Raw genomic sequence first — 72,089 nt, 5'->3', positions numbered from 1 at the left:
TTATTGGTTTAAAATATATTTTTCCTAACGAGTAACAGGTCGAGTCATATTACCTGTTAATATTATCGGGTCAATTTCAGGTCGGGCCATTTTACCTGGTTATTTTAACAAGTGTTACACGACACGACCTATTAAAATATCGGGTATGACACGAAAATAATACGAACACGGAAAACACGACACGAATGTCAGGTTTAGAAAATAGCCTCCAAATGCCAGGTTTCTTCGCCAGATTCTAGAAAGTTTACACCGAGAGCATGCATGTCAGTTCAATAGTGATTTCCAGCTAAAAACCACATGCATGAAGATATTTAGTTACCTAGGATCAATTCTAAGCGAGCCCAAGTGCCACCACTCATGAACTCAACGAAAGTCTTGCCGGAATTTTATGTTGGGGTTGAGCATGCATATGCAAAAGATGGCAAGGCTAAAAACACACGGATTCAAGTTTAAACTCAACATAACGTTCATTTCCATGACAAACAAAAGCCTAGAAATTGAAGAGAATGGAAGAATCTTACCTGAGATTGAAGGTGAGAAAGCTCAAAGCTCTCGAGTCTTCAATGGTAGAGCAGTCAAAGTTGCTATGATGCTGCATGCAAAGCTGCAGTCGTGTTCCCTATGTCCCAAAGGTTTGAAATATCAAGATTTGGGGTTAAATTTGTGAAGGAACGAGTGCTGGTGGTGGCTGGTTTTGATGGAGCTAAAGAAAGAGCTTCAAAAGTTAGAAATAAAATGGAGTAATGTTATTCATACTATGTTTTATACCACATTTCTATACCACCTAAGATGGCATCTAATGTGGACAACTACATTATTTGAAAATTTTGCAAAATCCCATGAAAGGAAGGAGAAATATTCCTCGTATACCACAAGCATCATTTAATTAACTAGTTTTTCTTAATTATTAGTTTATTAAATAATGAACTAAATTTAAAAATCTGACTAATTCAAATAATGTGACTATTCATATTAAATGTCACCTAAAGTGATATGAAAATGTAATACAAAAATATGGTATGAATAACATCACTCAGTAATAAAGTGAGGATAAGTTGCATAGAGAGAGAGAGAGAGAGAGAGAGAGAGAGAGAGAGAGAGAGAGAGAGAGAGTGCAGAAAAAGTGAGGGAGAGTTGAGTGGGTAGAGGGAGGGAGAGAGAGAGGGAAAGATAGAGTGATGCAGGAACCGGCCAATAAGGAAAAAAGAAAGGAAAACTAATGAAAAGAGTTTGAAAACTTTGAGTTTTAACGATAATGATAAAATAAATAATAAAACGAATAGTATTAGGCTTGGCTTTTTAATGTAAAAATATGATTTTTTATTAAAATAAACAGTATCGTAGATTTTTCGTTAAAACTCCTAAAAAATAAAGAAGGAGAGAGGGGAACGGGTCAAAATAAAAGAAAATGGTGAATTGATGTGTGTGTAAGAGAGAGAGAGAGAGAGAGAGAGAGAGAGAGAAAAAAAAAGAGAGGGAGAACCGGCTAGGTGAGGGGAAAAGAGAAATGTGATGGGGAGATGATGTGTGTGAGTTGATGAGACACAACAAGGGGTTTCTAAAACCCAAAAAAAAAAAAAATTTCCCCCACTTGCAACGATCAGTACATTCAAGCAATATCTCTGCACAAGGCTGATTTCGGTGTCCCAAAAAGAATCCATAAAGTATTGCATGTTGCACAAGGAGAAAATTTGAAGTTTTAAAATTGTTCCGGTAGTATCACATGGTTTCGAACATAATTAGTTCGCTATAATTTTAAATTGAATTTCGTCTGCGATTACGTTTTTGCAAGAATGAGTATTATTTGAAAATAGAAAAATAAGACTAGAAAAATGAAATGACAATTGAGATCCACGTGGAGGACCTATGTGACATCTCAGAGGTATTTTAATAATTTCATTACAACTAAAAATAAAATAAAATAAATTTCAAAACAGGATGTCACAATAGACAAATGAAATTTTCCATTCAATAAAACACAGTTGTAGAGAACTTACCAAAACCTTTTTCCAAGAATGCACGATTATACCCTAAATAACAAATGAAAAAAATTAGTTAGAATGATATCAATTAAAACATTAGGAAAGACAAAAGTTCAACATAAAGATAAAATCCCATAGAAAAAGCTTAATTAAATAAATGGGCAATTATTGCTGTAGGTGAATTGGAAAGCGACAACAATTTGTTCTTTTAAACAAATGGGCAATTCATGTTGTAGGTTAAAATCCCAAGAAAATTTCACCTACAACCATTCGTGCATAAAATCACAAAAATTAAATTAGTTTCAGTTTTAATCGGGTCTATTTATGAACAAAATTACCACATAAAGGGAAATAGAAAGAGAGAAACAAAGTGAACCCAATAAGAAAAGGTGAATTAGAGTGCAAAGCCACAAAAAAGGGGATCAAGCTTAGGGTTCAGAAACGAGAACGAAGAAAAGGGGGATTGGAGAAGAAAATAAGGCCAGTGCTTACCAGTTACCACTATCGTCGTCAATCAGCAAGAGTGGGTTTAGAGAGTGTTTCAGAACACTGAAGAGTTCAACGCCCTCAATTCTTTCTCGTTCTACAGAGAGAGAGAGAGTGTTTGAACGAGAGAGAGAGAGAGAGAGAGAGACTAAATGATGTTATCTGGGATTTCATGTTTTTTTTTTTTTTCTAACACTTGGAAATGGTTTGGGCTATCAGCGGGAAAAAGTGAATAAAAGGGCGCCTTACTTGAAAATTCTGGAAAATTATAGCGGGAGTGCTATAGCAGGAATTCAATTTTCCTCGCTAAAATTTTATTTAGTAAGAAAAATAAAAAATTTCTCGCTACTATTTTGGTGGGAAGGAAAAGTAATTTCCACTAAACCTACAGCAAGATAATATATTTTGCTCACTAGCATTATGTACAACAACAAAAATATTTCCTCACAGAAATAATTTATTTCTCATTGTTTCTTTGACATGTGTGGGTGTGGAGATCAAACTGAACTCAATTTTTGCAAGAACTTAAACAGCGAGGACAATTTGTTGTAGTACGTGTGTTCGAAGGTCGAAGTTGCTCGGTGATACAAAGGGCCACCCCTTGTTAAATGTGCACAAGCAACATAACATCCTTTATCATTGTTGCCTACTCTCCACAATATTGAAGACCGCACATCTGAATCTGGATTATCAAAAGTGCACAAGGAACGAAGCCAAGATGTCACATGTCTGAAGAAAGAAAACTGTATGTATTTTGACTTACTCAGAAAGGCATAGTCTTTTGGGTAACTATCTATCCTCACTAGGAACAAGTCTTTTCAGATACATAGTTACGGGTAATTGTGGGATCATAATTTTCCAGGGCCGGAGTAAGGCGAATTGGAATATGCACACTTCAGAAGTCCAATCATGGACTCAACAGCCTCCATTGCGGAGTTAACTAAATGAAGCAGTGATGCCACCATCATCCTGCTTCAGATTCAGTGGGCGAAGTCCAACGACTTTGCTAAAATTGACCATGGTTGTTCCTCAAGATACAGAAACTTAATCTCGTAAGGAATCAACATATTTCCTATAATCTTAGAGTCTTTACAATCTAAAGATCAACGTGCGTTGCAAATAATCACACTCCTAATAGGATGCAATATCTACTTCCTAGATATCCTCTGGGATTCTCTCGGTTTAATAAGGACTTTACTATCTTATAAGGTCCTCTCCTCAACTGGTATAAATACACCTTCTAGGGTTTATTTCTGGTACGCAATCTCTATACACTTATTCTTACTTACGGTTGTGTATTCTTTTATAGGTAAACGAGTTTGAGAATCTCCATCTTTTAAGGTGGGGCGCATAGTTGGTTCCAACATTATGCTTGGTGCAAAAGTTTTCATAACTTACTTATTTGATGAGGATAAGTATTTGATTTCCTTGCCTATTAGGATTTAGATTTTACTTCCTATTACGACTCTCATTTTATAAGTCCTATACTCTATAAATAGGGCCTTAGGGTTAGTTTATTTTGGTGTGGCTTATTTCACTGGCAAACTTGTGAGGGTCAATTTGTGAGTTTGAGAGTTAGAGAAAAATTTGGGAGAATCTCTTCCGATTATTTTGGGTTCTCTACTCATTAGAGTTTGTAATTGATGGCATTTAGGGCATGAGAGTTAAACACTCTTTTGTAATCTTCGTTGGTTTAGTAAAATTCTTTTTCGTGCTTCGTCTGTGGACGTAGGCTTGTACGCCGAACCACATAAATATTTTGTGTTATTTTGAGATTGTTTGTTTCTTCAGTTTCACCTACAATATTAATATTTGGTATTTTATTAGAATTCGCTTTCGTCCGTGGATGTAATCTTTTACATCAAACCAAGGAAATATTTTGTGTTATTTTGAGATTGTTTGTTTCTTTGCTTTCGCCTATAATATTGATATTTAGTACTTTATTAGAGTTGTCTTTCGCTTGCGCATAAAACTACAACATCGCCCACCCAAGAGAAAAGTCATGGACCTGCTCCTGCCTCCTTATCCCTATTACCACACATTAGGCCTGGCAAACGGGTCGTGTCTGTCGTGTTCGTGTCGTTTTCGTGTAACACCTGTTATCTTAACGGGTCGTGTCGTGTCACACCCGTTATCTTAACGGGTCCTTAACAGGTCGTGTCACTTTACCCAACGGGTAAAGTGACCCGACCCGTTATGACCCGTTAAGAAAAAAATATATTTTTTTACAATTTGCACATACCACACATTGCGACATAAATATTACTTGAAAACATTAAAACATTTCTCGTTCAAGTACTATATCTACACTCGAAAATGAAAGCCTAATAAAAAAAAATAATACATACACTACTAATCTATTACAAATATTAAATGTATATAATTATTAATATTATAGTTGATTCATACTTTTATTAAGTATATAAATTCCACTAGTGTAAATATTTTAAATTGAAGATCAAATTCATTCTTTGTATTCATATAGGGTCAAGGAGTGTAGCTGTTAAAATTCATCAAAATCAGAGTTAAAATAACCGTTAAATCTTGATTTTTCGTTTATAACCGTCGAAAAGCTTTGTCCCGTTACTTGATCTCTGAATGTTTTTTTTTTGTGATTTTTTGCTGATGTGATCTCCAAGCATATACAAACAATTTTGACGGTTTGGATCGTTGAAATTAGTTTTGGAGAATTCGTAAAACGATAGATTGACTAACACTTAGAGTTTATTTATACTTTCATTAAGTATAACATAAGATTTTGTGGTATCCACTTGTGTAAATATTTTAAATTGAAGATCGAATTCATTCATTGTATTCATATAGGGTCAATGAGTGTAGTTATAAAAAATCATCAAAATCGGAGTTAAAATAACCATTAAATCGTGATTTTTCGTTTATAACCGTTGAAAAGCTTTGTCCCGTTACTTGATCTCTGAATGTTTTTTTTTGGTGATTTTTTGCTGATGTGATCTCCAAGCATATACAAACAATTTTGACGGTTTGGATCGTTGAAATTAGTTTTGGAGAATTCGTAAAACGATAGATTGACTAACACTTAGAGTTTATTTATACTTTCATTAAGTATAACATAAGATTTTGTGGTATCCACTTGTGTAAATATTTTAAATTGAAGATCGAATTCATTCATTGTATTCATATAGGGTCAAGGAGTGTAGTTATAAAAAATCATCAAAATCGGAGTTAAAATAACCGTTAAATCGTGATTTTTCGTTTATAACCGTTGAAAAGCTTTGTCCCGTTACTTGATCTTTGAATGTTTTTTTTTTGTGATTTTTTGCTAATGTGATCTCCAAGCATATACAAACAATTTTGACGGTTTGGATCGTTGAAATTAGTTTTGGAGAATTCGTAAAACGATAGATTGACTAACACTTAAAGTTTATTTATACTTTTATTAAGTATAACATAAGATTTTGTGGTATCCACTTGTGTAAATATTTTAAATTGAAGATCGAATTCATTCATTATATTCATATAGGGTCAAGGAGTGTAGTTATAAAAAATCATCAAAATCGGAGTTAAAATAACCGTTAAATCGTGATTTTTCGTTTATAACCGTTGAAAAGCTTTGTCCCGTTACTTGATCTCTGAATGTTTTTTTTTTGTGATTTTTTGCTGATGTGATCTCCAAGCATATACAAACAATTTTGACGGTTTGGATCGTTGAAATTAGTTTTGGAGAATTCGTAAAACGATAGATTGACTAACACTTAGAGTTTATTTATACTTTCATTAAGTATAACAAAAGATTTTGTGGTATCCACTTGTGTAAATATTTTAAATTAAAGATCGAATTCATTCATTGTATTCATATAGGGTCAAGGAGTGTAGTTATAAAAAATCATCAAAATCGGAGTTAAAATAACCGTTAAATCGTGATTTTTCGTTTATAACCGTTGAAAAGCTTTGTCCCGTTACTTGATCTCTGAATGTTTTTTTTTGGTGATTTTTTGCTGATGTGATCTCCAAGCATATACAAACAATTTTGACGGTTTGGATCGTTGAAATTAGTTTTGGAGAATTCGTAAAACGATAGATTGACTAACACTTAGAGTTTATTTATACTTTCATTAAGTATAACATAAGATTTTGTGGTATCCACTTGTGTAAATATTTTAAATTGAAGATCGAATTCATTCATTGTATTCATATAGGGTCAAGGAGTGTAGTTATAAAAAATCATCAAAATCGGAGTTAAAATAACCGTTAAATCGTGATTTTTCGTTTATAACCGTTGAAAAGCTTTGTCCCGTTACTTGATCTCTGAATGTTTATTTTTTATGATTTTTTGTTGATGTGATCTCAAAGCATATACAAACAAGTTTGACGGTTGGGATCGTTGAAATTAGTTTTGGAGAATTCGTATGCCATCAATCAAGTTCCGTGTGTGTGTGCGTGTATATATATATATATATTTATTAAGTAGATTTAAATCTCTTTATTTTGTACGTATAAATTATAATTGACTGGTACACGGAATAATACATACATCACGTGTCACGTGTGTCATTATAAAAATAGTGAGATATGTCATGACAGTCATGTGTGTGATAAAAAGTTAATAACTTAAAAAAAAAAAAAAAAAATCTCACCACTTCTATTAATTTTCATTTTTCCCTCTTTTTTTTGTTTCCTTTTCAACTTTTTCTTATCATTTTCATTTTTCCCTCCAACATCTTTCCCTAATTCCCTCACTTTTTTGTTTTATTTTCAACTTTTCTTAACATTTTCATTTTCCCTCCATTTTTTTTTCAAAAAGGGCGGCAAGTTGGCAAATGCATGATCATGATTCATGCATATTAAATTATTAATTAATATGCATTATAGTTTTTATAAAATTTAATATATATATATATATAATTAGTATAGATAGACTTAATATTTTGGGGGTATAATTATTATAGTATATATAATAATTATAATTATTATAAATTTTATAGTTAATTTAATATATATTTATATATATATATATTTATTATAATTTTTAGGGGTATAAAATTGTAAAATTAATGTATATAATTATTACAGTATTTTTTTAGGGTTATAAAATTATAAAAATAATATTCTGCTTATCGTGTATCGTGTTTACCCACGTGTATACCCGACCCAACCCGTTATCTTAACAGGTGCTTATCGGGTTACCCGATAAGACCCGATTCGTTATCGTGTCGACCCAAACACCTGTTAATTTCGTGTCGTGTCGTGTCGGGTTATCGGGTCGTGTCAGAAATTGCCAGGCCTACCACACATACCAAAATAGCCTCACGGGTTGCTTCACTTATACCAATGCTATCACGAACCACCCAACCACACCATCATCGCCTCAACTTGGCTACCCATATTTGTCGGCCTTATAACCCTAATTTATGCATTTGTTATTACAGGTGTTGGTCTTGCGACCTTTCACAGGAAAGCCCTAATACACTCTCTAACCCTAGCATAATTCACAAAATTTACCCTCCTTCTAGCTGCTAGCCTCTAACTCATTCTTAAGGCCGGTGGCAACCACCCTTTCAAGCTTTCTTATCCTTCTCCTTCTTATTCCAAAACACACCCCCCGCCCCCCCCCCCCCCCCCCCCCAAAGATTTTTCTTCCCCGTAACTGCGATGGCCCCGATTCCCGTCATGGATCGGTGGAGCAACCTACCATCTATAAGTGGTGTGGATGGAGCTATATCTTCCGCCTTTTTGCCCATGTTTCAAGGTCTTATTCCTCTAATTTGGGGCTTTTGGCTAGATTTGGGGGCTTTGCGCTCAAAATCTTCCAAAACTTCAAATCAGCCCTCCAACTCCTCACACCCGCCACGTTCATCCTTTTCCAGAGTTGGCGGATCTCATCATAACTCGTATTCGCTGTTTTTTCCATGCTTTTCTCCGATCAAAGACAACTATATGGTGTCACCCCTACTAAAGGTCTAGTGTCTCTTTGAATTGGTGGTTACACCATCTGACCTTTTTTGTTACTACTTGGTTCTAGACATTCACATGCCTATTGTGTGTTTGTGTTCGGCTGAGGACCAGAACTGTGGTGACCGGAATGGGTATGGTTCTTCCTGATTTGCAGATTTGGCTCTTTTTTACCGGCGCTGTGACATCAATGGGTTTGCGTATTGCTATCTACGGTGGTTTCTCTTGGTTTTCCTGTTCGCTGGTCGTCTCCACCAATTATGCTGTGGTTGAGGTGTGTGAATCTCGTTTTAGGGTTATTAGGATTTTATGCGGGGTTACTTTTTGGTGGGCCTTGGCTTTTGGGCCGATACGGTTTATAATTTTTTGTTTAAGGTATTGATGGGAACCTTTATTCACGTAATGAATGTGTAAGTGACGTCATGTTTGTACCTATCCTATTTATGAGGTTATTGTTTTATCTCTCATTTTCATCTGCGGAGTCTGTACCGTGTCTGTTTGGATTTTGTTATAAAATTTCCCATTGACCAAAAAAAAAAAAACTTAGGCTACCCTTTCCCCAACACAATTAACCTTCAACACCCTTTTTTAATGCCACTTATCTAACAACATCTCATTGTCCCTGATGTTACTTGAAGATCCATTCATAGCCCCTCACATCAAACCAAAAATAAACAAATAAAAAACCATGCTTTCAGACCAAAAAAAAAAAAAAAAAAAAAAACCATGTTTTTTCATGTGTTCGGTAATGGATATCATTCAAATATGTTTTCATGTGTATTTATCTATTGATTTTTTATTTATTTATAAAGTTTTGCATGCTTTTGACCAAAACCAAAGCATGCTTGAAAGTTCTAAAACTTTTTCCAAAGTAAATAAACCATTCAAGTTCATTGCCGTAAATAATGAAGGTGCGATCAAAACCGTACGTGGAGGAATGTCCGCTCTCTCATTGGCTGCTGCACTTATAAGATCCAAACCAAATTAATTTATTTTATTTTGGGCAGATCAAACAGCAGTGTCGCATTCTGTGATTTCAACCAAGTAAATACAATAGAAGTGTCGAGAGTAATCTAGGACTAATGATTTTTACACTCAATATACCATGAAAAAACAAGAAGAAGAATTTTAAACTCTAGTTTTGACAAAAGATAGTCCATCTAATATGCATTAAGATAATTACTTATACTACGGTCTAGTGATATTTCATTTCACTTGTAAGTAAGAAGTTTTAGACTCGATTCTCGTTAAATGCGAATTTAAACCACATTATTACTAGCACATTATGAGGCTTAGCCGTTAAAAAAAAAAAAAAAAAAAAAAAGTTGGCCTCATTAGAAAAAAAATCCATGAAGAAAACCTCATAATCACACATGACACACACACACACCATATATATAGAGGAAACCTTTAAAAGAAGGGATCCCTATTTTTTTTTTTTTTTTAAATGGGGATTAGTTGTGGGGTCCACATGATATTGAACTTTAACGATCTGAACCTTCCATTTTTCAAGTTGCATCTCATAAATGATCTTTGCAAAATATTAGCCAAATCCGAAATATTTAAGACATTTAATTGAGTTTAAAGAAATTAACGAATATTTTGTTATATAAGAAATAATGAAATTTTATCTTGATAATTAAATAGTCAAATGATTTTAGATTGAATTGAATTTTTGCAAAATAAACTATGAGATGCAACTTGAAAAACAGACAGTTCAAATTGTTAAAATTCGATATCATGTAAACCCCATAACTAATCCATATTTTCATAAAATAAAAATTAAATTAAATTAAAATTAAAAAAAAAAAGCCTAATGCCAACTACACCATACCCGACGTTGTTCTTATCTTCATCATTACAAGGGTGGCAAGTGGTGGAAATATATGGGCCAACCTGTGTCGTTACACCAAATGACTAAATCATCTTCAAAAAAAAAAAAAAAAAACTAACGAAAAATTCAAAAAAATCTTAATTTTAATAAAAATTGATAAATAAAGATGTGATGAATAATACTAAAAAAAATAAAAACATGATTTTTTTGTTAAAATTAAACAATACCGAAAATATTTCGTTAAAACTAAAAAAAAATCAACGTGTCCACAATGGACAAAATAGCATGTGATGTTTTACCATAAAAAGCTCCATATACCACTCGCCCAACCAAGCTTTACCCTTCGCAAAAATGGCATCCACCAACTCCGTCAACAGTCTCTTCATCTCCCTCCTCCTCTCCCTCTTCCTCACCCTCGCCTTCTCCGATGTAAGTTTCTATTTTCTTCCCCTTAACTCTGATTAAATTTTGGTGTTTGATATTAGTTTGGAAGTGTATATATCTATATATATGTGTGTGTGTGTCTGCAGGACCCGGATTGCGTGTACACGGCGTACGTTAGGACGGGGTCGATCATAAAGGCCGGGACGGACTCCACCGTCAACCTCCGGCTGTACGACGCGTACGGATACGGCATCGAGATCAGGAACCTCGAAGCCTGGGGCGGCTTGATGGGCCCCGGCTACAACTACTTCGAGAGGGGCAATCTCGACATCTTCAGCGGGCGAGGTCCCTGCCTCCGGTCATCGATCTGCGCTCTCAACCTCACCTCGGACGGCTCGGGCCCCAACCACGGCTGGTACGTTAACTACGTCGAGGTGACCTCCACTGGGGCCCACATTCCTTGCCATCAACAGCTGTTCACCATCGAGCAGTGGCTGGCCACCGATACGTCGCCCTACGAGCTAACCGCCGTCAGGAACTACTGTAACTCCGACATCGAGGGTGCTGAGAAAAGGGGACGTGCTGAGCACCGGATGATCCGGTCCGGTTCGAGCGGTTCGGTTTCTACTGTTTAAGTTATGTTTGGATGCGAGGTTAATCAGTTGTTAGTTGGTGTGGTTGTCCAAATCCGTGTGTGATCAGGTGCGCGGCGGTGTTAAGTTTAGTCGTGGTTAACCAAATCCGTGTAAGTTAAGGTGCGCGGTGGTGTTAAGTTAAGTCGTGGTTATCCAAATCCGTGTATGATTTGGCCAAAATAAAACAAATATGAATTTTATTAGTAAGATATTCGGATCTGTGATCTGTAACGTGTAATGTGACTGAGGTAATTTGGAATTTCTGTTTGGCTGGGTCTTGGGCTTGCAAATTGTTTTGCTGTCTTAAAGAGTTATTAATGCACGCTGCGCATCCTTCCATTTTTATTTTTATTTTTTTAATACGAGGGTACTACTTTTTATATTAATTTTAATTATTATGGATGATGAATGAGACATGGTTGAATATGTTCTCGTTCAAAGCATCTCCGATGGAGTAGCAAATAGAAAGTCAAAACAATTTTGATGAGCCATGTAAGCAATGTTGCCTACTTTCAACATTAAGGGCAATAGGATTCCACTTCTCTATTTATTATAAAAAAAAAAAATATTTTATGTAGAGAAAGAAGGCAAAAATAAAGGATAAAGTCAATTGAGATAAAAATAAAATTTTAAGAAAATTAGAATGCCTTACAATTTTTCTATAGTTTTTTATTTTTTAACAAAAAATACGTTCTACACTAAAGGGGAGGAGGATTTGCTTAGCCAAATAATAGGCTAGTATTAATATGATTCAAATTCGTTTTTGCCAAAAATCAAACCTAAGACCTCTCACTTACAAGTGAACAGAAATACGACTATATCGTATTACTAAGTGGCAATTTTTATATAGTTTTAACACTAAATATCTATTCCTTTTAAATATTTGATTAAGACACTTTGACCAATTGTCATCTCAATAATTTTCTATTTATTTAGTTTCAATGTCATTAATTTAAATGCAGTTATATATCGTAAGGTAACCTAGCAACTAATTGCCTATAATATAGGAACTTAATTTCATCAACCCGCATTAAATGAATTTTTTAATAAATAAAAAATTTAATTTAACTAATTCTTCATTATGAGTATTAAAAAAAAAAAAAAAAAACTAATGAAAATGGCTTGAAAACTTTAAGTTTTAATGATAAGAACAAAATAAATGGTAAAGTGAATAGTATCAGAATTGACTATTTAGTGTAAAAATGTGGTTTTTCGTTAAAGTGAACAGTACTTGGAGTTTTTCGTTAAAGTGAACAGTACTTGGAGTTTTTCGTTAAAGTGAACAGTACTTGGAGTTTTTCGTTAAAGTTCCCAAAAAAAATGGTAAAATTTGATATGAGTCGAATTATGTGAGCCTTTATGAGGTATAGTCCAATTTTACTTGATTATTGAGTTAGGTCCAATGGCTCGTTGTGCACATCAACTTATTTTTATTCTCTTGCCAAATTTATCCCTAAACTGACTAATTAAGTAATTAATATACTTATTATTATTATTTATTTATGATGATTTTTAATCCTTATTCATAGGATTATCTTATGCTTAATGATCGGGTTAAGTATAGGAATTTAAATCTCTTTAATATTCTTTCATCCTCCAAGACGTTTCCTATTCTTTCTTTTTTTCTTTCTACCTTACGATGTCTCCTTCTAACCAGGTCACGATATCTTCTTCTTTTTTTTACCCTACTCTATGCTCCCAAGCATAGATGATCAAACATACACCTCCCTTACGAACCGTCAAGTTTGGAGAGAAATAGTTGAAAAACACGTCTGGACGAACACTTGTAGTAAAACGTTCATTTGTAACTAATCACTAGGGTCGCTCTCCAAATTGAGGGGGTATAAGATTTGAAAACTTGAATTAAAGGAATCATATCTCTGACCACATCCCTTGAATGATGGTTGCTATTTCGAGCCACACATAGAAATTGACGCCACAATCGCCAAGCTCAGAACCTACATTTCTACCTTCACCAATTCCATGCTAAAAGACTGTTTAGTCCTCAAGGTCACTTGGAATTCTTCCTGGTAAGTCTGGTAAGCTTGTGAAAGGGTTATGCTCCCTGGGAATATCGATATGAAACTAGGCACACAATTCATCCAAGTCAATCCATCATGAATTCCTCACGAATTTGGCGAGAAACCATGTCGAGAAGGCTAAAAGAACATTCAAGAGTTTAAGAGTCAAAACAAGTCCATTAAATCCAGAGTACAAGATATCGAGATTGAATATACAACTCTGATGCTTGAATACGTGTAAGTACCTAACTTGGTTATGTGGTAGTAGTTTGAAATGGTCGAACGCTAACGCGACTTGAATGGTAGTCTAATGAAACTGATGAATGGAAACCTATACTTTCTCCAAACCAATATTCACAACATCTTGCTACAACAGTAACTCCAGGAATATTCAATGATGATTCCCTTAATAAGGTGTTGATTGGGCGATTGAAGGACTGATGATCTCAATTAAAAAACTTCAATGTTTGAGTGGGTCTCCTGGACAGTCTTTCTTTTTCAGAAATGATACAAAGAACAAAAAAGTGACCCAAGATTGACTAAAACATCTTTTAGGACCAAGAGGTGATTCTAGAATTACAAACAAAGCTGATGTGTACCAAAATGTCAAAGAGTTAGAGAAATTTCAGGAATAAAGGATTCTGCCAAAAGGTTCAAGGTAAAGTCCTCACAGACTGGTAAATAGTACGTTTAGTGAGTTGGTCGACAAACACTGAATCATTGCCATAGTCTCCACGGAAGGGTGTCATTATATTTTCAAGCCAAGATGATAGTCGTTGACTCTAGGTTGTAGATAGGATGTTTCACATCATGTGGTCCCAACCATTGAAAGACATAAGCATTACTCGACCATATTGCATCAGCGCCCAGCTACACATTCGATAAAACATCATCGTAAGATTCAAAGTTGGTCAACATCATCAAAATGTGTAAGAACAAGGATTAGGTGAGACAACACTTCAATTGTTAGAAACTTCATTCATAATCAATATCTTGACATAATGAACTTGTTTCCTAGCAGAAAATGGGGATTGGGTTATGGTCAAAGAATAGTTGTCAATTGTTGGTAGAAATCGACAAGACCGATGCTACTTTGTAATTCACGACACTCATGAGGATTTTAGATGTTCTACAGTTGCAACCTCTGATTTGATAAGAATATCTTCTGCTACGCTCACGTTTCCCAATAAGGGTACGAAATCTAAGCAAGGTCGACATTTGAGGAATTTGATGTAAAGCTGGCTGTTGATATTTAGTAAATTGACCTTGTTGTTGGAGTAGACAAGAATGTTATCGATAAGACATTCACCAAGAAATTTTTATAAGGGTCCACATGAATTCCTTCAGCAAAAACAGCAAGCCCGAGAAAATTGATTTGGTCTACCCCATAAATACCTACTAGCTTCGCCTACAACTGGTGCTTTCTTAATTTTCTCCAACACCAACTTCAGATGTTTTGAGCAATTTCCATATAGATATGACTTTGCCCGCCATTCTTAGGGAACGCAAGTCGCAGAGTACCATCATTGTTTCAGATCTTCAGCTGGTCCTAACTAGACTTCATCCCACTAAGATTTCTCTATTTCACATCACTTCTATGTAAATCCGACTCTACCCGCCATTCCTAGCAAACGCATGACGTAGAGTATCGGTCTGTTGTTGAAAGTCGTCCATCATTCCAATACGTCACTGTAGAGGCATAATCTTGACACGAATTTCTTGTACTTCAAATGGGATGTGACAATTCAAGATGAAGAAGGATTGCACAACTGTGCCGATGGACGTCAATAAAAGGAAGCCATGACATCCAAATGATATCAAGGTCGACACATTACTAGAGTAGGAGAAGATGTTAAGTATACTCTGAACAAATCATGCTCTGATACTAAACTAACACGCCCCAACCCCGATATCCCCAAATACCAGGATGGGTACGTGCTAGCCGACATTCGAGGGTGATGAAGCCATGTTAACATGCATGCAAGTTACGAAGAAAGAACAAACATAAATATAATAAGTAAATTTAAATATAATGAAATATGCGAATGCAGGGACGTGTTCAGAGCATACAACTAATCAAGAATACTACGAAAGGAATATTATATAACAATGAGATTACAAAGAAAGAAGGGTCCAACACCGAGAAGACTCAAAGGTATCGATACGAGAATGCCTTGACGCCGAAATCGTACGCCTAGATTCTAAACCCTGAAGAGGGTGCAAAACAAAGTGTGAATGGACCAATTTAATATAAATAATAATAGTAAGAAAACCATTTTTCTTTCGAACATACCAACCCCATATTTTGAAGACACAATATAGTACTACATAGGTTTTTTGAAAACCCTAGCATGCCATGAAAAAGTTTGTAAAACATGTATATATAAAACAATGCTCAGTAATGGTAATCTAGTCACGCGAAGGCAAATCCGTAAAACCTTGGTAAATCATAAAACAATGTACTTAACTAGGGGTACCATAGTCGCCCGAAGGCATAACCATCACTCGAAGGTGAAGCTGTACGACACTAGGTTACGCCAGTGAAGAAATATGATAGGTCCCATTACCCGAAGGTGAAGCTATACGACTCTAGGTTATGCCAGAGAAGAAATATAACATAACACACTGACACTAGCCGTGGCTAGTGAAGCTATGCGACACTTTTTTCTCCAGTGAAGCTAGGAGTATGTCATAAGTATCTCATTGCTCATCAAATGTGTCATATGACCATAGATGTATACATACTCAGGTTGTGTGTATGTGTTGTATGATTACCCACTAGACAAACACCAAAAACGTAACCAAAATCTCATACAAAGTGTAGAATACCAAAACCTCATCATCCGAAATCATAATAAATCCATCATGCGAAATCATAATTTCACATTTGTAAATCCATCATATATTGTAAAGTGTAAAAAGCCACCGTTCGTTAATCTTTCATGAACGTAAATTTAATAAATCGTAAATAAATCATGAAACGTGAAATCATGAAACCATGCTTTTAATGAATGCAAGTCTAGCATTTAATATAAATCATGCAATTTAAGAAGGGGTCCACTCCTAGATACTCCCCCCACCCGCTCACCAAACAAGGCAAGAAAATACGAAACAGAAAAATATCCCGCAAGACGCAAAATTATCGAATTGACCTTACATTCCGAATTCTATAAAATCGTTGTTCTAGCTCCAAATTCAATTCCACTTGCACCCATGCGTTCATAGCGGCAAGTACTACAAGGATACGCTAACAGAATGGGTTATACGTCTCACGATACGAGGGCCAACAAAAGTCAATGATTTCGCCTCGAAGGGTAATTTTGTAAATTCATGCTTTAAAATTATAAAAATCATAAAAATTTTGGAACAGGCCATTACATGCTAGACTTAGGAATTTGAAGATTCCAATTTTGAAATTCGAATTTGAAGATTCAAATTTTGAAATTCAAATTTGAGTAAATAATGCATAAATTAGGAAATTTAAATATATCTTTATTTTTACTATAAAGGGCGAAACAGGAATAAAATGAGATCAATTAGACTTAAATTGGTAAGAACATCTAACTGGACTCAATCCAAAAATGCAGAATTTTTTTGGACCCGGAACTAAATGCCCCAAAAAAGAAAGAGAACTATCTATTAAAAACGTCTTAATGAAAAAAATCATAATACTTACTTTTCCTAAGAAAACTTCATTAACTTATTAAAGTTTTATGTATAGATAACTTATGGTACATTTGAGAACAAAAATTCCGACTTTTGGTACTTTAGATTCTAAATGTGCCAAGAAACAAAATATACCAAAAATCTAAATGTATCATAAAACCAAAATGTGAGAATTGTCATGTAACGCTTTTGATATGTTTAGATTTCAAATGTACTGACAAACCAAATGTAATAATCCGTCCCTAATTTTACGATTTTCTAATTTTAAAGGAGTGAATGGACGAAAATACCCCTAGAGGCGAGATTGTTGACTTTCGTTGACCATCATTGTAGGACGCATATTGTTGACTTTCGTTGACCATCATTGTAGGACGCATATGAGCTATTCCTAGATTATTCTCTGTAATATTCTTTGGAATACGCCTGGAATATTCTCTAGAATGTTCTCTGTGTTGATTCTTTAAAATTTCTTTTCGGAAACCCTTGTAGACTAATTTTGACGCCCCAAGTCCGTTTTTGACATCCATTTAGTGAAATTTCAAAGTTTTAACATAGTTGATCGGCTCGGTGTCTTAAATGACTTTTTAGGGTTGACTGTTGACTTTTTACAAAATTTGTCGAGGAACTTCTTAGTGTATTTCGATGTCGTGATTCCAAATCCACCCTCCGTTTTTCAAAATTCGATCGTTTTAAAATAGTTTTTTAAATTAGACGTACTTGGTAGGAAAATGCGTATATACGTTAGTACATTATATATTTACGTAAATGGTTTCGTTTGTAGGTGAAACACATCACAGGGAGCTCCGATGTCGTGAAGCCGGTTCAACCCGACGACATGATTTGTGAGTGGGTCTTTTCTTTTATACAGTGTATATATTTTTTTAGTTTCTATATATTTGATAAATAATTTTCCATATCACGCTCAGATTAGATTAATGTTTATAAAAATTAGTGTATTAACGAAATTTATGAAATTATGCTACGTCCTACGAGATGCACATGTATGCGTAGTATTATAGATGCCTTAATTGGATTTACGGTCATGAATAACATTGTATTGATTAGAATTATTGAATTATCAAATCATTGTGGCATGTTCATATTTACGTTATCGGCTAATCGTGTGCTGCACTGGGGTTAGTACTCACTTGCGGTCAGGGCTAGTCTTTTACGTGTATGTTCACATTGCACCGTATGCTCACTTTGGATCCATTATAGGCGTCAATCATGTCCTAGATTGCTATAGGTAATTAGGAATCGTATGTGTGACATCCCACATCGCCCAGGTGAGTGATCCTTATATGTATATTCTCATCCCTACCTAGCACGTGGCCCTTTGGGAGCTCACTGGCTTCGGGTTCCATGGGAACTCTGAAATTAAGCAAGTAGCGCGCAAGAGCAATCCCAGGATGGGTAACCCACTGGGAAGTTCTCGTGTGAGTTCCCAGAAACAAAACCGTGAGGGTGTGCTGGGGCCCAAAGCGGACAATATCGTGCTACGGTGGAATCAAGCCCAGGAAGTGGTCCCGCTTGGGCCGGGATGTGACAATTTGGTATCAGAGCCTAACCTTGGTCGCATGTGTGCTGACGAGGACGTCGGGCCCCTAAGAGGGGTGGATTGTGACATCCCATATCGCCCAAGGGAGTGATCCTTATATGTATATTCTCATCCTACCGGAGGCTTTTTGGGAGCTCATTGTCTTCGGGTTCCATGGGAACTCCGAAGTTAAGTGACTAGCGTGCGAGAGCAATCCCAGGATGGGTGACCCACTGGGAAGTTCTCGTGTGAGTTCCCAGAAACAAAATCGTGAGGGTGTGCTGGGGCCCAAAGCAGACAATATCCTGCTACGGTGGAATCGGGCCCGGGAAGTGGTCCCGCCAAGGCCGGGATGTGACAGTATGTGATACGCATAACTCCAGTTTTCACATGATTGTAGTACTAGGGCGTAAATCATTATTACATCCAGTCATGTTCATGTCGGAATATCTCTACATGAACTCGTGTATCAGCATATGTCGATGAACACTCGATATGATATGTTTGCTTATGCAAGATTATGTGATTACGGACGTCATGTGTATATTTACGAAAGTTTGTGATGTATTGCAGTCTTGAGATGCTGCTGGCTATGGTAAATATTTTCATACCATACGTAGTATATTATATTTGGAAACTATACTTGTTTTATAGCGAGGGATTATACGTTTTCGAAAAGGTTTTTACAAAGTTCTATTTTTAGGCCCACTCACCCTTATTTTTCACCTCTCTAGGTTTTAGTGGCAGAGCTTTCGTGTTGACGAGGATTTATGGCAAAACGTTGTTGTGGGAATACTCCGGACAGTATAATTCCTCTTTTACTTTCACTATACTTTACTCTGAAATCCTATGTGAAAAGGGTTAATTCCCGCTCACATGTGTACTCTTGTATTTAGGCACTTTTAGGTTTAAAATTATTCACATTTCGAGATAGGAAGCCACAATTAGTTTTGATTCTTTGGCAGTACTTGTTATTATACCACCTATCAAAAGTCCTACGAAGTTTTACTTTCCGTCAAAATTTCTAGAAATGTCTCGAGTGACAATGTGATGCTAAAGTGGTAGCACTCGATAGATGAACATCTGGAGGATGGTCACTTTTGTTCCCCGATATCACTAATCTTCTCAAACGCACTAGTTATCATTCTGGATATTCAGGAGGATGATCGAATCTCATTAAACTTGTTCTAAAGTAGATTATTAGCAAATTCCTTTTTTTGACCTTAGAACACTCCAACCAACACTAGTTCGCAGACTTTCTTTCAGTGTTGTACTCGTCATTTCAATGAGTATAGGCATGGGAGTACAAGTTGTTATACCCACGGTTAGTAGAAATCGCCAAAGCAATAAGTATTTTCCCTAGAATCAACGAAACCAACTCACAAAACCAATTCCTTACTAATCATCTGATACCATCCACCTGAGTGGGCTCTAACCTATAATTAGCCTACGATGGCGCTACTTATTGACGATACTATCTGGTATCCAGGAACTGTGAACCAGTATTCAGGCGATATGATTTCTGATACCGGACACATGCTAGTATATAGGAGTGATAACTTTGTGCCAGAACACCGATTCACAGTTTCAGGGTAGCGAACAATATCAAGATATCATAAAGGCGTTAATTAGCAGCGCGACTGATAGACTGATTAACAGTGACTAATAGAGTCGAAGAAATTACAATCGTGGAAACTTAGGATCAAGCCTTGTAAGAGGATAGTAAACTCGTAGTTGTTTTAACGATATTACTCATTTAGGTAACCCGAACATTCTCGAACAATCATCCCTGAGATCGTTTCCATAAACAAACATCAAGATCTTCAAGCTAGAGACCTTATGGTCAATGAGAAGGAAATAGAGCATTCCTGAAGCGGTAAATAGGATAATCTAATCGAGTAGTTACGCTGCAAGGAGAAAAGGGCTGATGAGTTTGTTGTGCGAATGATCGGGCTTGAGACAAAGTCCACACAGTCACTAAATGATGTGCAAGAAGTTGCACAAGTGGGGATGAGAGTTTTAACTTTTCAATAATTATGTTTTTTTTAGTAATAAAAAGATTTTTGATTTTTGATTAATTTTAAATTTTTTTGGTAGGGCCAAAGAGCTACCACATCATCGTTTAACAGAAGACTTAACGGCTAGACTAATAGAAATATGATTTTGAGAGCAAATAGTAACTTTAGGTATAAAAGTAGAACGAAAAAAAACTAGAAAGCTTTAATGATAAAGGTTTGAGCTAAGTTTAATTTAACCAAAAACTATCATATATTATTATTTAATTAAAAAAACTTCATATTTAATTATAAGGATAAAACTAATCTCCACAAACATTGAACAAACATGAGCTGAATTAAAAGCCCAAACCGAAATATATTTTTTCCCAGCCTGCTCCTAACAAAAACCTCATTCTGTCAGCTAATTCTGTTATAATAAACTTCTCTTTATTTACAAATATACCATTCTGTCAGCCGGTTTCGTTCTCTCTTTCTGTTTTTTTTTTTTCGTTGACTCTCTTTCTTTCTTGTTTTCTTTTTTTCTTCTTGCCCTCTGCTCCTGGAAGGGACGTCTTTTTCATAGGCTTGAGAAACCCATCGATTCCCACTTTCTTTTTTTTTTATTATTATTATTATTATTTCTTTTACTTATTTGAATTAGGTTATTCAAATTCTTTTGTTGACCAATCTCCATCTTAATTTTGGTTGCCACTTAGGGCGTGTTTACCAGTCGGGAATGAAATGGAAAGAAACGGAATCGTATTCCTTCCGAAGCATTCCGGTGTTTACTAACATAGGAAATGAAAAAGTAAGTGAGATCCACTTAAAATCCGGAATCGAATTCCAGATCCACTTAAAATCCGGAATCGAATTCCTCAATCTCCCGGAATTCAATTAGCTAGGTGGTAATTGAATTCCCCGAGGAAGCCTTCTTCTGGAATCAAACGTTTCTACCCAAAATACCCTTGTACCTTCCACCAATAGCGCACCCTTCGTTTCTCCTCCGCTGACTCCTTACACCTTGACCACCACCATGACACTGAACTTACACATACCAGCAAGAACACCAAATTGATTCAACTCATCCGCCGAGTCGACCATCCAATCTCATCCGCTAGCCACAACAGTGGGTTTTTGCTTTCTGTTTGTCCATAGCCATCCACCACTGACCCATCTTGATCCACACACCGGCAACCTATTGTAGCACTTTCCCAGCATAACCCACCTTATATATGACAATAAGATCTGGTAACAATTCTATCTTGTATTTTGTGTATGATTTGGTGAAGGTCAAATTTGGTGGAATAGGGATTGGGCGTCAGGACTGTAGGGTGAATTAGGAAGTACTATGCGAGTTGGTATTGGCGGAGGAGGTGCTTCGGTGGAAGAGCTGGTGAGATGCAGACGAAACAGAGGGTTGGTATCGATAGAAAGAGTTTGTGTGTGGTGGTGGCGGCGGCAAAACGAGGGCTGGTATCTGCACAGAGAGAAACTGATGGCCCTTTTGTTCTCGCTGGCCCTGTTTTGGGGTGTTTCAATCCAAAAAAAATTATATATATTCCCAGACACAAGGATATTTTAGTAATCACATTAATTTTTATTCCGATTTATGTGAATTAGTAAACAGATTATATCATTCATATTTCGATTCCATGAAGTTTTAGTAAACAACTATAATAAGAATCTGATTTTGATTCCACCTCAATTCAATTCTCTTCCTTTTGATTACGGATTAGTAAACGCGCCCTTAAATCCTGCGAAATTTTTTTTTATGTAGGAACCACTTTCATTCAAAATATTCCATTTCATTTTTAGCTCGTGGGTTTAAGGATTTGCCCATGTGGTCTTGACTATTGACTGATAAAACAATGATCCTGGAGGTGGTTAAGAAATTTCCAGGATACAAATACTCTATATTAACCACATTGTCACTTAACAGTTTATGTAACAGAAGATCTAATGGATGTATGACATTGCAATTAAATTCACAATTTTGTGTACGACATTGCAATGTTTTAAATATGATGTATGGGTTTCCAACCCAAACTTAAGGGTGCAAACTGTAATACCATATTTTTAGTTTAGGTACTAATAGAAAATTCAACTAAAATCATTTTCTAAATAGTACTATATTTTAAAATAGTTACATGAGTGCAACTCAATATTAGTAACTTTTCCAACGACTAGGGATCGGTCAATGACGTTGTCATATATTCAGAGAAACAGACCACGAAGTTGTAATTATATAAACTTTCATCTCATTCTATCAAATTCAGCAAAGTACTAAAGATAAATAATAAATTTACTTACATCCGCCTGATCCGTCTAGACTCCGCTAAGGCGCTAGGCCTTAATCCGCCACCCGACTAGCGCCTAGCGTCTTTTAGAACCATGAGAAGTAGTGTTTTTATTTTATTTTATTTTATTTTTTTCAATAGTGTTCCATCTATTAGTGTTCTTCCATTTACCCTGCACTGGAAAAATACGACATTTGTCTTTCAATATATTTCAATACTTGATTTTTTTTTTTTGTCCCAGTCAGTTTTAAAGGTCCATACGCCATCGTATAAAAAGGTAACATAGAAAATACTACATAAAAAAAAAAATTGATGTAAGGAAATACACTTAACAAATTAGGTTATAATTGTTCAAGTTTTTAGTCTCCAGTTATACCTCCAAAACCAATTACTGTTCTGAGAGCAGAGCACTTTTCATGGGAACCAATTTCCACGCAAATCACCCTTCAAAATTTTAACGGTTTACCAGGAGACTATTTTGTCTGCTACTAATTAAATGAAGTATATATCAAAAAAAGAGTTTTAATGAAAACGACTTGAATCAAGATTATGAAATGTGATCGGATAACTTAGCAAGTGTGGTGTGAGCTACTTGTTAGGCCATCTCCAACTGAAAGGTTCAGAGGGCCAGATGGTCGAAAATAGCTCGAAAACTGTCTCTAACTGAGGGCTAGGCCAAGGGGCTGTAGAATCTAAGAGGGCCCCACAAAATCGGAGAGGACTGGAGAGCTAGCTACAGCCTGTCGGTTATAACCGAGAAGAATTCTTAAAAAGAATTTTGAATCCAACGACTAGCTGACGTCAGCTAGCCGTTGCTAGCTGGTGCCAGTTACCGTTGGATTCAAATTTTTATTTATTTATTTATAGGTTTTTTGAGCCTTTTTTTTTTTTTTTAAATTCTATTTTTTCCCTATAAATACCTAAACCATTCCTCACAAAATTTTCACCATTCCTACACCATTTCAATTCTCATATTTTCCTTCCTCTTTTAAAAATCTATCCTTCAGTTTTTTTAATAATTTTGAAATGACCTCGTCTACAATGAAAGGTAGGGTTTGGATCCAAAAAGAAGATGAAGCTCTTTGCAAGGCATATAGATGGGTGTCGGAAGATAATGTGAGGAGGAATTGTCAAACAAATGATGGTGTTTGGACTCATGTGTCCAAAAAATACTTAGAGTTCTATGAAGGCACAACTCCAGTAAATATTCAAAACCACGAGAGTTGTTTTTCAAGATGGAAGAAACATCTTCAGCCAAGTTTGAACAAATGACATCAAGCATTGTTAGCAGTCGCAAGTAAACATGAAAGCGGCGCTAATTACTACGACGAAGTAAGTGTTTTCACAATTTATTTTAAATATTTAATGATATTACATTTAATTTCATAAATTAATTTCCTTTAATTTTTTTCTAGGTATGCCAAGCGGAGGAATTGTATATGGAGAGCAGCTCGAAACCCTTTAAGTTTCACAGTTGTTGGAAAATTTGTAAAGGGTGGGTGTTATTTGAAGATCCACCACAAAGAGCTCCTATGCCGGTGTGCAAAACCCCATCCTCAGCTGCAGATATGGATGAAGATGGATCTCCAACTATTCAACAAATAAGGGTAGAAAATCCATCTTCGGGTGAAGGTTCCATACCTAGGGCTATGGGACGAAACAAGGCGTGAAGGTTGAAGGAAAAGGGCAAGGCAAATGATGATTACGCCGCTCAATATGAAGTGGTGGCCTCATTGCGATTAATGGCGGAGCAAAATGCCCTTGAGGCGGAAGAAAGGAAGTGTAGGCATGAAGAACGGGTCAAACAAATACAAGAAGAGATGGATGATAAGAATATGGAAAGGAACACTTCGAATTACACTCCAACGAGTAAGGCCTATTTTGATAGGAAAAAAAGAAGAAATTATGAGCCGACGACAGTTGTTTATCTCTAACTATACTCCTACGATGGTGGATGATGAAGATGATGTTGATTATGGATATTAAATTTAAGTTGTTGTAGTTTTTAAATTTAAGTTAATGTTGTTTTCGAATTTAATTTGTAGTTTTTAAATTTAATTTGTCGTTTTTAGTTGTAGTTTTTAAATTTAAGTTATTGTAGTTTTTAAATTTAAATAATAAATTATATTTGGCCCTATGACCCTCGGTTGGAGACGGTTTTTTTGTGACAAGGCTAAAACGAGCACTCTGGCCCTTTGGCCCTCGGTTGGAGACGGAGGCAAATATGACATTGTATTGTTCATTAAAATATTAATATCTTAGAGGATCAAAGGGCTAAAACAAACCTTCTGGTCAGCTCTCAATTGGAAATAACCTTAAGCAGCAAAAGCAAAAAGCAGAAGAAAAGGTAATGATAGATCATATGTTAAGTAGCAAAAGCCAGAAGATTAGAAGAAAAGGCAATTATAAATCATATTAAATTGAAATGGTGCAGTGCATCAAATACCAAAGAGTTAAGAATCAGATATGAAGACACCACGGTGCTTATTAGATACTGTTACTGGAATGTTGTGTGTATTGTAAGATGAGGGCATTGTAGCATGTACTTTGATTTATCTTCATGGTCCCAATCTTTTATTTGTCATGGCTTATAATATATAGTTGCAGTGGCGGATCTGGGATTTTAGATTTGGGGGGTTCCCATAATAAAGATAAAAAAAAATTATATTGAAAAGTGTCTTCTCCACGCAACTATTGATCTCCCATTTTGTTGTGAAGTATACCCTCAATCATATTCATAGCGAAAAATGTCATCTCCATTAAACCAGTTGCAACCGGTAAAACCAAAGCCCATTGAAAAAGCAAATATGCATATGCAAATATTTGCTGCAACCCTTTCTTCCACCATTTTTTTAGCAAGATTGCTAATCCCTCTTAATTGAGAAAAATCATTATCAGAATGCATAAAATAAATATAAATATCAAGTTTTTTTAAGGGAGAATATAATATCAAGTTGAGGAAGAGACGGGGTGGGACTGCAGGGGGACGTGATAAGGGTTTGGGGTTTTTATTTTTTTTATTTTTTATTTTTTTAATGATACAAAGGTAAAATTCATTAGTTATCAAGAAACTTTACAAAATAAAGACCCAAAAAAGTAACACAAACAAAAAGTGGGCCTTGAAAACAAGAAAATAAGCAACACCCCAACCATCTCACCAAAAGCCTAAGCAAAATATTAGGCCCACAAACAAACAGCAAATTGAACAAAACCAAACAATTGACATAAACAAGCTTTATGGGCCAAGTCTTAAAACAGAAAAAAAAATATTTCTTCTTCGCGTGGTCATCTTCTCCAGGAAGACGTCGCCGCTGAAGCTGCACTGGAGGTCATCTTCAAGTACGAGGGGCCCTTAGAAAATTTCAAGGCACAATTTAGGTTCTCCGAAGGATCCTGGGACCTCTTGGTCCCTCTTTAGATCCACCACTGTATAGTTGTGCATGTAAAGTTGTAAAGTTGAACACATTTCAATAGATTGACATGTATGTAAAGCAACTATATTTTAATATGATTATTTAGTAGAGCCATTTTTTGGATATTTAATACCATATAACTTTATCCACTCTAATTATAACATGTGAAGTAACACACCATGTGTTTAGTGTTTCCAATGCTAATAAAGATTTCTTCTTGTGGTATTCTCAGTCTACTCGTGTTATAGTACTCTGGTTCGTTTATTAAGACTACCATAAGTTTGCAACATAGTGGGATTGATTATATCATCCATAGTGTTGTAGTTAAATTAGTGGTAATCTATAGTATTTTGGTTTAATTTTAGAAATAGTGTGAGTTATTTTGCTGTAGTTACAAAATTAATGTGGGTTATTTTGGTTTAGTTTCAGAAATAGTGTGTAGTTTCAAAAATAGTGTGAGCTATTTTGCTGTATTTCCAAAAATAGTGTGGTTATTTTGGTTCAGTTTCAAAAATAGTGTAGGTTATTTTGTTGTAGTTTTAGAAATAGTGTTGGTTATTTTGGTTTCATTTTAGAAATAGCGTGAGTTATTTTGCTGTAATTCTAGAAATAGTGTAACTTATTTTGCTGTAGTTCTAGAAATAATGTGATTATTTGGTTCAGTTTTAGAAATAGTGTAGGTTATTTTGTTGTAGTTTCATAAATAGTGCGGGTTATTTTGGTTTAATTTAAAAAATAGTGTGGTTTATTTTGCTGTAATTTTAGAAATAGTGTGGGTTATTTTACTGTAGTTTGAGAAATAGTGTGGATTATTTTGGTTTAGTTTTAGAAATAATGTGGGTTATTTTGGTTCAGTTTTAGAAATAGTGTGTGTTATTTTGGTTCAATTTCAGAAATAGTGTGTGTTATTTTGATTCAATTTGAGAGATAGTGTGGATTATTTTGCTGTAGTTTCAGAAATAATGTGGGTTATTTTGATGTAATTTCAGAAATAGTATGATTATTTTAGTTCAATTTCAGAAATAGTGTAGGTTATTTTGTTGTAGTTCCAAAAATAGTGTGAATTATTTTGGTTCCGTTTCAAAAATAGTGTGGTTTATTTTGTTGTAGTTCCAGAAATAGTGTGGATTATTTTGCTGTAGTTTGAGAAATAGCGTAGGTTATTTTGATTTAGTTTTAGAAATAATGTGGGTTATTTTGTTTTTGTTTCAGAAATAGTGTGAGTTATTTTGTTGTAGTTTAGAAATAGTGTGAGTTATTTTATTGTAGTTCCATAACTAGGGTGGGTTATTTTTGTTTTATATCAGAAATATGGTAGGTTATTTTGGTCCTGTTTCAAAAATAGAAGTAGTTCGTAATTTCTCCTTCCTCAATTATGTTTGGATACCGAGAGAATGTATGAAGTGTGTGATTGGGTATAAAACATGCAAAGATCCGAGAAGGCTTCAATGTTTTGATGGAGTGTAATCAGAGAAAAGCTCGTTTGATGAAGGAATTCTAAGATGTGAAAACTATATCAGAGAAATGGTGAAATCAAATAATCTGTTCTTTTAAATAATAATTAAAAATTACTTTGTTTCAGAGCTGAATTTTTCAGAGCTGAATTTTATGAAATTTGTGCCAAATGTTATGAAAAATTCAATTTAGCAAAATTGGACTGTTAATGTCACAGATTTTTTTATTATAAAAAATGGATAAAGATGAATCTGAAACAATTCTGCACCATTAAAATTAGATTCCTAAACAATTGGCGTTGGAAGTAATAAATTTTTAGTGGATTGATAGCTTCCGTTCTCTAACTCTGTCAACCTGGCTTTCGGTTGCAACGAACCTGGGGATTGCTCAGGTATTTTTGAATTTTCATTGTGTTATTTATATTTATTTTTTGAATTTTCTGGATTTTCTTACAATTTCTCGTTTTATCTTAGAATTTTCACAATTTAAAATTTAAAAACTAGGCAAAATAAAAATAGAAAAAAAATTAAATGAAAAACTGGGGATTGCTTGACCGTTTTTCACGCAAAAGCCCCCCAAAGAGATTTGCTAGGGGACTCGCTCAAAAACTGTATCCCACCCCGCCACTAATTCCGACCACACATATTCCCTTCCGTTCACCATTTACAGAGCATGTATTCCATAGCCGACGCTGCGATCTCCCAACCAACTCTTGTATTCACCAGCACATGCACCAAACAAGCCTCCACAATCACCACCACCACCAAAATTATTTACTTCTTGTTCTTCAAGGATCCACCAGCAACCACATCGTCGCCGCCACCAACCCCATCGCCGTGACCACCATGAGATCCCAAAATACATCTAAATTTTCACCTCCTCCTTCTTCTTCTTTTGGATTTGGAACTAATTCACCATGATTACCCAAAAATTAATCACTATATTTTTCTTTCTCATGTCCTGCTTAGTTAATCCGCATTAGAAGACCATACGCTTTCTAGAGTTGGATTCTGTTGAGTTGTCTAGAATTATTTTCGTTATTTAGTTCCGTTAAGTGATCCCGAATCCTATCTTCCTTGGACTATGTGAAGTTAGTCCATAATCCCACTTCCTGTCTGGTTTCATTGAGTTTGTACGGAACCTTACTCAATCTGGATTCTGTTGAGTGGGTCCCGAATCCCACTTCCTATTAGTTCCTTTGAGTTGGTCTAGAACTCTAAATTATTGAGCATATAAGTTTCTCAAGTTTACACTTGTGGTTGTAACTTAGGGGTACAATGCTAAATATTTGGATTTCAAGTACGGCAAACTTTATGGAGGTTGACTTTATTAACCTTATTGAAATGATTTGATCTTAATGATTCATTAACGTAGTTAGATGTTACTATTATGCATCTTTGATTCATTAAATCAATTAATTATCGTGCTTGTGGAACTATTGTTGGAAAACAGTGTGATATTTGCGAAAGATGAAATGACAATCCTGGCACATATATGGTTTCATTAGGTAGTCTGGAATCTACACTACAAAAAAATGGCCTTTAGATACAAAACGTATTGTGTTAGTTATTTTCTTTCTCATACAAATTTTACTTTGTTCATGAACATGAAACGTATTATGATTTGATATATATATATTTTTTAAAATATAAAATAAGAAATTTATTAAACTGATTGTATTATGATTTGATTCAACACCAATTGCACATTTACATAATAAGGGCAAACCTCTTATTGAATTAAAGAGATACAACAAAATAAGGGCAAACCTCATATTTTCATCTTGACACTATATGGAAAGCTTACAACAAAATATAATTGAAAAAATTTTCAAACCAATCATGAACTCAAATGGTTGCTGAAGCTTTTTCTTGATTTCCAAACCCTTTGGCCTGCCAAATTCACAATTTGCGTTATATGCACTTCTTCTGCAGTAGCATAATCCATTACAATTAGAAAATACAATACCCAATATCCGTGAGATCAAATTCATTTGAAGTCATGGAAGAGGAAAACAATTAAAACTTTAACTATGCTTTTTTAATCATCAACATGAATTTACTTCCCCTCCATTTTTCACATAACTGTCACATAACTGTCACTTCACACTATATTGTTTATAATTGAAAATGCTACGACATGGTTGAGTAGTAGATTGCATCATTATATATCCATATGTATATTACTTGCATATAATTATTGGGAATGTTTTCAAGTGCAAATGTGAACTCAGGACACCCAGGTAAGTTCAGGTGAGTTTATGGTACTAGTTGAATCGATTGCGTCATAGCATGACTACAGTTATGAATTAGGCAACTTCGATACGGTCGTACTGGTTACCATGAGTTGCACATGTTATATTGAGATGCATTGAGAGCTCATAAACCTGCACCTCGGTGTTAGTGCTCCCGCCCGTGGCCAGGGCACAGTCCTTCACGTGATGTTCACCTCCTGCACCTTACGCTCGCCTTGGATCCAAGGTAGGTGCACAGTCCTGTCGTACAGACCACTTTAGGTGGTTCCGACTTGTAGGTGACCCGCGATTATTCGCCCAGTCTTCACGTGATCGTAGTACTTGAGCGTATTTATTTACACCCAGTCCTGTCGTACAGACCACTTTAGGTGGTTCCGACTCGTGTGCAGGTATACTTATTGAGCTATATGCTAGCCAGGATTGATGAGATATAGATAAGTCGTACAGGTCACTATAGGTGACTCCGACTTATATGCTAGCCAGGATTGATGAGATATAGATAAGTCGTGACTCCGACTTATATGCTAGCCAGGATTGATGAGATATAGATAAGTCGTGACTCCGACTTATATGCTAGCCAGGATTGATGAGATATAGATAAGTCGTACAGGTCACTATAGGTGACTCCGACTTATATGCTAGCCAGGATTGATGAGATATAGATAAGTCGTGACTCCGACTTATATGCTAGCCAGGATTGATGAGATATAGGTAAGTCGTACAGGTCACTATAGGTGACTCCGACTTATATGCTAGCCATGATTGATGAGATATGGATAAGTCGTACAGGTCACTAGAGGTGACTCCGACTTATATGCTAGCCATGATTGATGAGATACGGATAAGTTGTACATGTCATTTTAGATGACTCTGACTGATATATTACTTTGTATTGATTTAGTCCATTTGGCCTACTTATTAATGTATGGTGGATTTGATGGCAAACCGTGGTTTTGGTCATTTCTGAGTATGGTTGGGATATATGTATATATGTTGTACTGTCTTATGGAAAACGATACGGGTTTTATATTTAGGGGCATTACTTTTTGAGAGATAGTAACTTTGGGAAGCTTGGTTTTATTGCTTACTCACACCTTCTGTTTGGTGCCCTCCAGGTTTTAGCTGCTGAGTTTGTATCGACAAGAATCTATGGTGAATCTTAGTATTAATGGATATTTCTGAGGGTATGATTCTTACCCACACTACTGTACCTTACTTATGCTCTGACATCGCGTGTGAAATGGGTTCGTTCCCACTCGTAGCGCACTCTGGTACTTAGACACTTTTAGATTCAAATTTATTCACTTTTTATGCACTTTCACATTTTATGGCTTCGTCACCTTCCAGGTGACGGCCAGCACAGCTCGATTCAGGGTCCAAGTGGACTTTCTGGGTCGGGGTGTGTCAGTTTGGTATCAGAGCATATGTTGGGCAGTATTGTGTTCATCACACGCGTGATGTGAGCACTCTTGGTTTTTGTGTTTGACGTTCGAATGATGCCACCTCGTCGAATATGGAAAAATATGTTAACTTTTCTTAAGTTTTGGACAATTATGTTGTCTTCACGACATTTTATAAAATCATTTTGGCGGTTGTCCTTAGAATTAAAACGAAGATTTTCCTTGTGGAGGAAAGGTATAAAAGTGATGCGAGTTGATGGCCTAAGTAAATGTTTTGATAATCATGTATGGCCAAAGATATTACCAAATAATTCTATCATTGTCCTACCGCCGTTAGTATTGATTCTTTAAAGATTGGAAATCTTAGTTAGTCTTGATTTCTTAGTAACATTTCGCGGAAGATCATCTGAGGGATAATTATTGTTCGGTCCCTATTAGCACTAATATCTTCAAGCATACTTGTGTTCATGTTGAATCTTTAGGAGGAAGATCGACTGTCGATGAAGTCTTTTTGAAAGTAGATCTTAAGCAAGGTCTTTTTCTAGCATTGGGATTTTTCAATCAACGCTATTCCTAGATTTTTGCTTTCGTAGTTGTACTTATTAAATGGGTGAGAATAGGCTTGCGAATGTAAGTTGTCATATCCTGGGAGTTGTGGGAATCCAAAAAGCAATCATCAAATCCTCCTAGGATCAATGAACTACTTCGCTTAAGCCGAATAAATTAGGATCGTGGAAGCTTAGGAATAAGCTTTGCAATAGGACGGTAAACTCATGATTGTTGTTTTTACCCTATCACTTATCTATGTAAACGAAAACCCTTTGACTAACCACCTCTCGATCACTTCCATAGGTAGACTTTAGAATCGAAATGCGGGATGGTATCTCACTATTAGATTGTTATGAGTGTCGAGGAAACTGTGAAGACCTTTTAGTTCGTGTCGTAGAGTTGGTTAGTAGTACTGTAAATTTCGAGGACGTATACTTTTGGCGTCATATCCCAAAAATCTTACCGCGGATACCACCACATTGTTAAGTTGGTATGGCAACATGACGGAGTATTGCTTTTATTTTCACGATTAGAATCGTTTGAAACGAACCATCTTATTCATTGACCTAAAGTCAACAGTCGTCACCTTATTTCGAAGGCTAGATGACACTTCTCGGTGGAGATTTTGATGATGCATAGTGATTGTCGATTGATGTGATAAGTCAATTCGGATTCAGACTTTCTTAGTATGTTAACGCTTATGTTTCTCGGTGGTAGAACCGCTAAAGATGAACCATCATACTTATGACCTAGAATTAACAATTTCTAATTTCATTGGAATATTGATTGGGACTCTTATGTAGAAAAGTGTGTCCAAATCTTCATTGATCTTCGAACTTTTTATTACATTTACTTTTTGGAACAAGCTAAGTTTTGTCAGAGTCAATAGTAGAATTAAATTGGCATCTATGAGTGCACTATGGTGTATTTACTCTCGCACACTTCCAGCCTGTCCTTTTCTATTTAATTGGGACGTATGAGTATCGATATAGAGTTACCTTTAATCTACCAAGAAATGGTTCAAATGATTTTAATCATTTTGTATGAATGGAGTTAGGAAGTATCTTTTTATATGCGCAGTTCAAGATATGTTGTATATGTAAAGAATGTGAAATTCATTAATCGTGATGCTAAACCAATGATACGCTTATATGATGTTCCAATTGGTGGTTGTTTACTTAAGTAGAAAACAATATTCTTCTTGCTCTAAAAATTGAAGTATTGACAATAGTTATTTCCTTAAAATGGGTGTTGAAATTTCAACAACAAGACACTTGTGAAGACCACTAAGATAGAAGTGGGATGTAGTCAACCTCTTCGGGGGATGTGATCTAGAAATTCTCTTTGTGACGTGATCAAATGTGGAAGTAGGAAAGAGATAAAATCGAGGCTCCCGTTGATGTGTTCTAAATGAATCCTCACTCTAGATGCACCCCGCTTTTGATTAATGTTGTGGGGATATTGAGGATATAGAGTTCAAACTTCCTTGGGCAACTACAATTTTCTAATTGCGTCCAGAGGACGATGACTTTTTGAGAAAACTACTCCTAGACTTCTATACAAATTCAACAAATAGAAACCTGACAAGATTATCATCTTGGTGTATTTATATTTCATCGTGTTACATGTTTCACTTCCAAGCCTTTGGAAGTCGTTATGAAGGTTTTGAGTATTAGAAGTTGTTCAGTATCGCATTTCTAACCCTAGATTAACGATTAGTTTGAAATGAGTTACTCAGACCTTTGTGGACGAGTTGCATCTTGTTTGTCCCACCAGTAGCATGGCTACAGTATATCCTTATCTCCATTCTAGTCACTTGTAACCACGGTTACAATTTCGGGTTAACTATGGTGTCATTGGGGTTGATGTATGGAGATTTTACATACAACGCATATTTAATGGACACATACTTTTGTTAGAATTATGGGTAACTACGGTTACATTCTTGTTTAGGAGTATGGTATCCTTCAAAATATAATACAAATATTGTATGTGCAGCTTGTGATTTACAGCAGCTTATTGCGAACAAATATTTGATTGAGATTGTGATGTAGAAAATTTATGTTATTGACGATGTTGCCTTAGAAGGTAGTGAATGAGTACGATCGAGGCTGGTAGGTGTATTTCCCATTGAGGGGCAAGATGGTAATATTGCACCCTCGGGAATTGTTACTTGCTTATCAAGACAACAGTGAATTGTTGGTTTTGTGGGGTGCATAGCGTAATATTAATAGCTTATTCGTTGGGTTGCTAAGCAAATAAACAAGTAGATTATTCTACGTTAATATTTGTATTTACTTATTTAATTCGTTAATTGTTGTTTAGGCTTGACCCAAAAATACTACATGCTAAATTTCGAAGTGCGTTACGCTTTGAACACGTTTATGTAAAAGAGAAGGAAAGTAGGAATTTGGAGGCATGAAAGAAGAGTCACTACACTCTGATCATGACAGAATGTCATCCTCTTTTATGTAGTCGCTATCATTTTGTGTCTTCCTCATGTATGTATTTACATACATATATCTCTTTAATTTTGAGTATTCTACTTTGGACTTATGATTTTAAATTTCGAGGACGAAATTTTCTTAAGGTGGGTAGATTGTGACAACCCGTTCCAAATTTTACGTTTTTATTTTATTTTAAAAGCGTGAATTTACGAAATTGCCCTAGAGGCAAGGACTTTGACTTCTGTTGACCATCGTCTAGAGAGACGTATGACTTATTCTTTTAACATATTCTCGTAATACTCGTGGATGTGAACGCATAGGCGAAAGCCGTTTGCGAGTCCGGATTATAACGGTATAGTTACGGACGTTAGAAATTGATTATTTAAGGTGAAGCCCAATCAGAAAAAGGAAAGAAAGAAAAAGAAAAAAAAAAAAAATCCCAGCTTTTCCCGTGGGTTTTCCCACTCGCGACCACCCATTTTCCAGGGCCGATTCCGGCCAACTCCGGTGGATTTTTTCGATGCCACCACCACCATCTTGAAGCTCTCTTTCCCCCCTACAAAACCCACCCAAGAACCACCTTGATTAACCATGGGATGTGGAGGTTTGAGGCCACGAAAGTTGACGAAAATCAATGGTGCTCCGGCCACCCTTTTCGATTTTCAAGCAAATCGGCAAAGCAATGGCCGATGCCACCACTTGGGCTTTGTAGCCCATCATCCCAGGAGCAAAACCCAACCAACCTTGACCCCGTTGGACCACCGTAGACGACGAATCGACGTCGGGAAGTTTTAGGCACCCGCCGGCTTCGTGGGCAAAATTGACCATCTTCCGTCCACTTTTGGACTTCGTGGCAGGTATGAAAGTTGCTCCACTCACTGAGATCTTCATTTCTGTGAAGTTTGAGAATTTGTGGAAATAGTTGGATTTTCCGGCGAGTCGGGGCGGCCGACCGCCACCCGCGGCGGCGCGTGCGGCGGCGCGTGGCCAGTGGGCCGCCAATGCTATTTTTAGGCTATGTCGAATGTCTTGAATTCAGTTTTGTTATTAGAATGACATAGGTTGATCGTTGGAACCTAAATTCGTTACGATACATTGCTTGATGAAAATGTGAATCGACGATCCGACCGTTGGATCGTCACCAAACTTGGGTACATTATAATACGTAATATTTAAAGATCATAGGAATTTATGGATCGGGAATCCGATGTACGGATCTTTCCGAATTGGATTTGTAAGTTAGTAAAATAAATGTTCACGGCCACTTGTTTTAGGCAATTGGCGGAGATCTGACCGTTGGATCGTAATGAAATTTTAATATGTTATTCTAGAAACATATTGTGGATCGTTGGAAGTTGCGGATTGGAAATCTGATATGCGGATCTTCCGGGTCAGGTTATACAGGGTTGTAAACCCTACCGTCGATCTTTGATCGACGGTTGACTTGTGGTCAATGGGTCTCAAACTATTTTAGAATGTCGTTGAGGTTGTGTTTTATGTGAATTACATATTCTACGGATAAGAGTTCTGAGATGTGATTTGATAATTGGTCACAGGGACCAATCATTCAGGACGCCTCGATGCGTGCACTAGAGAATCATAGCGTGGACTCCAGGTGAGTGCATCTTTTCATTTTTATCGTACTTATTATTGAGAGTTCTATCGACACCTTTAAATTGATTAGGCATATTACTTTCATATATAATTATTGTGAATGCTTGAAGTACTATGTGAACTACGAATGGCTTGATCCCTGTTTAGGGTACGTAGGCAGTCTAACGAGACGTTAGATGCAGCCATAAAATATTTGAGACAAAAACCTTGCTTGGGAAATTGAGTAATGCGAAGGAAATTGGTAAAGACAAGTTTTAGTTTTGTGAATTAGTTAGTTAAATTAGAGTTAATTGGATTGTCATGGATAATTATCCTTGAAAATAAGTAGTTTGGGAGTAGGGCGTTATTGATTGTACACTTCACACTATATTGTTTATAATTGAAAATGCTACGACATGGTTGAGTAGTAGATTGCATCATTATATATCCATATGTATATTACTTGCATATAATTATTGGGAATGTTTTCAAGTGCAAAGGTGAACTCAGGACACCCAGGTAAGTTCAGGTGAGTTTATGGTACTAGTTGAATCGATTGCGTCATAGCATGACTACAGTTATGAATTAGGCAACTTCGATACGGTCGTACTGGTTACCATGAGTTGCACATGTTATATTGAGATGCATTGAGAGCTCATAAACCTGCACCTCGGTGTTAGTACTCCCGCCCGTGGCCAGGGCACAGTCCTTCACGTGATGTTCACCTCCTGCACCTTACGCTCGCCTTGGATCCAAGGTAGGTGCACAGTCCTGTCGTACAGACCACTTTAGGTGGTTCCGACTTGTAGGTGACCCGCGATTATTCGCCCAGTCTTCACGTGATCGTAGCACTTGAGCGTATTTATTTACACCCAGTCCTGTCGTACAGACCACTTTAGGTGGTTCCGACTCGTGTGCAGGTATACTTATTGAGCTATATGCTAGCCAGGATTGATGAGATATAGATAAGTCGTACAGGTCACTATAGGTGACTCCGACTTATATGCTAGCCAGGATTGATGAGATATAGATAAGTCGTGACTCCGACTTATATGCTAGCCAGGATTGATGAGATATAGATAAGTCGTACAGGTCACTAGAGGTGACTCCGACTTATATGCTAGCCAGGATTGATGAGATATAGATAAGTCGTACAGGTCACTATAGGTGACTCCGACTTATATGATAGCCAGGATTGATGAGATATAGATAAGTCGTGACTCCGACTTATATGCTAGCCAGGATTGATGAGATATAGGTAAGTCGTACAGGTCACTATAGGTGACTCCGACTTATATGCTAGCCATGATTGATGAGATATGGATAAGTCGTACAGGTCACTAGAGGTGACTCCGACTTATATGCTAGCCAGGATTGATGAGATATGGATAAGTCGTACAGGTCACTATAGGTGACTCCGACTTATATGCTAGCCATGATTGATGAGATACGGATAAGTTGTACATGTCATTTTAGATGACTCTGACTGATATATTACTTTGTATTGATTTAGTCCATTTGGCCTACTTATTAATGTATGGTGGATTTGATGGCAAACCGTGGTTTTGGTCATTTCTGAGTATGGTTGGGATATATGTATATATGTTGTACTGTCTTATGGAAAACGATACGGGTTTTATATTTAGGGGCATTACTTTTTGAGAGATAGTAACTTTGGGAAGCTTGGTTTTATTGCTTACTCACACCTTCTGTTTGGTGCCCTCCAGGTTTTAGCTGCTGAGTTTGTATCGACAAGAATCTATGGTGAATCTTAGTATTAATGGATATTTCTGAGGGTATGATTCTTACCCACACTACTGTACCTTACTTATGCTCTGACATCGCGTGTGAAATGGGTTCGCTCCCACTCGTAGCGCACTCTGGTACTTAGACACTTTTAGATTCAAATTTATTCACTTTTTATGCACTATCACATTTTATGGCTTCGTCACCTTCCAGGTGACGGCCAGCACAGCTCGATTCAGGGTCCAAGTGGACTTTCTGGGTCGGGGTGTGTCATTTACCCTCTATTCTTTATTTGTCTCTCTTCTTTCTGTTGCATTTATGTTGGCGTCTTCAACCGCATCATACAATCTCAGTTTCCTGTTGAGAAAAACGGAGGCATATATATCATCTTATCCTTACAATACCACAAAATACAGCTCACTACATATTTGATTCTCTTTGAACACTTTATTTTACCAAAATCTGCTAAAGATGAGTTGATTAAAACTATAATGTGTTCTATTTTTGTAGATATGTATGTTGAGTTGGTTAGATTGGGGATTCCAGTTACTGGCTGATATATGAATGTAGAATTGTTGGATAAGATCTAAGTCTTAATGATAATAAGGATATTAGATGTATCAAACATCTGTTTTTTAATGATAATAAGGATCATGAGGCTCCCCTAATGTAGTGTTATGAGGAAAGCGATAAAGATAAACTAAGTTTATGAGGATACATATAGAATAAGTATTCATGGATCAGATACCTTAATGAGTTTCACGGTCTTATGTCAAAATTTGCATTTTTGTGGATAGCTCTTCGCATGTATTGGATTGCAAACTTCACCTAAATAATCAAAAAGAAAGTTCAAGGTCAGAGGTTGCAACTATCATGACTTAGTATGTTGCTACAACTGATAAACAACAAAACTTCATTGCCCATATGTGCGAGAACTAATAGCGACCATCAGAAAGGCTTAAAGTCAAAGCAACCTATTCCCTAACATGAACCGACAAAACTGCATTGCCCAATACATGCGAGAACTGATAGTGACCATAATAAAGACTCTAAGTAGAAGCAATCTATTCCCCAGTATGAACCGAAATATAGTTACAATATCCCAGAGAATCAAATATGTACGATCTACTTACAGTGAACTTCGGCAAACTAATTCATATAACACATTCATATCATACATACCTGAGAACGATTATTCCTACCACCATAGCTTTGTTGCTTTTGTATGTATTTTCACTGAGAAGAAAAGGAAGCATCATTATTCAATTTAGTCCCAATATACGTAAGGGCGATTATAATAGTACAGAGAATAAAAACGCATAAATTAGCAAAGACTCTACTATCCTAATCCTAATCAGTTCATGAGCACATATATAACTATTGTGCCCTGTCTCCCATTATAACTAAAATCACCCCCAAATAACACCAGCCAGCCATACAAAGCCACCGGCCACATCAAATACCAGGCGCGATTTAGGTAACCAAATTCAGAGAACAGAGTTCAGATAATGAAATTCAAATAAGTCAAAATAGTAGAAAGTCTTGGCAGGACAAAAGTCAATAAAATACATAGACTAATGAAGAAAGAATTGGAAATTTTTCATACTACTAACCCTACAATGTCTCACCCACACAACACCAGATCACATTTATCTCCACCGCCAACACCGAATACAAATAATTTGAAAACCTAATGGAAAAAGCACGATTAATCGGAAAATGGATTATTATAAACAAAAACTCCCTAAAGCCAAAAAAAAAAAAAAATCCATTGAAATAAAAATCTACAAAAATAAATTTGCAAAAGGGATGGCAAAAAAATATATTGATGAGGGACTGAATGTAGATGAAACCTCTCCTTTGACTCTTGAAGATCAATGCTATCAACGTGGGTGTCAAGAAGAGGAAGAGAGCAGTTTCATTTCCTGTAAAAAATAAAGAAACAGGCATTAACAAACAAACGCACGAATCTCAAAGGAAATTGGTAAGAAATAATCCCAATTGAGAAAATAATCAGAAACCATAGATGAAAGTTCAGAAACTCAACAATCATTCCAAACAAAACCTTGAGTACCCGCATTGTTTTTTTAACCAATTCAACCGAATCTTTAAATGAAAGAAAGAAAGCAGAGAACCTAGTTGAGGAAAAGCCTTAGAGATGTCTTGTGTTAGCTGATTACCATTGTTGTTCATTGGGTATAGACATTAATAGTGTCACTATAGTTTTAACTTAAGTTACAAACAAACTAAAATCCTAGTTGGTCAAATAGTATTTCTCCAAGTTCAACAACACATGATCTTCTTCTTTTAACCAATCCAAGGTCGAATAAAATTGGCTCACTCTCTAAAGTGTTTTGTAACAACCCACATAGAACAATAAGCATGGAGATCATTGTTAGCTACAAAAAAAAAAATAGCAATTTCTACCTTGATTAAGGAACCTTAAACTCGTTCAATTGTTATTATGAATATAAAATTAACAAATAAATAAGACAAAATGACCTAACAATTCAATTTCTATTCATTTCTTGATCCACCCAAATTTTATTTCCATAGGATAATGAAGAGGTCAATATTATTAGTCTTGAACTAATATTGTTTAAACCTCCGTACCTGGAAGAGAAAAACACATAAACAGAATGAAGCTAAACATCATGTTCCAAATCAATCTTGCAAGGAAAAAAAATGGAAATTATAAAATAAACCTAGCAACATATATTCAGTAGTTCTTCTTCTTTATTTATTTTTTAAGGCTAATTTGATATTAAAACTAACCTAATTTGAGCATCCAAATCATCAAGCTTGGCAGCATAATCTTACTAAACCAACTCCACAGCCTTCTTGTGTTCTTCTTTATTCATCCACTCCTCCCTCATTTTCTTCACCTCTTCGTTCAAGCCACGACTTGAGCTGTGGCCATTGCCAACATCCATGCTAATATTGACACTCTTAGAAGGGAACTATGACACTTGATTTTACTTATATTTGGGCTTCTCACTTTATATATATAGAATAGATATAGATAGATTATAAAATGTGAAATTATCCGCTACGAATAAAATAAACGCCCATCTGAACTATAACAATTGACAACCACAGGATGAAAATACTTGCACTTCAAATTCATTTTGACCCTTGGATTAATCCTCCCACAACTACTGCATTGTGTCCTATCTTTCTGGAAAGGAAAAAAAAAAAAAAAAACTCAACGAAAGAGTAGAACTCTCAAACACCACATAAAACCGCAGTGGTTGTAAACACCAGAGGAGATGGAACCGCCATCTACTACACGTTCTAGAGTGAACAACAGGTCATACCATCCCCATAATGCATACATCGGAAGAAATTTTCTTCATGTTTTTTTGGAGTTTCTTCTGCATCCACTCTCGATGTAGACAAGATTTCAGGTGATTTTTCCTTAATTCCTTCGCTTTTGTCTTTACAATCAATTTCGATTGGATTTTTATTGTTGAGTTTTCAATTAGAGAAATTACATTGAAATATGAGATTTCAAATTCCGGGGCTTTTGCTAAATCAGGTTGATTAGACGCACATTAGGAAGGGCTAATCTTTCGTCAGAGGAAGGGCTCCAAGGCAAGGAAGAAAGCAAAGATGTTACACTCGGTAAAGGGATCAACGGAATAATTTCAGGTTGTGTTTTTTTTTTTTTACGAGGGATCAAAGGAATATTATTCTTCAAACAGTAATTTCTATTGTCCTTTTTAGGGCTTTTTTCCCTTCACTCATTCACTTTGATCCTTTTATGGTTTTGGTAATACTTTGATACTGATGTTCATTAGCTTCTTTTGCTGGTCGTGATTCTTTGTTTAAAAAAAAATTAAATAAAATTATCAACAATTATCTTTTATTTATTTATTTATAAATATAGTGCGTAATTTACCTAATAAGAAGATGCTATGGTTCTGTTCCTTTCTTTCAAATTCTTCATTTTTGATTCAATTGTTTAGCTTTATTTTCCTTATTTCGTTTAGCTAGTTAATTTTTGAAGAAAATTATTGTCGGGTGAATTGGTCTCGATTACTTCTGCTTTCCTTATTTTCTGGACTAAAAAGTTATGCTCTCCTTTATTTCTTAGACAGGTTCTCGGAAAAGAAAAAGCTGCAAAAAAGTTGATTTGGGGAATAGACTTACCTAATCAAGGGTGTTTGTGTTCACAAGTGAGAAACGATTCCCTAAGTCTAAATAGACCTGACAATTTCTTACACGACCCGTTAACACGACACGTAAACGACACGAAAATAACGGGTTTCGGGTCAACACGATAACTAATCGGGTCATTATCGGGTCACACGATAATAACCCGTTAATAACGGGTCCTTAACAGGTTTACACGAAAGTGACACGCGGGTAACCTGTTTCGACACGATAAGAAAAATGCTATTTTGATGATTTTAATTTTTTAAACTACTAAAAAAAACTTACTATAAAATGCAATAGATATAATGAATATGTATATATTGTTTATTAATTATTATTCTATATAAACTTTAAATTTTAAGTTTTATTTATTTATTTATTTTTATAGTATATTATAGGCAAAGATTGAGATTAAAAATCATAAAACACATTAAAAATAAAAATATCAAGTAATATAAAAATACCAAACACATTAAAAAATTATAATAATTAATTTCCCGCCTAATATTTCAAGAGTTTCATCCATTTCCCGCCTAATGTTTGGGAAATTTTGCAGCCTATATCCATCCATTTCCCGCCTAATATTTAACCCAAAGAAACTCTAAGTGTTAGTTAATGTATCGTTTTGATGGGATACGCATCCTATGAAACAAATTTCAATGATCCAACCGTTAAACTTGTTTATATATGCTTCGAGATCGCATACGCCAAAATTTGCAAAAAAAAAAATATTCAAAGATCAAGAAACGAGACAAAACTTTTCAACGGTTATAAATGAAAAATCACGATTTAACGATTATTTTAACTCTGATTTTGATGATTTTTTACAGCTATACTCTTTGACCCTATATGAATATAATGAATGAATTCGATCTTCAATTTAAAATATTTACATTGGTGGATACCACAAAATCTTATGTTATACTTGATAAAAGTATAAATAAACTCTCTAGTGTTAGTGAATTTATCATTTTGATGGGATACGCATCTTACAAAACTAATTTCAATGATCCAACCGTCAAACTTGTTTATATATGCTTCGATATCACATACACCAAAAATTGCAAAAAACAAACATTCAGAGATCAAGTAACGAGACAAAAAAATTTGACGGTTATAAACGAAAAATCACGATTTAACGGTTATTTTAACTCCGATTTTGATGATTTTTTACAGCTACACTCCTTGACCCTGTATGAATACAATGAATGAATTCGATCTTCAATTTAAAATATTTATATTAGTGGACACCACAAAATCTTATGTTATACTTAATGAAAGTATAAATAAACTCTTAAGTGTTAGTGAATCTATCGTTTTGATGGGATACGCATCCTACGAAACTAATTTCAACGATCTAACCGTCAAACTTGTTTATATATGCTTCGAGATCGCATACACCAAAAATTGCAAAAAACAAACATTTAGAGATCAAGTAACGAGACAAAACTTTTCAACGGTTATAAACGAAAAATCATGATTTAACGGTTATTTTAACTCTAATTTTGATGATTTTTTACAGCTACACTCCTTGACCCTATATGAATACAATGAATGAATTCGATCTTCAATTTAAAATATTTACACTAGTGGATACCACAAAATCTTATGTTATACTTGATGAAAATATAAATAAACTCTCAAGTGTTAGTGAATCTATCGTTTTGATGGGATACGCTTCCTACGAAACTAATGTCAACGATCCAACCGTCAAACTTGTTTATATATGCTTCAAGATCGCATACACCAAAAATTGAAAAAAACAAACATTCAGAGATCAAGTAATGAGACAAAACTTTTCGACGGTTATAAATGAAAAATCACGATTTAACGGTTATTTTAACTCCGATTTTGATGATTTTTTTATAGCTACACTCCTTGACCCTATATGAATACAATGAATGAATTCGATCTTCAATTTAAAATATTTACACTAGTGGATACCACAAAATCTTATGTTATACTTGATGAAAGTATAAATAAACTCTTAAGTGTTAGTGAATCTATTGTTTTGATGGGATACGCATCCTACGAAACTAATTTCAACGATCCAACCGTCAAACTTGTTTATATATGCTTCGAGATCGCATATGCCAAAAATTGCAAAAAACAAACATTCAGAGATCAAGTAAAAAGACAAAACTTTTCAACGGTTATAAACGAAAAATCACGATTTAACGGTTATTTTAACTTCGATTTTGATGATTTTTTACAGCTACACTTCTTGACCCTATATGAATATAATGAATGAATTCGATCTTCAATTTGAAATATTTACACTAGTGGATACCACAAAATCTTATGTTATACTTGATGAAAGTATAAATAAACTCTTAAATGTTAGTGAACTTATTGTTTTGATGGGATACGCATCCTACAAAACTAATTTCAACGATCCAACCGTCAAACTTATTTATATATGCTTCGAGATCGCATACGCCAAAAATTGCAAAAAACAAACATTCAGAGATCAAGTAATGAGACAAAACTTTTCGATGGTTATAAATGAAAAATCACGATTTAACGGTTATTTTAACTCCGATTTTGATGATTTTTTATAGCTACACTCCTTGACCCTATATGAATACAATGAATGAATTCAATCTTCAATTTAAAATATTTACATTAGTGGATACTACAAAATCTTATGTTATACTTAATGAAAATATAAATAAACTAAGTGTTAGTTAATGTATCGTTTTGATGGGATACGCATCATATGAAACTAATTTCAATGATCCAACCATCACACGTGTTTATATATGCTTCGAGATCGCATACGCCAGAAATTGCAAAAAACAAACATTCAGAGATCAAGTAACGAGACAAAATGTTTCGACGGTTATAAACGAAAATCACGATTTAACGGTTATTTTAACTCTGATTTTGATGATTTTTTACAGCTACACTCCTTGATCCTATATGAATATAATGAACTAATTTGATCGTCAATTTAAAATATTTACAGAAGTGGATATATACCACAAAATCTTATGTCATGATGATCTATGAAAATTGAGGATTTTGTAAAAGGAATAACATGTAAGCTTTGAGTTCCATTGGCAAGGTTACATGGTCGTTTAGATTTTTAAAACCCTCCAAATCTCATGAACAATGTTATTTATTTTAGTGAAAAATTAATAAAATTAATAATAATTATTGTAGAAGTGTGAAAAATATAATCACTCGTAATAAAAAGCTTTACAACTTTCATTAAGGGGTCAACTCCGAAATTTAGTATGCAAATACTGATTTAGTATTATGTTTTACATTTTTTGGGGTCAAATTATGTTTTTCATTTTCATTTTTATTGATTTAAAATATATTTTTTTTAACGGGTAACGGGTCGGGTCATATTATTTGAAAATATTAACGGGTTGATTTCGGGTCGGGTCATATTACCCGTTTACTTTAACGGGTATTACACGACACGACGCGTTAAGCTATCGGGTATGACACGAAAACGACACGAACACGAGAAACACGACACGAATGCCAGGTCTAAGTCTAAAGTTAAAATACAAGTTTCACACAGTTTTTTTTTACTGAAACCAAACACTGAAAATACTTTTCCATTTCAGTTTCATAGTCCATTTTTATTTGGTGGCTTCTTTGCAGGGTCATACTACTATTGATTTATATATGAAGCCAGATGCTTAGGGGGACAAGGTTTCATACCAAGTGCAACGTGAGGCCGATGATGTTGTTGTGATTCTTCGTCCTAATAAACGACTTGGGTTTTGCATAGTGTGATTCTTCAGTTATTAGAGATTCCAAATTTTTAGAAAATGGGGTTTTTTTAAATTCTCTCAAAGTAGTATGATTTGGAAATGAACTCTACTGGAGACGTAATTCATTGTGTTCAAATTTCACTAGGTAGGTTTAGTTTCATATTAATTTTGGCAGTTTATTTGTAGTCGTGCAGAAATCAAGGAGAGGATAACGAGGGGGAGGGACAAACAGACAGGTAGATTGACAAAGACTCTTCCTCTACATCGACTAATTCTTAGTGCAGGTAACTTTCAATCTCGGATTCTCCATGATCTTTGCATTCTTTGCAGCGGTTGTCCACCATTCACCAAATTCATTTTTCCTTCTGTTTTCATGTATGATTGTTGGTTATATTCTTTTGAGTGAAAAACTTGGATTTGTTTCTTCTCCATGTAAGTGTCTTTATCTTTCCCTCTGCATTCATTACATTCCAATGAAGCATGTTGGTGAGGTTCTTATGCTTATAATGAAACTCTTGGCTCTGGGGAGTTTTTGTTTATATTAATCGATTTTCCAATTATTTGTCGTGCTTTTCTATTAGGTTTCAAATCATTTGTATCGGTGCAGACGGTGGAGATAAATGTGATGTGTGTTGTGTGGGCGAGATGATAGAAGCATATTTATGTGACTTTGTTATCTTATTTTGTTGCATTTACTTCGTTAATTTCCATTTATTTTGGTAATTTGTGTTATTTTCGTATTATTGTAGGTCCAATTGGTAAAAATGACAATAAATGGCAAAATGGAGCAATTTGGAGCAGTTTTGGACTTGGATTGGATAGCATGCGTGGAGAGCATATGGGCTGGATGTTTTTGGTGTTTAAATGGTGCTAGACATGTGCTAAAATCTGGAGAAATTAAAGTTGAGGCTTGGAAGACAAGGAATTACACAAGAAAGAGGAATCCTAGTTGGAGAGGAACATTATCTTATCTAACCTTATCCAAACTTATCTCATCTTATCCAGTCTTATCTTATCTTATATAACCTTATCCAACATTATCCCATTTTATCCAACATTATCTCATCTTATTTCCAGCTACAAAAGGAGTCCTTATCCTATTCTAAATACTTCCCATCTGATTCTAGGGGTCATAATCCATTCAAACACCCTAATCATTTTTCTCCTTGGATTCAGCCGTGCCCTTTTCCCTATATAAACAAGTTGTGCCGCAAATATCAGGGGGGAGAGAGATTGTGCCATGCCTACCATTCATCCATTGAAGTTGCTGGAATTTTCAGAGTTTTTTCTATCCTTGTTTAGTTTTAATGTTTATTTTAGTTTGTTTTTCTGTTATGATAAACATACGTAACTAAATTTCTTTTTAGCCAGAGGTGAATTCAAAGCCATGAATGCGATTTACTTATCTGCTTTATAGAGAACTTATTCTTGCATTTTTATTAAGGGTGCACACTTAGTTTGCATGCAGGGATTTGATGCTAGAATATAAGGGAATTTCACTTAATCGTTATGAACTTATATTTGCAAGTAGTAAAAGTAATTAGTCATGATTGAGTTAAGTAAATTCTTGGCAGGAGTATCATGCTTTTCATAGTTATGAATGCTTCGTCAATGCTTATAATTTTCATATAACTTAATGATCTTTGAGATGTATCTCTATCATGATTTTCATAGTTAGAGAGCTTGAGAAGAATAATTTGGTTGCATCGCTGAGTCCAATTCAATGAACTTAGGAAAATCTGAGCGTTAATTAGTGTTATTCACAATTAATTTGGGGCAATGTCATTGATGGTTTATAGGAAGAATAACTGGAAATCGATTTGTATGCATATGTTTCATGTGTGGAGAGCAATCCTCTAGCTAGCCTTTCCCCTATATCTCGTACAAGACCTAATTCGTTTGCTGCAATTTACTTTATTTTTGTTAAAATTCGTCCAAAAAATCCCCCTCAGTTCTTATTTGTGTTAGTCTAGCTTAGTTTTTAGTTTTATAAGTTTAATTTGTGTTGATTATCATCCCTTCTAATCCCTAGAATAGAACGATCCCTACTTACTCGTACTACGATTGCATAATTTATAGGGTTTAATTTATGTTTTAGTTTCTACGACATCAAATTTTGATGCTGTTGCCGAGGATTAGTAAAATTGCTAATTGCTCTTTTTTTTTTCTTTTTTTTTTTTATTTAATTTTATATTACTTTTGATATTTGATTTACTTTCATTTCTTTGATTTCAGGTACTAGAGAAGCAAGACATGGCAATTGCTAATCTTCAAGCTCAAATGGCGAATCTTACTTCTCTTATGTCACAGTATATTGAAAGGTCCCGAATGCAAAAAGTTGGTACATTTGGTGTGTCGTATAGGCAAGGATATCAAACTAATCAACATCCTCAATTAATTGAGAATGGAGGTTGGGATAATGTCAATGCTTGGGGTTATCTTGGCCATAATCAATCAAGGAACAACTTGTTTTCCAACACTTACAATCCAAGTGGGAGTGATCATTCAAACTTTATGTGGAAGCAACCTCAACAAGTTCAACAAGAAGTATATTGGCAACCATCTGAGGAGTTCTATTCAAGACCTATACAGCCTACCCCACAACAATCCCAACCAAATTCAGGTTTTTCATTGGATTATGATAAAATTCTTTAAACATTAACTTCTTTGACTCAGGGTTTACAAGATCAAGCCAAAGAGATGGGCGAAATGAAGAATCAAGTGGGGCAAATCGCAGAATTCATGGGACAAATTCGAGAACAAAGCGAACTTTCCAGGTCAACCAATGTCAATTTGATGAGAGATTTTGAAATTGCTGAAGCGATCACTTTGAGAAGTGGTTGGAGGTTGTAGGTGATTTGAACGTGTCCAACCATAGCCTAGAAGTAGAGAAAGAGGAGCTGTTTGAAGAGGATGAGGAAGACTCAGCCATGGCAAGCTTAGAATAAGTCTTGCCGCAACATCCAATCATCTCCAATCCTAGTGCTACAGCCACCCTACCTCCACCACCATCCAATTCTAGTAAGGTTGTTTCGAATTCAATTCTTTCTAACCTTATTCCACCAAATGTCCTTTTTCCTTGCAGGTTTTTGCAATCCAAGAAAGAATAGAGAGAGGAAGACATCTTCGAAACATTTCCAAAGGTGCAAGTTAATATCTCGATTCTTGTCCAGAATGTGCTAAATTTTTTAAAAAGGTTTGTACAACAAGAAGAAGGATTCAAGAGAAAGAAGTGGCTGGGGAATATCTAGAATTCATCAAAGAGGATGTACTTGAGACAACCATTCCCAAAGAAGTTGGATTTCATGACACGGGACAAGTCACTGGTCTCACACCAAATCTGGCCGAGAGTAACATTCTCGAAACTTTTGAAGTAGTCTTTGTCCTTGAGTTCTTGTCGTAGCACACAGGTAAGCCACCTCCTCAAATTTCAATTTCGTTTTCTACTAATATGTTGATTTCAATGATTCAAGCACCCACTCAAGAATTTAAACCATTACCGGATCATTTCAAGTATCACCTTCCACTCAAAGATCAACTCCATGCCACTGGTCTTAGTGATGATTAAATGGAGGTATTGTCCGGCTGGAAGACGTTAAAGAAGCGCTTCGTGGGAGGTAACCCATGTGTTCGAATCAAGAGACGATGGAATCTCCAGCTCCTACAACCAGATTTGCTCTCTTTTACCCTTCTCTTTATTGTTTTTACTTTGCCATGATTGGCTTGTTTGCCAATTATCTTTGATTGGTTTCTTGTTTAAGTTTATTTTTGAAACATTGAGGACAATGTTTGGTTTAAGTGTTGTTGGGGGGGGGGGGGGAGGGGAAGGTAAACAGATTGCTTTTCATGACATATTTTTGAATTTCACCACCTATCACTGCTAATATTGTTATTCACTGTTTTAAAGTGTTAATTGTGTGTCATAAAAAAATTTTGATACCAAAAAGAGTCGTTTTTGTTACTTGTTTGTGTCTTAGGGTACCTTCCAACACAATGATGAGGATTTGGTTTTTAATGCATGACTGTTAAAGAAAGTTACAAACATGGGTGGAAGTTTGATATGCTCTTTGGTTAATACTTAGTTATAGTTGTCATTTACGAATTCACATGTAAACACAAAGAGAAAAAAATCAGTTTTTGTAACATGCTTGAAGGAAGAAACTCAAACTAACTCTACAACCCTGTGAGACTTGAGCCTATTCTTTGTTTGGAGAGTTATTAATCTGTGATATTCTTGCTTTCTAAAGTCGTCGCATGATCTCATTATTTCTTTGCTTGGTTGCTATTTAGAATGCTTTTTCATCATTTTAGTTCCAAATACCAGAACTCATTCCCGTTTCATTCAAAACATAAAATTGATTGCATAACAAATAACAAGATGAAGTTGTTTAGTTACCACCAGAGCCAAAAAGCCTTATCCCTTGCATATGTATTGTAGGTTTAACCCCTTTGAGCCTTATTTAGCCTATTTTCTTTGTTAGCTTGCATTATCCCTACCTAGCCTGGTATAGGAATATCCATACCCCTGTTCTTAAAGAATAGTGGAGCATGACTTGTTGGGAATTCCTTTTGATTTACGATTTGCACAAAAATAAGTGTGAGGGAAGGATTTGTTCTTTTGAATCTTGGGAAGTAGGGTGTGTGATGTTTCAAAGAAAAGAAACAGAAAAAAAAAAAATGAAAAAAAAAGAGTTAAGAAAAGAAAAAAAAAAGAGGTTGAAAAGAAGTGAGAATGAGTTCATAAGTGTTGGTTGTTGAAGAAGGGTCCAAAAATGTGAATATGACCTTAATGTTGCACGAATCTCCCCCTTGTGTTTAAAGTTGGGTGCTGCAACCAAAAGTTGAATTCTAAGTGTTGATTTCATTACTTTGCTTACTATCATTTTAAGAACATTTGTTTATCCTTAACCTTTCTTTGTTAGCCAGTACCTTAACCCTATTACAACCCTTAGACTTTTATCTTGATTGTTATGTGTTTCAATATGTGGAGTTTGAAATTGGTATGAGGATATGGAATCCTTGGTTCTCGCTTGTAAGTAGTGGCATTCCGTTCATGAGATCATATACATGTTTGTATTAATAATTCCAAAAAGTGCTTTCTTTGTTATAACATATGTGAGTGTTAGTCTGCATGTTTACATCAATCTTCTCACATATACTTAGTATAGGGAGTGTAGTTAGAAAATCTGCGTGAAAATCGAGAGTATATCCGGTGAGGAATTGAGTGAATTCTCTAAGGCATGTTACTACATGCAAAATGTTGTTTTAATTGATTAAATGCGAGCTAGTGAGTGGTTACTATGGTTAAGTATAAGCTCAAGAGTAAGGATTGTTAAAATCTATGTGAGTAGTGATTTTTAACATGTCATGTTTCATTGGAAATCCCTGAGGCAATTGTTGGAAGGTTTAGGTTTTGTTTTGTTTACTTTGTTTTTCTTGGGGACTAGCAAAAGCTAAGTGTGGGGGAATTTGATTGGAGCATATTTATGCAACTTTGTTATCTTATTTCGTTGCATTTACTTCGTTAATTTCCATTTATTTTGGTAATTTGTGTTATTTTCGTATTATTATATGTCCAATTGGTAAAAATGACAATAAATGCCAAAATGGGGCAATTTGGAGCAGTTTTGGACTTGGATTGGGCTGGACGTTTTTGATGTTTAAATGGTGCTAGACATGTGCTAAAATCTGGAGAAATTAAAGTTGAGGCTTGGAAGACAAGGAATTACACAAGAAAGAGGAATCCTAGTTGGAGAGGAACATTATCTTATCCAACCTTATCCAAACTTATCTCATCTTATCCAGTCTTTCTTATCTTATATAACCTTATCCAACATTATCGCATTTTATCCAACATTATCTCATCTTATTTCCAACTGCAAAAGGAGTCCTTATCCTAAATACCTCTCATCTGATTCTAGGAGTCATAATCCATTCAAACACCCTAATCATTTTTCTCCTTGGATTCAGTCGTGCCCTTTTCCCTATATAAACAAGTTGTGCCGCAAATATCAAGGGGGAGAGAGATTGTGCCATGCCTACCATTCATCCATTGAAGTTGCTGGAATTTTCAGAGTTTTTTCTATCCTTGTTTAGTTTTAATGTTTATTTTAGATTGTTTTTCAGTTATGATAAACATGCATAACTAAATTTCTTTTTAGCCAGAGGTGAATTCGAAACCATAATCATATGTTTATATAAATTGATTACATCCAGTTATTGTTTCATAAAACATGAATACGATTTACTTATCTGCTTTATAGAGAACTTATTCTTGTATGTTTATTAAGGGTGCACACTTAGTTTGCATGCAGGGATTTGATGCTAGAATATAAGGGAATTTCACCTAATCGTTATGAACTTATATTTACAAGTAGTAAAGGTCACTAGTCATGATTGAGTTAAGTAAATTCTTGACAGGAGTATCATGCTTTTCATAGTTATGAATGCTTCGTCAATGCCTATGATTTTCACATAACTTAATGATCTTTGAGATGTATCTCTATCATGCTTTTCATAGTTAGGGAACTTGAGAAGAATAATTCGGTTGCGTCGCTAAGTCCAATTCAATGAACTTAGGAAAATCTGAGAGTTAATTAGTGCTATTCACAATTAATCTGGGGCATTGTCATTATGGTTTATAGGAAAAATAACTGGAAATCGTTTGTATGCATATGTTTCATGTGTGGAGAACAATCCTCTAGCTAGCCTTTCACTTATATCTCATACAAGACCTAATTCGTTTGCTGCAATTTACTTTATTTTTGTTAAAATTCGTCCAAATAATCCCCCTCAGTTCTTATTTTGTGTTAGTGTAGCTTAGTTTTCAGTTTATAAGTTTAATTTTTTTTGATTAGCATCCCTTCTAATCTCCGAAATGGAACGATCCCTATTTACTCTTACTACAATTGCATAATTTATAGGGTTTAATTTATGTGTTAGTTACTACCACATCACGAGACAATATTGTAGGGTTAGTAGTTTGAAAATTTTCAAATTCTTTCTTCATTAGTTTATGACTCTTATTGGGTTTATGCTTTATGTTTTCAATTTTGTTCTACCAAGACTTTCTACGATTTCAACTTTTTTAAATTGTGGCAGATTATGATGTGAGGAGTGGGCCTTTTGCTGCTTCAGGCAAAAAAAGTGCACAGTGCAAAGCTTCCTGTAAGGCTGTAAGAATATGGACAAATCATGAGTGTTCTATCAATTAATGGAATTTTCTTCTACATTTGATTTTGCTTTCAATTCTTCTTTTTATTTTAATGAAATTTCTTATCTTCCTTTAATCATAAGTTGATACGATTAAAAGCACACCACAAAGTAGCACACAAATGTCCTATTGATTTTCCTTATTAACACTAAGATTTGTCAATTGTAGCATATGCAAATAAGGGTCTTTCTCGTAGAATATTGTTTTATCTAACTACTTAAAATGTTACAAAAACTGGGCCGCTGTCCCTACTGGCCAGCCGCCGAAAAATAATTATTAGACTGACTTAAACTTATATAAAGTCTACGAAATTTTATATGTAGATACTAGACATACAGAGTTACACTCTCACAAATTTTTGGGATTTTTGGAGTTGATTTGCTATTTAAATTAAATCGAACAAAAACAGAACAGAAACAGATTTTAAGTAGTTCACAAATTAAGAAAAACGAGTTAGGGGAATTGCTATCCACCACCAAATAATCATGCAAACATGTTATATTTCATTCAAATTCCTTCTATTTCCGGATGAAGATGCTCAAGTTGGCTCAATGTTAGAACTCAACCTATTACTCTTTCTTATGTGGTATGCTAAGAGAATGGCGTTCTTAACTTAGTCCCTAGCATGCAATCTAGAATAGCGTGTTCATAGATTTAACAAGTAGAAATCATTAAGAACGAAAAGAGTTTGAGTCATCACAAGGCATCGTAAGTACTAGTGTTGTCTTACTTATCCTAGAAATTAGTTCACATGTTAATCGCAATTAACAAGTACTACTCTAGAACATATGTAGGTCCTCATTCGAGGCACACACATATTCATAGCATTAGAATCCTAGATATGTTTACTAAGTATGCATCCGTAGAAAACACATAAAGAATTCATCAATGAGACAAGTAGTGAACCAATTTTCATCCATTCATAAAAGTAATTCAAACGAAATGTCATAACAAACTTGCAATCATATTAGGGGCTTCAAAACAACCCTTAACTACTAAAAATTTAGTTACACATTATTCTCAAATAAAACCAAAAGAAAGACATGGGTATGAGAAGATAAAACCGAAAGAAGAGAATGCCAAGATTTCCTCCTTCCTTTCCTTCCTTCCCCAACACAGGAGCCTTGCTTTTTTTTCCTTCCTTTCCTTTTTTTTTTTTTTTTTTTCTATCTTTTGCTTCACCCTTTTTTTTTCCGCCTTTTGCTGCTGAAACCTACATCCTTTTTCTTCTTGCTTGCTGCCCCAATTTCTTCTCCATAACTCACCCCACTAACAGCCATTTAGTGATGACAATAAGTGAGAGGAAATGGTAAAACAATTGTAACTCTTTAGGTAGCCTTTATGCCCATTACCCCCACTTAATTTTCCATTTCCTCTGATATTTGAATAGTTGTCAGCTGGCTTGTTCTTGGCTGCATCAGTTTTGGCTGCTAGTTTTATTGGATTTATTGCTTTCAATGTTTTCTTGTCAGTTACAAATTGCTCAGCCTCTTGGGAACCTTTCAGTGTTAAAACGATCATAACTTCTTCTAGAAAAATGATATTAGTAATCCATGAAATGCTCCAGAAAATAGACACCCGTAGCTTTCCAAGCATATAAGGCTTCTCTAACTCATTCTGAGCTGTTTGCAACTTGCTTCCAAAGTCAGCTGACCTGCATAGACAGTTTAGATGAATTTGTTAGTTAAAATTCTACTTGTGCTATTTTTTTTTCTTTGCTTGACAAATCCCACAAAACACAAAAACAAAGTAAATAGCTCAAAAAATAAAAGGAACCAACTAAGAAAAGACAAGTGAATTTGATGTAAAATATATATAAATATAAACTTATCATGAGTACAGAATTGATTTCACTTTCTGTTTTTTATCCGCCATTTTCTCTAATTTTGTTGATCAAGATGTGGTCTGCATTTTCTCTTTTCCAGTGTATTTGAGATTCACTAATTCAACCTCAGATGTTTGTCGTATTCATCTCACAGATAGAAGCAATGTGGAGAGCTTTGACTGAAGAGTTTGACAACGAATGCTGTATAGGATAAATACGCAGGTTGGTTGTGGAAATTCTTCTACTTTTGATTCATTTTGGTTTTTTTATCTAACCACCTTTCATAAGTGGAATTTCTTCTCTTCATTTTTCCAGTTTTGTTGAATTTATTTTCTTTTCATATCTTTCCTTTCGTTCACAAGATGATGCATGAAACAATTAATTGGCAGATTGCATCATTTGGTTTCTAACTCTGTTGGGTTCTTAATATGGATGAGTTGGTTGTGCTTATAACATATTAGTCAAAATGTTAATGTAATATGAAGTTATTGTGGTTTTGGCATTCTTTAATTCCCTCCATTTACCTTACCTAACAATTTACTTCAATTGTTTGGAGTTAATTCAATTATACTGCACATTTGAGGTTTTTTCTGACTACAACAATGTATGTTTAATTTCAAAATGGTTTCTTAAATTTTTTGGCAATTGGCATTTGTACGTCACTTTAGGGTCAATCAAGTGCACAATGATTGCTTAATTTCAATTGATTTTTTTTTTTAGTGTGATTTCTTTTAGCTTCTGTTTTCTCTTGGTTGTTTTTACGACACATTTGGGTTTTTCAATTGCAGGATCATCCACAAATTTGTACAGGAAACAATTATGGAGAGATGGTTCAAATAAACAATGAGATTGATAGCTTTGTATTGTAAAATACTACTTATCACATGGATTAAGGTGTAAGTTTATGTTGGTACTATGTTCATGGTAAATATATACAATACTGTTTGTTAAATGTTTGTAAATGTCTCATATCTTCTCATTATTTGAAACTTCGATGCATCTCAAGATCCATAGTCTCAAAGGGTTAGGAACATGCTTGTGAAGGTAATATTAAAGAAAATAAGTTAATATAACATGCTTGCGAAGGTAATGTTAGAGAAGACAGGTAAAGGCACTGCGGTGTGTGAGAGAGTATCCACATCTTAGGGGGGACTTATCAATAATAGGTAAAAGCCTCTCTCGCATGCACAATTCATAAAACAATTTCTTACGAAACAACAATGTTAAACAGTAAGAAACATAATTAAAGCAAGCAAACCCCGTCTTTAAGGGGCACGTAGCGCCCCTAAAAAGGCCTCTCGCATGCACATGAGAAAAGGCTAGTTAATTTTTTAAACAAGTTAATGGTGGGACCCCACATGGGGCATTAACTCTTGAGTGGGAAGGAAACGTGGTTTGCATTTGGTTTAAAACTAAGGCCAAATCAGATAAATGATCCCTGTGGTCATAAGGTATTTGGAAGATAGCTCATGTGCTAAAAAAATTCGGATTTAAATCCCTGTGCTTGTTGCTTTAATTTTCTAATGAAGTTGTGGAGAATTGAAAAGAAATTACATTTCTGGGAGGAAGCTTTGATTTGTTTCGAATAAATCGAAATTTATTCAAAAACTGTTATGATGATTTTCGTTCGGTTCGATTTTGTGTTCTAGTTTTGTAATGGTAGATACCGGAGTTGGAATCGGAGACCTCTTAATTTGTTTGTGATTGCGATACAACGATTGACAAGATAATTTGAAACAAACTAACATGACATTTGTGCTGGCAAGTTTATGCTGATTGAATTTGAATCAGACATGGTGTTGTACAAATACAAATTACAGACTTTCTTCTTATCCATACTTCTCGGACATGGTGTTGTGAAAGTACAAATTACAGACCTTGTTCTTATACATTGGACAATATAAAGACGAGGAATAAGAAGGTGCATATGTCAAAGTACAATTTTATCCATGTATTAACAAATAGTTAATGGAAAAATCATTTTTGGACTAAATTTACTAATGGAGTACACCACAGGGGTTTAAATCTGAGTTTTTTTTTGCACAATAACTATCTTTCGAATATCTTATGATCACAGAGATCATTTATCTAATTTGGCCTAAAACTAATGGGGTATTTGAAAATTTTCAAACACATGGTCTTTATAACTCTATTTGTAGACATAACTAAACTAAAAAAAAAAAACAAAACTTACGTAACCTAAAAGCGTCATAGTAAAATTGAGAAATTATTATGTTATTTTGGTTGGGTCATTTTATTTGGATTGATTTAATATTGGGCTTTCTACTAACCATTAAATAAAGTTATTACATGATTTTTTGTTAAAACACAAAATTTTGAAAATTTTTTTATTAGCTTTTCTAAAAAATTAAGAGTAGCAAAGTACGAATCTTATAGTATCCATATCGGTGCAACATCGGTAATGAGGGAAACATTTCGGCTTGCAGAAACAAAGAATTCAAGGTTTCTCCCAAGTACTTTTTTGACAGCTTTTATAAGCAATATCAAATACATTTCCCAGAAAGAATTGCACAAATACAACTATACATAAAAGAAAATTGGGTCACGTATCTGTGTACATTGTATGAATTGCCACTTTCAGTCCCCTATTTGAAAAATCATCTTTTGTTTTTTTTCCTACCACTCATAAGTTCTGTGTCTCTTCTTGAGCTCCAAGAGCCATCCAATTGCAGAAGGGCAACTTTCTTTCATGGCTATTGCGTTCTAATTTAGTTGCATTGGCTTGTTTCCATTGTCCACGTCTAAGCTCTCTTGTTAGCCTCGCTGTTTTCTGAGCTGCACCCGCGCCTCAGACAAAGCACAGTTTACCTCCTCATCCTCTGGTGCTTCCTTTATCAAAATCTCATAGTCTTGTATTGAAGCTTCCCATTTTTTCAACTGCTTGGTACGTCAACATATAAACATTACAACTCACTAGTAACATAATGAAAGAGCAACAATATGAACAACTTGAAAATTGTTTTTTACAGGAAAGATGTGGATATATGAATGAGTACAGTGGTCACCTTAGCATTGCAATCTGCTCTTCTTAATCTAGCCTTGCTGTAAGATGGGCGGACATTAAGGGCAGCTGTACAGTCCTCAATTGCTTTATCTAATTGGCCAAGTTTTGAACGACAAGCAGCACGGTTGCATAATAACACCGAGTTATAAGGATCGTGCTCAAGTCCCTCCCCGTATGCAGCACATGCCTCTGAGAACCTTGCTGTCTTGAAAAGCTCGTTGCCTTTTGATCGAGCTACCACAACAGCTCGAGCCTTTCTCATGACCATGTTTGCTTCCCTGTTGTTTGAGTCAAGCTGTGATGCTCGTTGAGCTGCCTCTAATGCATCATCCAATCTGCCAAACCATTGCAAAACAAATAAAAAAATTATTTGACCAAATTAAGAAAAAGCTTAATGTATGTGTTTCCAATGATATTTCCTTTTTCTTAATTTCTTTTTTATGAACGTTCTTCCTTTGGAGACTGCATAAGGATTAGCATAATCGTAACTAAAACAGCTACTATAAAGATATAAAATACACTACCTGCCAGCAACCATGTCCACCTGAGCTCGTGTTGCTAACAAATTCGCGTTACCAATTGGGCCGAAGAATTTGGTGCAGGCATCAACATCAAAATTTGGACCCCTGGATAATGCTTCATCTGCTTCCTTGTGCCTACTGAGCTTCAACAAGGCCTCCGCTTGCAAAGCATATATCTTCGTGGAGTGTAAAAATGAAATCAATATTAGTCAATCCACAAGACATTTTTTTTTTCTACATTTGAAAGAAACTTTCGAGATGCATCACATTTTCAGGTAAAGTTGAGAAACAAATTCTTATAGACTTATTCAAGGGACATCTACTAGAGAATAAGAGAGAAGCAATTCTAGTGACGATGAGACTGGAATTTGATAATTTTATGTCTGACCTGGGGCGCTGAATCTGCACCGGCTAATATAACGCTTTGGGATTCCTTTATGAGGGTGTTCCAATCTCTTAACCTACGAGCCTCTGTGCACTTGTTCAGGCAGGCCTGAAGAGTTTTTACTTTAGCAATGTCCTCTTGATCAGCCTCTGGTCCAGCATGCTTGTAGTGATACAAAGCTTTTTCTGCTTCCCCTAATCTATATGTACATAACACATTAATTTTAAGAACAACTAGGCGTAACAGAATTTTAAAGACAAAAGTTGCAACTCCAAAATGAAGCTGACATGTGGAATTTTATGCTGTACCTAAGATATAATGTTGCCAGACGATGATGAGCCCTATGATAGTGGGGTTCAATCCGTATGGCTTCTCTGCACTCAAAAACTGCCTCAAGAATTTCACCTAGAGCGGTTAATGCGGCACTCTTGTTGCTCCTATAAGAAGCCTTATTGGGGTCAATAGAAATTGCAGCATCATACAAAGCCAATGCTTCTGCAAATCTTCCGTTCTTGTAATCTTCATTGCCCATGATCTTCAATGTTTCGGGGTCCATTCTAGTAGACAATGCGCGACATAAGGAAGCAGGTGGTTCCGGCTCACTTCGTCTCTTCTCTTCCCTAGCAGTACTTGTCTTCCCCACGTTTACATGAGTCGGCATTGGAGCTTCCTCTCTAGCAGTCTTTGGAAGATAATCAAGAACATTATACGGGCTTGCATTTCCGCCGCCTCCACCACCACCGCAACCAGGTTGTCTCAAGTTACCCAAATTTCCGAAAAGCATAACATTGCTGGATGAAGCCCTAACAAGGCTACTACTCCCTTTTGATTTTTGATGATCAGTAATCATGCTCTCAAGCTCCCCAGATATGCCAACCGCCTCCTTTGGAACTCTTCGGCCTTGGTTCACATAACCTTGGCTTGGCGCCATTTTTTGTTGGTGGTGTTGCTGGTGGTGGTGTTGTTGTTGTTGTTGTTGTTGTTGTTGCTGCTGTTGTTGTTGTTGCTGCTGCTGCTGCTGCTGTTGTATAGGGGGTGCCCTATTACTATACTGGGAAGGCTTCGTGATTGGTTTCGATGAATGATCTGATGGTACATTGCTTGATGAATCAAGGAAGGAAGCCTCATCGGAGCCACCACGACGCCGTTTGGAATTGGGAGTGCTTGGTGTTTTAACTAACGTGGCATTGTTGTTGTTGGATACCGGAAGAGAAGCCGTAGAAGTTGTTCTTCTCGGCCAGAAACTATTCCGCCCAAAAACAGCACTCAAGATGCCGCAACCTGATTTCTTCTCCGGCGAGTCTCCCATTTTTTATTAATTGCTATCTCTCACCCTGATCAAATTTGCGCATGGTGTGACGTAACAAAACCAAGAGAAGAACATCAAGTGCATGAAAAAAAAAAAAAAAAAAGGATTAAAAATGAATAAAAAAATGAGAGAGGAAGCAGGAGATTATGTGCATGGCCTCCTGGAGCTGAGTGGCCATCTGCCTGCGAATCTAGAAACAATGCCTCCTTGATTTCTCTCTGCTCTGTGCAAGAGAGACGAAAATGGATTGCATCATTAGCTAATCAGGGGCAGGAAAAGAGAATAACAGTTTACGGGTTTGTTCTTGTATAAAATAAAAATTTACAAAATAAAAAAAAAAAAAACATAGACTGTAATAGCTGGTGTTGAATCTTGTTCTGGTTTTTATTTTTTGAGTTTCTGTTTCTGGATTTGTTTTTTGTTATGTTCCTTTTTCTTCACGTTTTCTTTTGTGTTTTTTGTTCTCTGGTGCGGTGCAGAGGTGGAAGCAGAAGACCCGGTCTTGCGTTAAATGACGATCTCTAGATTTTTAGAAACGAAAGCACAGCTCAGACTGACTCACCAGTCACCACAACCTAATGTCAATCTGTCATTGCCTTCATTTCCTTTGAGCTTGGCTTGTCTCTGTTGGTTTCAACATCCCACGTAGGACCCAAACTTAAATGTGTGTATATCGTGCAGCGCATTGTTTCTTTGCACTCAAGTTCGAATCTTTATTTTTATAAATCAGATAAGTTCCGAATATTACTTAATAAATGTATAAATACACGTTAGCAGGAAAAACAAAAAGCATAAAATGTGAAACAAGAGATGATATGAAAATCATTCTTCAACTCATGAACGTATGGGCTCAAAACTTGGTTTGGTTTAGGCAGATTTAAATGAGAGCAAGCAAACCTAGTTAAGTGGTGCTACATTGGTGTTGTTATTCAAGGCACTCAAAATCCAGACACCAGCTCTGTCTCCTTTTCGATCTCTCCACCACGTCGCGCATAACACGAAAGACTCGCTTCAGGTCCTCCGAGTTGCTAACGAAGTCTCTCGACAGAAGTTGAAGCAGCCGCAAGTAATCGCCAGAGTGATTTCAAACTCGAGAACAAGGTCAAGGTGCACGAGGTACCGACTTTGCGTTGTGCAGATTGGCTTGTAACCCGTGTGAGGTTGGGTAACATAACCAAAATTACATTCAATACCATCAAACAACGGATTGGACCCATAGACGTTTTAATTGCCTATAACATGTCTCATCATTGCAAGTAATAAGGACTCGATCACCCAACAATTTGAGAAAAGAAAGTTACATGTTCTTGTCTACAACCAATGAAGTTAAGAAATGAACCGAATTTGAGGTAGCATTAAAAAACAAAAACAAAAACAAAAACAAAAAAATTCTGAACCAAGAAACTGTGAAAGTTCTAAACTGCTACCTAATCAAGAGTGGCGATCAAATTCTGTGATATGTATGCCTAAGAGAGAGAGAATGAAGGATGGGAGGAATGTAAAATCTCCATTACGCCTTGCAAAACCTTTCGGCTCTTAAGTTGAGGTTCTTTTCAGTTCCTTTACTATTGCTTCCGACAGTTCTTCTGCATTGTACTCTACACCAAAGCATCTAACGACTTCCATGTTTGGGTTCATCAAATACCTGCTTGTTTCAATACAAATTACAGCCACTATAAGCTAATAACCAGAAAACTTGAAAAGGAAAAGATTTAAGCTAGTGGCTCACATGTTGTGGGAAGACTCAACGAGATAGTCATCTCCGTCTTCTTCAACCTTCTTAAAATAAGCACGGTATTCCTGAGCTATCTGCCTTATAGCTGATACAGGTCCAGTTAACCCCACAATCCTTGAATCAAACTCTGTCCATGAAAACTTTGAGTGAGGTGGGTGGGGAAGCCAAAAGGAGATATTAACTAAACCATCTGTGTATAAACAATTTGAATATAAAATTACAAACTGGGCTGTAGAAGAATTTGGACCTTTGAGGTAGGCACGAAGATGAGAAGGGTTGTCACGTTCTGGATCAAGTGTAACAAATACCGGTAGACCCTTCAAATTATATCTCGACTCTTATGAAAGCAAAAAAGAGAACGAAGCGCATCAGTAATCAAACCTCAAAATTGTGTTCACATATGAAATGTTAACAAGCGTCGCAAACCTAATATGTTTATCGTCTTGGCCATCATCTGGATTTGCTCCGGTCCAACATCAGGAGAAGAAGTATATCCAAAGTAGAGAAGAACCCAGTTTCCTAATAGATTCCGTTCAGTGACAGTGTGATTCTCTGTGTCTACTAAAGTGAATGGACCACCGATTATCGGGCCCCTGACATTGTTCATGCACTGGTTGTTACCCTGGCCTGCTCAGAAGGAAAAATAAGAAAAGGGATTATCACTTGGCCTTATGAAATAAACAGTCCTTTCTATATCAATTCAATCAGGAACAAACTTGAAGAGCCATTAAGTTTTCAAATAGGGAAGCTAGATGTTCTTTTAACATGGGGATAACAGAGTGAAGAAAGTTGAGGTTCCACCATAAAACCAATTGGCAATATGCGGAGTAGCCCAACTCCTTAGAAGCCCTTGCATGGTTTGATCCTTCACCAATGTAGTAGGACTTTGTCCTCACATTCTCACACAGAGTTCAATGAGGAACTAAATTTATTATGAATTTCTCATAAGATTTCAGACAAAGTTGAAGTTATACCAAATGAGTAGATATTGAATGGGTGAGATGCACATGAACCTCATATGGAAAGATATTATAATCTTGGGTAATCAGATTTTTGCTCCCTGAACTATTAAGTGTCAATTTACCCCTCAAGACTTTTATTCAGCCAATTTATGATCTCAAATTTATTAAAATGGTCAATCTAGGACACGTCACATTCCTAGCAATTCCATCCAAGCTAGCATCAAGTAGATTCATGTATCCACCACGCGACTCACTTTTGAGGGCAGCTTAGTCAGATATTCTACAACCCTTGCAGCCCCATACAGTACAGAGATCGATCAGACTGCATAAAGATCAAGCCTCCTCCATCGGAATTTCTCCAAGAGAACAATTGCAAAACGAAAATCACATCATCCATCATCGTCAGCCCACTTCCTCCATTTCAATCAAATTTGTCCCTACCAATTTCCAAACCTCCAACCGAGTGCACACATCCAAACCAAACCAGCTACATCGTTGCCCTCTTATTGTCCAAAAGCATATTCAAGATTGCCATAAAATCAAACTTTTTTACGTCTTTGGGTTTTGAAGTTTCACTTAAGCAGTGTTGGCGAAGTATTCCTTGTCCAAATCAATGAGCTCAGACTTGTCTACAAGTCTGATTTGTAATATTTTCCACCCAGCACAGCTATTGAACGTAGAAACTGATATGGAATTGGGTCATCAAGTACCCCATTGAATTTTCAGATAATATAATCTGGGGTAGGGGTACTCTGTTAGGGAATAGAGATGTTGGGCAAGTGATAGGGGGATTCTTAAATATTGGTATTCTTTCTTTTTTCTCTGTTATCTCCCGTTAAATTTGGGTGCAAAGACAAACAGAGCTACGAAGTGGCTACATAACAGAGGAACCCCAAGCTCGGATAACTGAGGAAGCTGCCTTGTTTTTCAAGTGATTCCAATTGAGGAGGCTTGAACCTTCTGTAATGGTACATGGGGGTTGTAAAACATCTGCGATAAATGACAACTTCGAAGATAGGTCACCTGACTTTATTTGACAACATCTTGGATGGAATTGCAAGGAATCTGACGGTGTGTCCTAGATTTACCATTTTATATATTTCAGGTCCTAAATTGGCTGGGGGAAAAAATGTCTGGTGGGTAATTTGACACTACTGTAATAGCTGAGAGCATAAAGGGCCGATTACCCTATATTCTGTTTCGCTTCCTATTGATTTTGATTACGGTATAACCCAATTGGTATCCACACCTCTCCTCTAAACAGGTTCCAAGTCCAAATCCTCTCTCCAAATGTTGTAACTGATTAAAAAATGATTTGCATAGATATAAGTAACTGATCACAATATTCCAAACTTGGCCTGAAACAAAGTTTGCGGGAAGGCATTTAATTTACCCTTCAAAATCATAACTTAACACATAATTACCATTTTCTAATAATACCTAAACATTGGCTGCAGTAACTCTAGGCCTTACTCCAACGAATTTCTCAACCTAGTAACAATATCTCATGCTTAATGTAAGACCTGCTTGCTTGGGCGCCTATTTCCCTCCCCACAAGTAATTTGCACAAATCGAGAACCCATACACTAACCCATTAGTCCCTGTACATGATAATACGCTGCAACGCTGCAAGCCATCATGTTTTATAGCCTGACACAGACTAGTTACAGCAAAAACTCAGGTAGGATAAATCTTGGGGTGCCAATTACCTTAGAGAATACCGAATACCATGACAAGATTAGGCCTCACTCCTCATACGTAATTATGCCATCACCTGTATGTCACTCTAAGTTTTCTCGAGTGGAAAATGAAGCTATGAAGATAGAACATAAAAGTACCGAGGTTTTCATTGTTTTCCTTCATACCACTTGTATCACTTTTAGGGTTCCATTTCAGTTATCAGTAGTAGTGTTTAATATGGCTGTCAGTCAATCCAAACCCAAGCCATTGCAGATTAGCACAAGAAAATCACCAAACTTAGTATTACAAACAATATAAACTCATTCAGCCATTATTAAACTGTCATACCAACCATTCCTATCCTGTATTGTCAAACATAACAACAAGTTCACAAGACAAAATTATTTATGTTACTCATTCATAATGCAAAAGCTATTAAATGAAGAAAAGGAACAAAAGATGTAGTCCTGCATGAAGAACAATTTGTCTACGCCCAAAATAAATCCTAACTGAGGGTTCAACATGACATATGTGCCGCAAGTTTTGTTTACATTTAAAACCAAGAAATCCTATTAAACATTTTCCAACTAATGTACAAAACAGACATTAATGATTTATCTCAAAAGAAAATGGCAGATGGCCAAACCAGTAACACTTCACATAAACAGTCTAATTTCACTAGATAAATGATTTTATAACCAATATCCTAGAGATTTCAGATTGGAGGTATACATTCATCATGAAACCTCTTGTATTTCACACGTCAAGGCTAACATCAAATAATCCCTTAAAAACTTCGAACGCTTTTACAGTCAGAAGCAAAGACTCTTAAGTTGCTGAAATGAGCTATCTTTGACAGATAAAATTAGCCATTTAACTTAAATACCATTTTATACCAACAAATGATTGGATTCCACTTAATGGAACAAATACGGAGGAAGAACAAGAAAACAAAATTATATAAAAAGGCCACATAACTAGGTAAATGTATTCCAACTTCTTCAAACCAAACACAGTTACATAGCAATATCACAGGCCGAAACTGTACCTTTCAAAGTTACTCTCCTCTCATCGTTATAGCGAATGAAAGTTGCGATACCAGCAAATCCTAGTATACCAGCAACCGGCTGCAGAAAAAGTATATTATGAACAATATCAATAGAGGTTAGAGACAATCTGTTTACATTAAATAAAGGGAACTCAATCCCGGAAAAGCATGAGACAGATGCTCATTTTTCACTACATCTGAAAGCAAGAAGATGTAGATAATAACACTGATAAGAGAACATAAAGGTGGAGGCTGCATACAATAACATAGGTGCCCCATGAGCGAGAAGCCGGTGGTGTTTCTACATTCATAGGAGGTCTAACATCTGTCTTCCCATTAGCATGGTTCGATGACTTGGCATAATTACGTGACTGAATTTTCTTAGAGAAGCCAGACCTATAGCAAGCACAAGCGATTTAGTCAAAACTCAAATGCTAAAGGAAACATGAAACAGAACTTTGAGCGGTATCTCCAAATGGGGATTAGAATGTAGATTTATGCTTGCCAGAATGGTGAATTCCACTTCACATATAACCGACAAAAATCCATTTGGAATTTTACGTTCTTCAATTCAAAACCCCAATGTGCTCAATAGTGGGATGAAACATAAAACCCCAAAAAACCCACATCAAGTTAATGGTCAAAAATCCAATAAAATCATCCACTTGTAAAAGACAATGTACTGAAACCTAACCAAATATCACATAGTTGACGCATTTTATCTTTCAAATTAACACATTCGGGTTGTAGTGAAAACCGTTCTAAAACCAAACATAGAACTTGCCATTGCAAAACCAATTTGCAAGAAAAAGGTTATAAGAACACATATACTACTACTCCAAGCATCTTTCAACAACAGACATTTGGGATGTAATTTAAAATGATACACTTATGTGCGTATATATGAACGCAAACATTTATAAAAATTTATCAACATATAATCTAGTCTGCTTATCAAAAACCCAATTCGGTGAAATTGAAAAGGAGTGATTCCAAAATAAAGATTGAATTCCAGCGATTCAAGAGTACTGACATGAATTAAATTCTACCAGTAAAGAAATCTCAAAGGGGTCGTGGAGTGAGTACCTCCGAATTAGATTGAGAGCCTCCAGTGAGCGTTGTTTGGACGAGAAGAAAAAGAACCGAGGAAAGGGCATGATTTTCTAGGAAAACTTCTTCGGTGAATTTTTGGTGGATGGCTGATTTGAGCGAAAACCCATTTCGATTTTGTATCATGACACAAAACCCCGAGAGTCCAACAGGCATAGCACGGGCTCTTTTTCCCTCCGTCTGCAAAATTGCCCTCTATGGAAATGTTTTTATTATTTATTTATTTATTTATTTATTTTTATGAAACTTGTTGGAAAGATAAATTATCAGCCCCACATCATCTTTTTTATTTTTTTTATTTTTTTATTTTTTTGGGTAAACCCTTGGATTGCACTCCAAGCCCACAGACATCCCAATCGCATAGCTTACCAAACACAATGCATTGATTAATAATAAGAAATAGGGAAATTTTATTTGAGTCCATCTACTTCTTTCTACACCTAATTTACTCACTTTATCCTTATTATCACATTTCGAGCTCGACTCCACCGTAACATGATATTGTCCGCTTTGGGCCCCGACCACGCCCTCACGGTTTTGTTTATGGGAACTCACACGAGAACTTCTGAATGGGTCACCCATTATGGAATTGCTCTCGTGCGAACTCGCTTAACTTCGGAGTTTCGTTAAACTCCGAAACCAGTGAGCTCCCAAAAGGTCTCGTGCTAGGTGGAGATAGGAATATACATATAAGGCTTACATGATCCACTCCCCTGTGCGATGTGGGATGTCACAATCCACCCCCCTTTGGGGCCCGACGTCCTTGTCGGCACACATCCGGCCAGGGATTGGCTCTGATAGCAAATTGTCACATCCCGGCCCGGCCCCCCACCACATCCTGGGCTCGACTCGACTATAGCACGATATTAACCGCTTTGGGCCCGGACCACGTCCTCACGGTTTTGTTTTTGGGAACTTACACGAGAACTTCTCAATGGATCACCCATCTTGAGATTGCTCCCGCGCGAACTCGCTTAACTTCAGAGTTCCGTTGAACTCCGAAGCCAATGAGTTCCCAAAAGGCCTCGTGTTAGGTAGAGATGAAAATATACATATAAGGCTTACAAGATCCACTCTCCTGGACGATGTGGGATCTCTTTAAACTCAAATTTATTACCTAAACTATCCTTTTAAACCTAATTCAAAGTGTAAAATTATCTTTACACTCATTCCCTTTATAAAATAACATATCTAATTGAATCTGTTTTTTTCTTTTTCAAAGAGGCGTCATTTGCCCCTCTATAATTGCATATGTCGTATAGGACTAGCATTTCCATGGCTTTTGTTTTTTTTCTTTCTGCTACCACAACCCATCCATGGACTTGGGATCCAAGAGATCATTTCATAGACTTGAATTTTCCAAGAGAATGTTATGCAAGCTCCAGTTCAGTCCTTTTTAAATTGTTGATGCACAAAATCGGCGAGGACTTTGGTACAACATAAAGTGTCAAGTTTGTGACATTCGCTAGATTGCTCTGGTCATTAGTGTGGATAAGTATGTAAATGTATAGAGATAGGGAAGCAAATAACACAAGATGTACGTGGTTCACCCAGATTGGCTACGTCCACGGAGTAGAGAAGTTCTCATTAGTTGTGAAGGGTTTACACAAATACATAAGTTCAAGCTCTCTTTTAGTGAGTTCTAGTGAATAGTTTAGTACAAATGACATTAGGGATTATTGTGGGGAGAATGATCTCCTTTTATAGAAGAGAGTTTCTAGCTTTGTTCTGACATTGACACGTGTCGTGTTGTGATTGGCCTCTGATATCGACACGTGTCATGCTGTGATTGGCTTCTGATACCGATATGTGTCGTGTTGTGATTAGCCTCCTGGCTGGAGGAAAAGTCTTGTGGGTCCTTGACGGTATGTTGTTGACCGGTGCTTAGTAGTTTCGAGATTGGTCAAGTATGGTACAAACAATGCTCCCCTAAGTTCCCGAGTGAGGAAAGCTCCTCAGTTGGGGACTTGCAAGATCCAAGCCATTGAGTAATCACGAAACTTCCAAGTACTGAAGTGTTCACTTGCGTTCTCTGTCTTGTAAGTAGATTGGCATCTTCTCTTGGAACTACTTTTCCTTCATTCAGAAGTGGTATCTTTGGTTGGCGTTGACGCACAAAGTAATGTATCATTTTCAGTTGAAGCTTACTTGTAGTTTCGGGTTTGGTCAAGTGCGATACAAACCATATAGTAGGAGTCCCCCAAGTCTCTAAGCAAGGAGATCTGCCGAAGGAGGTGACAAACAAGGTAAGCAATCAGGGTTCCAAGCAATCAGTCTCAGATCGGTAGGTTGATCTTGGATTTCGGCTGATTGTACTCATTCTCCTTGTCTCTCATTCAGCAAAAAGGATAAAGAGAAGAAACAGGGATAAGAGATGATATGAGGTACTCTTGTTTTTGAAGAAGACGGACGAATCGACACGTGTTTTGTTGTACTAGACTTTCCACAGGTGTATTCTTGAACTGGGCTGGAGGGTTTTCTGGTTTCCTCCAAAGGAGCGAGCCGACTCCAAAATTTGAGGGTCAAAACAAGTCCGTCAGACCTGGAGTATGCTCAATCTTGATGATATGAGATACTTTTGCTGTTTGACAAAGTAGTAGATGTGGTATGGCGAAGCTTTGTTCTTTGACGACGGTGCTAGCAACAGGTTGTTGAGACTTCTCGATCTCTTCAATTAGAGCAATTATGCCGAGATTGGATTTGACTTAGACTCTTCCGTCTGGATTGTGCGGTTCCACAAGAAGGGGCGTCGTGCTGTAGTGATCTGTTCTAGCTCGTCGTTGAACCTTCTGCTTCAATCTTTTGTATAGTAGAAATGGTGCGCAACTTTTGCATTTAAATGGTCCTTCTGAGCACTACTTCTCAGTGACTCATCAATGCTTGGCAGCTTCAGTGTAAAGAGCCAATATCGTACCAACTGTTCTGAGGTATTTGCCGAAGGAATTCGTGACCTTGACAACAGTTGAGGATGAATACTCGAGAGCAATGCTAGGCCAATCAGTTCTAGATCGGAAGTTTGATTTTAGGTTCCGACTGATTGCATTCTTTCTCCTTGTCCTGCAGGTAAGAGCAAGGGCAAAGGAAAAGACAGGGAAAAAGCATAATATGGGATACTCTTGCTTTCAACCCTGATGATATGAGATATTCTTGCTCTGATGTGGCTGGTTAGCATGGGTATTATCGAAGGAGAAGAAAACAGAGTATTTCGAGAAGCTAGATTGGGAGTGCCATTTCGGATGTGGGGAAGGGTTGAGCATTTTTTTTTGTTTGGCAGGTCTGCCTAGCTGTGGAGGATGAAGGTCGACATATATAGGAATTGTCCCAACAACGAGTGGTAATGCTGTTCCTTTACCCTTCTCGGTCAAAGCAATGTAGTGGTCGCTGCAAGGTTCACGTGTTTTAATTTTGTCAGAGCACTTTGAAAAAGTGGTCTGTGGTATCCAGAAAGCTGATGTTGCGTGTGAGAATTGTGGACAAATTTTATCCAATGAAATCCGACTTCTCGGAGTTTAGGGAGCGGTGCCTCTTCGATTTCTGAGCAGGCAATCTTGTTGGGGATATGGTTCTCGAGATTCAGAGAGCGGTGCCTCTTTGATTTCTGGGCAAGCAATCCTGTTGGGAGTGTTTTCTTAAATGTGAAGAAAGGTTGGGCATTTTTGCAAGTCTGCTTTGCCACGGAGCACAGAGGTTGACACACATAAGGATTTTCCAATAATCAGCAGTGGTGCTATTCCTTTATCCTTGTGGGTAATAGTAGGGTAACTGGGCCTTCAACATTTACCTATCTTAACTTTGTCAGAGTTCTTTGGCAAAGTTGTCCTTGGTATCCGAGGAACTGATGCCGCGTGTGAAGATTACTAATAAATTTTAACCCAGGAAATCTGCTTCTCGAAATTTGGAGAGTTGTGCCTCTTCGATTTTTGAACAAGTAGCCCTATTGAAGATCTAGCTTTTTCTTTTATAGGAGCACCAATTAAGTTCAAGGAGTCCGTTTTGAAAGTTATTGCTTGTAGGAATTTTTTTTCTTATCTTCGTACTTCTGAGACTTACTGTACTTCATTTTTTTCCTTCATCTTTTCTGAGAATGTCTGGCCCTTCTGACCGTCGTTTAGACCTGAATGCTGTAGAAGAGGTAGCCATGTCTCCTCAAGATAACATATGGTGCCCATCCTTCTTATCTCCTACTGGTCCCTTTACTATTGGGGACTTTGTGATGAAGAATGATATGACCGCTGCGGTGGTGGCCAAGAATCTTCTTACTCCCAAAGACAACATACTACTTTCCAAACGATCCGATGAGTTGGCTGTTAAGGATTCTCTGGCTTTCAGTGTTCAATGTACAGGTTTTGTGTTTAATATGGCCCAACGCCTATTTGCTCGAACCCGCCAAGTTGAATCGTTGGCGGCTGAAGTGATAAGTCTCAAATAGGAGATCAGAGGGCTTAAGCACGAGAATAGACAGTTGCACATGCTCGCACATAGCTATGCTACAACCATGAAGAGAAAGCTTGACCAGCTACAGGAATCTGAGGGTCAGATTTTAAATGATCATCAGAGGTTTGTGAGTTTGTTCGAAAGGCATTTGTTGCCTTCGTCCTCTGGGGCTGTACCACATACTGAAGCTCCAAATGATCAACCTCTAGTGCCTCCTCTTTATGGGGTTCTACCCAGTACTGAGGCTCCAAATAATCACCCTCCGGTGCCTCCTATTTCTGGGACTTTGCCGAGTGTTGAGACTTCTCCTGAGCAGCCTTTATGAAGGCAACCTCCTGTTTGTTTGTTTTGATTCATGTGTATGCACGTATTTGTAATTTATCGAAGATATCAATAAATAAGCTTTACTTCATTCAACGTGTTGTGTTAAATACACTAAGGTATCTTTCACTAAGTTCTTTGAATTTGTTATTTTGTTGAAGTTTGCATGTTGAAACTTTGTGGGTGGACCTTGTAGGTTGAAGTAGTGCTCCCTTAATTTCTTGAGTGAGGAAAACTTCTCGGTTGGAGACTTGAAAAATCCAAGGCACTGAGTAGTAGCGAAATTTCTGAGTACCAAGGCGTAGTGGTATATGGTAGGAGTCCCTAAAGTCTCCGGTTAAGGGAGGTGTCTTGTTAGTAGGCAATTTTCCAAACAAAACTTCACCATTTTCCTTTATAAGTGGTTGCCTAAAACTCTTCATTCATATATATTTGGTATGAAAGTTGTTAGGCCCAAAGAAGGGAAGGCCTAGGCTTTTTTTTTTTTTTTTTTTTTTTGGATTTTCGAATTTTTTATTTTTTATTTTTTATTTCTTATTTTTTTGAATTTTTGAATTTTTATTTATTTATTTATTTATTTTTTAATGGGTGAAGTTTTGTAGGTGAAGTTTTGGTGTTGAAACTTTTGTGTTGAAGCTTTATAGTTGAGAGTTGAACCTTTGTAGTGAAACTTTGGTGTTGAAGCTTTGTAGGTGAAGTTTTTGTGTTGAAGCTTTGTTGGGCACCATAAATTGATTTTGCTTCACACTATCTTGATAAAGAGTGTGTAAAGCTTTTGAGATTTGTTGAAGTTGTTGAATTTCCCAATTTCTTTTCTTCTTCCTTTTTTTTTTTTTTTTTTGTGGGAAAATTAGAAATTTGGAAATGTGGGAGAGACAACATATACCAATTTTGCTTCCACACTATTGAGCAAGAGATTGTGATGCAAGCCACACCTTATAGTAGTCGAAGGTTTGGATGAACCATATAAATTGAATTTGCTTCGAACAATCTTGATCAAGAGTGTGT

General features: G+C 36.1%; 3 protein-coding genes, 2 long non-coding RNA genes and 2 pseudogenes across 7 annotated transcripts; 5 read left to right on the top strand and 2 right to left on the bottom strand.

Moving 5' to 3' along the window:
• The first annotated feature begins 10,499 nt into the window (after positions 1–10,499).
• PLAT1 (Lipase/lipooxygenase, PLAT/LH2 family protein) lies at positions 10,500–11,539 on the top strand. 2 transcript variants are annotated; one of them, XR_015965646.1, is made up of 3 exons: positions 10,500–10,659; positions 10,761–11,316; positions 11,370–11,539. XR_015965646.1 is itself a non-coding variant. In XM_068459273.2 (2 exons), exons 1-2 carry the CDS (start codon positions 10,582–10,584, stop codon positions 11,247–11,249), a joined length of 567 nt encoding a protein of 188 aa, XP_068315374.2. In that variant the 5' UTR covers positions 10,500–10,581; the 3' UTR covers positions 11,250–11,539. The 2 variants fall into 2 exon arrangements, 1 of the variants encoding a protein (XP_068315374.2); XM_068459273.2 differs by having other exon boundaries at positions 10,761–11,539.
• Positions 11,540–34,827: 23,288 nt separating this feature from the next.
• On the top strand, positions 34,828–37,789 carry LOC148699257 (uncharacterized). The gene is made up of 3 exons (XR_015965644.1): positions 34,828–35,142; positions 35,842–35,900; positions 37,606–37,789. It is a non-coding gene; the product is annotated as an uncharacterized LOC148699257 (long non-coding RNA).
• A 3,181-nt stretch (positions 37,790–40,970) lies between these two features.
• On the top strand, positions 40,971–46,897 carry LOC148699256 (uncharacterized). The gene is made up of 4 exons (XR_015955258.1): positions 40,971–41,031; positions 41,163–41,802; positions 45,401–45,797; positions 46,263–46,897. It is a non-coding gene; the product is annotated as an uncharacterized LOC148699256 (long non-coding RNA).
• Positions 46,898–47,763: 866 nt separating this feature from the next.
• LOC148699255 (uncharacterized) lies at positions 47,764–49,289 on the top strand (annotated as a pseudogene).
• Positions 49,290–57,015: 7,726 nt separating this feature from the next.
• LOC137719540 (inactive TPR repeat-containing thioredoxin TTL3-like) lies at positions 57,016–60,219 on the bottom strand. The gene is made up of 5 exons (XM_068458579.2): positions 58,791–60,219; positions 58,486–58,681; positions 58,101–58,273; positions 57,578–57,911; positions 57,016–57,449 (listed from the first exon to the last, which is right to left on the bottom strand). Exons 1-5 carry the CDS (start codon positions 59,789–59,791, stop codon positions 57,327–57,329), a joined length of 1,827 nt encoding a protein of 608 aa, XP_068314680.2. The 5' UTR covers positions 59,792–60,219; the 3' UTR covers positions 57,016–57,326.
• A 779-nt stretch (positions 60,220–60,998) lies between these two features.
• On the bottom strand, positions 60,999–66,523 carry HCC2 (Thioredoxin superfamily protein). 2 transcript variants are annotated; one of them, XM_068459682.2, is made up of 7 exons: positions 66,303–66,523; positions 65,477–65,612; positions 65,217–65,295; positions 61,953–62,153; positions 61,774–61,863; positions 61,521–61,653; positions 60,999–61,436 (listed from the first exon to the last, which is right to left on the bottom strand). In XM_068459682.2, exons 1-7 carry the CDS (start codon positions 66,371–66,373, stop codon positions 61,328–61,330), a joined length of 819 nt encoding a protein of 272 aa, XP_068315783.2. In that variant the 5' UTR covers positions 66,374–66,523; the 3' UTR covers positions 60,999–61,327. The 2 variants fall into 2 exon arrangements, with proteins under 2 accessions (XP_068315783.2, XP_088555240.1); XM_088699114.1 differs by having other exon boundaries at positions 61,118–61,439; positions 66,303–66,520.
• A 3,887-nt stretch (positions 66,524–70,410) lies between these two features.
• Positions 70,411–71,085, top strand: LOC148699254 (uncharacterized; annotated as a pseudogene).
• Positions 71,086–72,089: the final 1,004 nt, after the last annotated feature.

This window comes from Pyrus communis, chromosome 1 (assembly GCF_041283825.1).
Source record: "Pyrus communis isolate YQ-2024b chromosome 1, ASM4128382v1, whole genome shotgun sequence".
NCBI classification, from domain to species: domain Eukaryota; kingdom Viridiplantae; phylum Streptophyta; class Magnoliopsida; order Rosales; family Rosaceae; genus Pyrus; species Pyrus communis.
The sequence above is the reverse complement of the archived record's forward strand: the minus strand, read 5'-3'. Positions and strand labels throughout refer to the sequence as shown.

What these genes read in the sequence shown, in the direction of transcription:
- PLAT1 (XM_068459273.2), top strand. Translation starts at nt 10,582, where the DNA reads ATGGCATCCACCAACTCCGTCAACAGTCTCTTCATCTCCCTCCTCCTC. An exon ending in TCACCCTCGCCTTCTCCGAT is followed by an intron (nt 10,660 to 10,760) that starts GTAAGTTTCTAT and finishes GTGTGTCTGCAG; the next exon opens with GACCCGGATTGCGTGTACAC.
- HCC2 (XM_088699114.1), bottom strand. Translation starts at nt 66,373, where the DNA reads ATGCCCTTTCCTCGGTTCTTTTTCTTCTCGTCCAAACAACGCTCACTG. An exon ending in GCTCTCAATCTAATTCGGAG is followed by an intron (nt 65,613 to 66,302) that starts GTACTCACTCCA and finishes TGCTTGCTATAG; the next exon opens with GTCTGGCTTCTCTAAGAAAA. An exon ending in GAGGAGAGTAACTTTGAAAG is followed by an intron (nt 62,154 to 65,216) that starts GTACAGTTTCGG and finishes CCTTCTGAGCAG; the next exon opens with GCCAGGGTAACAACCAGTGC.
- LOC137719540 (XM_068458579.2), bottom strand. Translation starts at nt 59,791, where the DNA reads ATGGGAGACTCGCCGGAGAAGAAATCAGGTTGCGGCATCTTGAGTGCT. An exon ending in GTGCAGATTCAGCGCCCCAG is followed by an intron (nt 58,274 to 58,485) that starts GTCAGACATAAA and finishes CACTCCACGAAG; the next exon opens with ATATATGCTTTGCAAGCGGA. An exon ending in GAGCAGATTGCAATGCTAAG is followed by an intron (nt 57,450 to 57,577) that starts GTGACCACTGTA and finishes CGTACCAAGCAG; the next exon opens with TTGAAAAAATGGGAAGCTTC.